The sequence below is a fragment of the Amblyomma americanum genome, chromosome 1 (genome assembly GCF_052857255.1).
Source record: "Amblyomma americanum isolate KBUSLIRL-KWMA chromosome 1, ASM5285725v1, whole genome shotgun sequence".
NCBI lineage: Eukaryota > Metazoa > Arthropoda > Arachnida > Ixodida > Ixodidae > Amblyomma > Amblyomma americanum.
Genome location: NC_135497.1, coordinates 332422179 through 332474167, shown reverse-complemented (window position 1 = coordinate 332474167; position 51989 = coordinate 332422179). Strand labels below are relative to the sequence as shown.

Sequence of the window (51989 nt, the reverse complement as noted above, 5' to 3'; positions counted from 1 at the left end):
AGCCGTAGTTTCTATAAGCTGCTGTCCGCGCTGCTCTCTGGGGAATCGTTCGGCGGGTGCTCCCAGCTGTTCGGCAGCCTATTTGTACGCCCGCAAGGAGGATGACGCAAGCATCACGCTGAAAGAGCAAGTGCTAGCAGCAAGCGTAGCCTTGGAAAACCTGCCGTGTGAAAGCGCTACGTCGGAATCGTGCCAGTTAGAGAATCGCGAATTCAGCCGCGAGGGGAAGGGGAGGCGCTGCTGCCGCGAGGGCAGACCTGAGGTTGGGCTTTCTCTGAGCGATGGGCTTCTATGGAAGCTACGTCACCACGCTACATTCACCTTGAAATGTCCTGCAAACGTGTTAGAATTGCTGTTACGTAACCGTCGACGGCGCTTTCATGAAACTGCAGTGGCGCAATGCCGTTGTCTGGCTGTGCTCGGCGCGATGTCGATCGCCCTCAGGCGAGAGAAAAGGCAAAGAAGGTACCGGCAGTGGAACGGCGTCAGCCGTCAGAAGTAAGGGTTCGACGCTTACTGGTGAGGGTGTTTCGAACGACGCCTGCCGGTGAGGGCGCCACTAGCAAATGCGGTGTGACATGAATGTCGTCGGCGAGGCTTTAGCATTACGTTAGCTGCCATGGCAGAGGAGCTGTGGTTGCAGCAATGTGCGCGCCTGCAAGCATTTGCGTTTTCAGGGTGAGTAACGATACGTTTTTTGCTTTATATACGGAGCAACGTGAAAGGCCCGGGGAATTGCAAAATTAAATTTAGTGCAGTGAATGTTATGTAGTGCCCACGAGGGTTTAGTGCACCCGTAAATTCAATCCAGTGAATGGTCTTTAGTACAAACGAGAGTTTATTGCAGCCGTAAAATGCAGTTGATAGCACTGGTTACTGCTATAATGCGGCGCAGACAAGTCGTTTCTTAACCCCGTGCTCCTCAGGTCCGTATTGCGGAGCCGCTGAGATCGGCCATTTCCTTTTTGTCTATTAGTTGCATAGACAATGCAGATAGCGAGGTGTGGAAACAACTCCGTCTCTCCACGGCAGACGGCCTTACGCCATTATGTTTGGTCTCGACAACAACAGCAACCTAAAATAAAACGTAACAGCATCTTCCGGCCAATAAGGAGAGTTGGATACTTTCTGGGCTCAAAATCTTATTATTATGATCGACCCAGGCTCGTATTCAGTGTTTTCACTCCATACTGTACCCCGCTCAAACATTTAAATGCTGTGCAATTTAACTTTGAACGTTACTTCTGAAGTAAATTCCGGTAGCTTACGGCTAGTATAGTGCTCACTGATTTCGTAATCGCCCGAGACGCAGTTTATTCGTTTGAATCGGCACGAACGACCCTACAGTGCGACGAGTAAGTACTGCTGGTCGGAAAAGTAAATGCACCACGGTTACGACGGAAGGAGTTGCTGAGGAGAAAGGAAAAAAAGTAATCAGTAATTAAAAAACGGGGCTTCCTTCCTTCGAAGTGCAGCGGTTTGATGTCAGCTTGCTCCGGTTCTGAACGCGACTGTCAGCAGCAGAGCAGCCGAGCGCCGTACTGGAAATTTATTAAGCGTGACAAGCACCAGCACGAGAGTGAGTGCGCAGTCCATCGTCACTCGGCGCACACGGTCCGCGAGCGACTAGGGTGCTTCGATGCGCGCGCGACGGAGGGGGGCGCATTGAGGCACCCTAGGAGCGAGAGGCGCAGAACGCCTTTAAGCGGCGCGTGATGTCAGCGCCACGGTGCGGCCTCGCAGCCGCTCCTGCCACCGGAGCCATGGTCTATTTACTTTATCTCCCGATGGTACTTACGGAGGTGTGCTGTGTCGTAGTAATGCCTATGGCAATTCATGCCCTTCACACAATGGAGAAACTTAATTCTTATCACACTTGCCGCGGCATAGCGTTTTCTTACTGCAACGCATGCACGAAGCCGTAGCCATCATGACCATTCAAATTAGGAGAACACTTAACCTCCGCCTTTGGGATATCACGCGACAGCGTTATTAGGCATTTCCTACTTCCACCTTAATTATTGCTTCTTTCTAATTTCACACACTCATTAGCATACATCAGTTGGCATGTTAGACCACGTGATGCGCCACAAGACACACAATGTCCACCTTTAACCAAGTCAAATGAACGCGCTTGAACCCAGGGACCTTGGGTTAGATTCCCAACCAAGCACCGCAATTTTCTTTCTGGCGTAATGAATTTACCTCACATACTTATATGTCATAATGACATTTCAACCATGCTCATACTACCTCATAGTTACAATTTAACTCGAGTTTTAACCATTTTCATTCCCCAGCTTAACGTATGACCTCACGACCCTCACGACCAATCCTGTGTGGTAACGTGTACGGCTTTTCAATCCGAACGTCCCCTCTAACGCTGCCGCGTTAAACTTGTCAATAGTAGGTCTAGCAGGTGTGTACTAACAGACTTAGAAATGCAACTTTTCTTACGCCTGCTTGTTCGCTACCACTCCAAGAGGTTCCTCATTTTTTTTTTCTGCCAGCAGTAAAGCATATTGTACGGAGCATTTTGCATTATAAATGCATCAGGCACTTGGCCTGCGAGCAAGTATTTGGCAGCAATGCAATCAGTGCTTGTTCTTTATTAAACGGGCGGTAACCATGGGCGTTAGCCCAAATAACAGCCAGACAAGCTCGCTGTTCATCCGCTCCCACCACTGGGTCTGAACAGCTAAGGTCTTGCGGTGCTTGTCGTGTCTCAATCGCGTCTGCATAACACTTTTGCAATGCCTTTAATTCTGTTCTTGGTAGCTCCTGGTCGTAACAGCTGCATTAGGTTTTGGTGTGAAATACCAGCGTATAAAGACCCGAACATACATGCAACCGTCGGCAGAGTAAGTCCGAGCACGCGACAGACAGCTAAGATCAGATAAAACTGCATCGCCGCGTCATCTGACGTTCGACTTCGGCTTTAGAGACATCGCAATGCGCGTGCGCGTCCTTTCATGCTCGCAGCCGTGTCTTTTCTGTCTCTTGCAGCAGGCTAGCTGATTACAAGCAGCGTTTGGCACTAGGAGTCACTTTCTTTATTCACTGTGACGCGGCAGTTAAGCGGGGCACGGCAAGGGTGAAGCGTGTGCTGACCGCTTGGCCATAAATACACAGATAACGTAACTTTCCTGTCTCGGTGGAAAACCGGCGCCGCATACAGAATTTCTTCCTTTCTTTGCATTTTCTTCTTGGTTTCAGTATACCGTGCGATGCTGAATACGAACAAGCACACCGAAAACGAAGGGGAATTGCGCCGAAAAATGGTTGAATTTATTACAAACACGTACAAGCGCACAAAAAAACAGACACGAAGAAGGAGACTTGGACACCACGAAGCACTCGTGGTGTCTAAGTCTCCTTCTTCGTGTCTTTGTGTTTTTTTTTTGTGCGCTTGTACGTGTTTGCAATGCACCAACTCGCCCAACAGTCCGTGCTCCTGAATTTATTACCATCAGATGAGACGGGATAGGTAGGTCAGCTCGCAGATGCAATAAAATTAGAAAGTAGACGAGGAAAGAAATAACGTCAGAAGCCATCGGCGCGGTCACAGGCTGTACATAAAAGAACAAAACTGAAAACAGGGCTCAGGGCCATAAAAAAAAAGCATCAGCGAAATGTGTCCTGTGTGTTCCCCTCTCATTATGCAGATTTAATGGCGGGTGAAGTGACCACCCATGGAAATTATATCTGACACCCTCCTTGGCATAGAATCGTAGAGCGAGATGACGGTTTGCCCCTTTCGAGGCAGTTAGCTTCGAGCTGATCACCAAGGCGGTCAGCTCGCTGGACTCCTGACTCTTAGGAATGGCGTTGCAAAGCGCGTCCGCTCTTGCCCTGAACAAGTTTCATCTGGACAGGCACAACTTCATGCGGCGCCACACGTTTCAGATGTGATTTTGTCCGCGCCATTCGAAGTACACAGCAATTTCCGCAAGCCAAGATCTTCAGTCATGGCAGTCACCTGACGGACCATATGCACGCGGCTTTTCTCCTGCTGGAAAAAGAAGCAGCCGTCGGGGAGTGGCCTATCCAGCACAAATGGGAGCGTGGTGTCCTGTAGCAGCTAGATAACTGCAACAGGATGCCGTAAACGTCCCATCAATGCGGACAAGAGGCCCTAGACCATCATTTGCGCATGGCACCTCACACGGAGACTGCACACCGGCCACTAGAAAGAACGCTCTGTGTATAGCCGGCTGGTATCTGCAATTTTAAAAGAAACAAAATTAACGGGTAAAAGATTTAGAAAAAAAATTAGCAAACGGTAAATAACAGTTTACAGTACGCGCGGTATACCTTTAAACCCTAACGTCGTGCAAATAGCTTCAAATACGTGTATTCGAGCCGATGCTAATTACTAACATTCACAGCGCAAGACGAACACGGACACGAGGGGAGACACCACAAAGCGTGGTGTCTCCCCTCGTGTCCGTGTTCGTCTTGCGCTGTGAATGTTAGCATGAAGTACCAACTCGCCCAGCAACTGATTTTGATGCTAATTAGAAGTTATTTATGTGAATTTCTCTTACTTGCTGTATATTTAGTGCTTTATTGAGATTATCAGGTAATTCCATTTGAGGGAATAATTTCCACAATTCCTCTGAAATTTTAGATCCGCTAAAGCTTTCGGCATAAGCAAATCAGCAAAATCTGTCAACGCCACCAATAAATAAAGATGTTATACCTAGAATTCAAAGGTCATGGTTACCGCCGCTGTTGACCCCACGGAGTGCTAGAAGTGGACTTCGGAGAAATTATATTGTTCGATTCTTTTGTGTTTTAATGCTGATGGTCCTGCGCGAAGTCATGTTGTTGCTGGCGCTGTCGCTCATCCAGGCAAGGCTTTTGCTGAGTGCCGCAATTTCAAATCTCAGCTGCTTTCAAACGCCAGCATGCTATCGAAGTAGAAATATCCAGTGATAACTCGTCTCGGATTGCTTTAACGTTCAGAAAAGGGTCTATGCAGCTGCAGCAAAAGACAGTGAGTCGTCCTCACTCTACGTGAGCCTTCACCGGCTCGATGGCTTCGCATCTGCAAGTATTCCCTCATCTTGAAAGGCACGGAAAATTCTGCTCACTGATGTCTTCGACCTGCCAGTTCTTCGGCACATTCCTCTCCGTGGTGCACCCTCTACGAAAAGCCTGTCAATAAATCTCCGATCTTCACTCGGAACACGTGGTGTCATTTCACTGGACGACGCACTTATTTTCAGTGCTGCACACTTTTATACCTTTCCAAAAGTATCACTGGCTAATGAGAAGCACGAACACATGACGAGCGGGGGAGGATAGAGGAATTGCATGACAGCACCATTATACTGTAGTCGAATCACTTAAAAATCGGCTTGTTCACTGTGTTGGCGAATCTTCGTGCTGGCGTGGTGCCCCTCTCGATAACCTAGTTTAGGTTTCCTATAGCTCATCAGCAACGAAACTCGACGTCCAGGAAAAGCTCTCCACAAAACCCCCCAATGACGTCATCAGCAAACAAAAAAATTCTTCCGAATGCGCACGAAATTAAACCAAGGAGCTTTAGACTGCGAGGTGGGCACGTAATCCATAGGCTACAAAACCGCGTTTGGCGAATAAAGGTGAACCTAGTGTATGCATTGCCTTACTACTGTATGATAATGAGCAGGTGTGTCATTTGAAAGGAAGGAAAAAATATAAATGAAAAATTTATGATTTCACCTTCAAAGTACGTAAGGAGTCCTAAATGGCCTCCGTAATTTTTTGTTCTGTGCTTTAATAGGCACCTGCTCTGTTGCTCCCAAAATATAGCGTCTTGAGGACATAACGGCCGAAAACACTTCACATCTCAACAGGCCAGCAGAAGCTTCCTTTTCTTGTAAGAATCGGTGAATGCTTTGTTTCATTAGTAAATCCTTTATTGCATAGACACAATGATGTGACTATTCCTCTTTTAAAACGGCCTAGTTCAGGTCAACGCACTTGCTTACTACATCATACTGTACCGTGCCCTGTAGACTACTGAGGTGTGCAAATGGCGCGTCCATGACGAAAATACGATGAGTATTTTCAGCAGTAGTTACACTAGTGAAATCTTGTATGTTGTATTTATGGAACGGTTTGAGTGCTTATGTACTGTACAGCACACTCATTTAGTCATATGCCTGCAAACTATTTTTCGTGAAGCTGTATGGCACACTAGAACTTTCATTGAGATATAAACGACAAACAGATGTTGCATCTTTAAATTCTTAGAACTTCACGAACCACAGGCCCAAACGAAAAAATACGTAGCCGCAACTATTTACCATTAACTATTCAAACGGGCAGCAAAATGTCAGGTGTGCGTATGAGATTAGAAAGTTTGCGGGGACAAGGTGGCCGCAGCTGGCAGAGGGCAGGAGGTCGGAGGTCAATTATAGAAATATTTGTCCTGCCTTGGACGTATTAGGCTGCTACTGCGGCGGCTGATTATGACGATTATGAATAGAATGATGAAGAACCACCCCCACTGTATTGTGCTGAAATTGCCAGTAAATATGACCTATACACCAGTTGACCCGTTCGAATGCGTACAAAATCTTCAGGCGTGACGGTAGCATTCTTCGTGCAGAGGAAATAATCACAAAACCCATTCCGCTGTTCGAGCTAAATTTTCTCACAAGTGAGCTCAATGTAATGACAATATCAGCCACTAACGCTGCTTGGCTTCTTGAGCGCGTTTGGACGATGCAGATAATTTAGCTAGGTGTGAATAATTCGATTGACGCATATAGTTATCCTAAGTCGCGAGTTGCGCCTTCTTATTGAGCTTTTTCAGTTCTATAATTTCCTCTGCTATCTCCTGCGTTGGTATCTGTGGCACGGCGTTCAGCTGTTAAGCAACGAGTGCTCTGCTTGCCTCGGAAGCCACAGTTTGATGGAAAGAAAGCATAAATGACCGTTAGTACAGGTTAATGGACGTTCAATAGCACCAAGTGGACAAAAGTGAAGATCTCCACTGCGGCGGCTAATAAGGGAAATTGTTGGCTCTATGCGGAAATACGATTTATTTAGTCATTATGCGTTGGCTGCCTCCAGTGTGAGAAGAAAGCCGAATGAACGAAAATTTCTCAGCGTGTTTGTCTCCGAGGAACAGATACCAGGTGATGACGGCAGGCAAGGGCACCGGCGCATAGAACAGACGGCAGGTTGGCGTGGCTTTCAAACTCTTTAGCCAGGAACATGTGCTCCCAAATAGAAAACTCGTCATCGGCAACACCTGCGTCTGCACTGAGCTGTCATTGAACGCAGACGAAACGTTACTTCACGTGGTCACACTAAAAAAATGATTGGGAACATTTAGGACAGGAAGCCTGCAATGATGCAAATAGTTCCGTGCATCTTCGGAACTGTCACGTGTGGTCACGCTCCTCCATAGCAATATGCTCGCGTCTAGTGAGCATGAATTTTGCAACAAGTCCCGCGTGGTTACAGAAAGTAACGAAGTAACAAGGTCACCTGCCAGCAGGAATGAACAATTGCACGTCCTAACGGACAAATATCCGTGCTAAGTGTTGTCTGTCCAATCAGGGTAAAGCGAACAGCGCACGCCTCACCCTCGTCGTGCCCCCGCCGAACTAGTGAACAACGAAAGCGACCCCTAGCGTCAAGCGCCGCATGCAACAGCTAGTCCGCTGCAAGCGAGAATACACGGCTAAGTGCATGAAGGACGTTCACGGGCACTGCGATGTCTCGACACCAGAAGTGCAACGTCAGACGGCGCGGCGATTCAGTTGTATTTAATTTTTGCCAGCTGTCGCGTGCCCCAACTTTTTGTAGCGATAGCTACATTACGGTAGCATTTCGAGCCTTCAGCGTGGCGGCGCTGCCATGCCGTGGCTGCGCCGCCATGCTGTCACGTGGTTGGTCACATGGTGCGGAGCAGCAGCCGGCGGCGCGGCGCCGTGGCTGATCACGTGGTTCGTCACGTGGTTGGTCACGTGACCGAGTTCTACTCGGCCAGCTGTAGCTATCGCGTCACTCCGGGTTTAACCAGAGCTAAACCACCGCCAATTCCCCCCCCCCCCCCCCCTCGCTGGTTGTACGTACCCTTCGAACCAATGCTGTCGACTATCTGCTCGTCTTCTGTCCTAATCGGTGGTGTTTGTTTAACATTTTGAGCCTTATTGCTTATGTCTTGAAAGGGTATAACTCTGGATGGTGTAATGAAGTATTTTTTCGTACGTTTTCTTATCAAGAAACGGAATACCATTCGGCCCTCAACCTGTGTTGGTGGCGATTGCTGTGGCAACTGTCGTCCTCCTTTGTGCATTCATCTTTTCCAAGCGATGCCGGGGAAATGAGAGTGAGGTAAGAGGAGCGAGAAATTGTGTGAAAAAACAGGATGCTGAAAGGGAGATATATCACACGCGCCCATTAACGACCGAATGAATTCCCGAGTTAAGAACGCGAGCTCGTGAGCTTCTTAATTAAAGCATGCACCAACCGGCCCTAATAGACAGACTTCTCAAGCGAGGCAAGGCTGACCGCAACGAAATTCACATAATAGTTATATAACTCACGAATTTTTCGCGTAATAAACGCCTTGTCTGATATTAATCGTTTACGAATGATCTCGAGCAGACAAATTGAATGTATCACTAGGGAAGGGTGGAGTTTTGGTTCATAGAGCTTAATACGAGCGCCTTCTTTGCGCACTAATTTCGCACCTATCATGCGGCATGACACAATGATTTCATGTTACTGAGCACAGCGAGAGTTGCGTTGAATAGAAAACATCAAGACTTAAAAACCTAACGATTATGGATAGAAGACCGGTAATTAATTTGCACCAAGTGGGCGCCACACGCGTTATAGGGAATGCTGTGAATGACGGAAACAAGGACCTTCGGGCCTCTGCATTGACGTTTTCTGTAAATTAAAAATAACCTAATTGCTCGAAAAAAATAAACAAAGCAGAATTAGACCCAAGCGTTCTGATAAGTAGGTTTTAAAAGCATGCCAAAAAAATACGTGTCTTCGCCTCCTTCTTCACTAAAGCTATGCTGAAGCCATGACTTGCCTTATATGCATTTAATTTATACAGGGTGTCCCAGCTAACTTGGACCAAAATTTTGAAAAACCTAAGCGTTCTTCAGAAATGAAATCACGTGGATGTTGTTAAGGTTTATCTAAAGTTGTATCTAAAGTTGTATCTGTTGTTAAGTTTATCTAAAGGTGTATCTAAAGTTACAGTATCATTTTTTATTGCACTACTTTAATATTTGGTCTAGATAAATTAACTTTTTAAATTTAGCTTGAAACGTTCAGGAGTCAATAACAAATTTGTGCAGCTCCACAAATATTGTCCAACCAAGACATTTTCAACGAGATAGGCTTAGCGTGGTCGTTTTAATTCGGGAAAAACGACAGCCCGCGGAGTTTAAAAAATATCACGTGACAACGCGCTCCGCGCGCCCGAACGCACCGCTATTACAGCGCTCTCATTCGTGCTTTGCAAGAAAACATCGCTTGCTTCGCACCTTTCGTGCTGCTCACGACAGAGCTTCGCGTTGTGGATGGTTGGAAGATAAGCGCCAGTGGGTTCGAGCGGCAGTTGAAAGAAAGCCGGCTCCCGTTTCTGCGACGATAATTGCGCTCTCAAGATAGCAGATTGCACACTGCGTCGCTTACCGCCGCCGGTAACGTCAGAGCCGAGCAAAGATAGCAGCCCTTTCTCTTAAGCAAAGAGAAGGCGCGGCGCTGGCGATGTTTTTTTTTTTTACAAATCGCGGATGGGAGCGCTGTAATCGCGGCGCATTCGACCGCACGGAGCGCGCTGTCACGTGGTATTTTTGGAACTGTGCGGGCCTTCGTTTTCCCGAATAAAAACGGCCACGCTAAGGCTATATCGTTGGAAGCGCCTGGGTTAAGCATTATTTATGGAACTATATTTAAAAAATAAGTTATCTCGAACAATTATTCAAGTAAGACGAGCACGAAAATTGTACTAAAACTTTAGGTAAACATGAACAGCATCCAGGCGATTTCAGTTCCGAAGAATGCTTATGTATTTTTTAATATTTTGGTCTAAGTTAGCTGGGACACCCTGTATATACCCTGAATCCCTTTATGTCCGATATATGCCAGGAGTTTGGATTGAATGCTTGGTGAAGGTTGCTTTCAAATGCATTTTATTCCATTTTTTATTGTAGATACTGTAGGCGTTGCTATATCAGTTCATTAATTAAGTTTTTGGTGTGATGTAGGTGATGGGAAGACATTATTACTTTCTTGTCGGCGTGCACAGCCTAGTTTCCTATCTAGTTTGCTTGGGCACAGAGGCAGATGGCGTGCGGTAGTTCCGCAGTATACTCTTTGACGCACAAGTATTGTTAGAAGCGTGCAAGTTATTATTTCTAAGTTCCTGAAAGGTGCAACGCTTAAAATGGAATAAAAATACCCCTTAAGAGTAGCGAACCTATTAAATTACAATGAATAATTATTGCGATAGAAAACGAAAACCAGAAGGCCGACGGCAGCTAGGAGCATACATGCCGAGCAACCGGCTGTTGGATAATATTAACATGGTCGCAAGCAGCGCCAATGTGTACTGTTTTTATTTTTTTTTCTCCCAGAAGAAGCAAAAAGTACGCACGGTGAGCCCAGGAGATGTACCACCTGTTTTTCCGAATGGCTGGATTCCTGTGCTTGAGTCATCAGATCTCAAAAAGGGTGAAGTGAAGGCTGTTAGCGTGATTGGTGAGTTGGCTGGAACTTGTTACGCGTGCCAAACTTTCTGAACTGTACCCACTACCTGGCACTAATTCGCGGCCCCTGTGAAACTTCATTGGAGCGAACCTTTAGTGATGAACACAGAGCGGATATTTTTGCAATAAAAGAGGGCGTTTTGCTGCCAAAATAGGTATTTAGGATTGCATTTCAGCCTTCAAATTCAGAAACAGGCCCTGTATATTTCGCGCCATCCACCCAGCTTCTTATGTTATATTATCTCGAAGTTGTTGCAGTATTGATAAAATTAATGAAATATTGACTTTTGACGTCCCCAAGACAGAAAGTATATGTGAGGCATTGCGAGATAATTCGGCCATGAGCGCTGATTCAAAAGCACTCTGCAGACTCCTCAAGATGCTTGTCGCTATAAATTTTTTTCATCTTTGCCTGGACATGGCCATTGTTGTGAACAGTGCAGTACCCGAGTTTCAGGAGAATAATACTGCCAAGCGTGGCTTTCTCTTCGCACCAGCCTGTGTCTGCACCGTGGCCGCTTGTAATGCGGGTCCAGCACACTCAATGGCGCAAGCAGCACAAATTGACAGGTTGCAAGGCGTACGTTAATGAGTTCCCCTTATCATGCAACCCTGTGTAAGCCCCTTAACCACAAAAACAAAAATTTAGGAAAACTTAAGCTCCACCTTTAACTCTATGATGCAACAGCGTCAACGCTTCCCGTCAGCAGTTCCTCTTGCCCACGCAGACAAGAACACTGTTTCCTCTTTCACAATCACAATCACTTAATCATTGCATGAAAGGCCACATGACATGCATGTCAAGTCTCTCTTTATATGCGCCGCACGAACGTGCCTGTGTAGCCTAGCGTGGTACGGTTACTATGCAACGCTAGGCTACGCTACTTTTCGCTCTGTACCTAGAGCCACTTTTTCGGAATGTAATAAATAACAGCTGTATTCGCGGTTTTGAACTGGAAGCATGTGAAATTATAGTATTGGCTTATGTAGATGATGTGGCAATTTTTTCTAGCGACCACAGCAGCGTGTAACATGCGATGTCGGTTTTCGCATGTTTTGTTATGTAACCAATAGCGTTGTTAATCTGGACAAATGGTCGGGCCTTTGGCATGGGAACTGGGCATCAATGCCTTTGTTTCATGCAAGTGTGAAACGGTCACATGTCCCTTGCAAACACCGATGTGTTCCTCTCGTCAGGTATCGAGATAACGATGAGCTTTGGAAGGAGAAAATTCAAGAACTGTCCACGCGTACACAGAAATGGTCGGGAAAGGAACTTTCTATATTCGCGCCCACAAACATATGTAATGTATACCTGGTTTCAAAAGTGTGCTATTTGTTGCAGGTTCTTTCGTGCTCTCGACTTAGCATTTAAAGTTTCCACCGTCGTTTCGCAGTTTTTGTTTGCCAGTCGTCATGGGAGAATACCAAACGTGACAATTTAATTCTGCGCTTGAAAAAAGGGGGTCTTTCCTTGCCACACCTATTTTATTTATTTTATTTACAGATACCTTACAGGCCTCCAGACAGGCACTGTGTGGAGGGCTCCGGAATAATTTCGACCACCTGGGGATCTTTAACGTGCACTGACATCGCACAGCGCACGGGCGCCTTAGCGTTTTTCCTCCATAAAAACGCAGCCGCCGCGGTCGGGTTCAAACCCGGGAACTCCGGATCAGTAGTCGAGCGCCCTAACCACTGAGCCACCGCGGCGGGGCGGTTGTAGATGTGCTGGCGGTGAAACAGTGGCATGGGCGTATTTGTGAAAGATAGATAAAAGGGCAATGTCGCCACGAATTTGCAACGGATGGAGCGAAATTTCAATCTTTAGTTGGGATACACTCAACTGATAGCTGTAATTTTGCGAAATGAAACGAGAAGCTCTATTCTGGACAGCTTCCAACTTTTCTATTAGATATTTCTGATGAGGTGACCACATGGATGAAGCGTACTCTAGCTGCGGTCTGACAAAAGTAATGTAGGCTTGTTTACGCACGTGAGGGGTAGTGCATTTCAGGTTACGGGAAAGGAAACCTAGTGACCGGGAAGCATTAGCGAAAGTGGTGGTTATGTGTTCAGCCCAAGAAAGGTTTGGTGAAATATGGACGCCTAGATGCTTATACTGCGTAGTCCGAGCCAATGTATTGTTATTAATGTGGTAGAGAAAATCCGAATTGACTGATTTTCGGCTAAAAGAAATTATATTACACTTAGAAATGTTTAAAATCATTAGCCACGTTTTACACCAGTCGTGAATGCGATCGAGGTCACTTGTAAGTGCGAGGTGGTTATTAGTACCTTTTATTGGTCGATAAATAATGCAGTCGTCAGCAAATATGCGTATCTAAGATGAGATGTGTACTGGCAGGCCATTAATGTAAATTAAGAAGAGCAGTGGACTGAGGACGCTTCCTTGCGGCATGCCCGATGTAACGTCGGAGAGAGGAGAGGAGTAGTTATTAACAACGGTGAACTGCTGGCGATTTGAAAGAAAATTACGGACCCATGACAGAATTAAAGAATATAATTTGAGCGCAGAAAGTTCAGATATTAGTCGGCAATGTGCTACCTGACCAAATGCTTTGGCAAATACCAAAAAGATGCAATCAGTTTGTAAGTTACTGTTCATGTTGAAGTGTAGGTCGGTTGTAAACTAAAAAAACTGCGTCTCACAGGAAAAGCCATTTCTGAAACCATGCTGCTTAGTGAAAAAAAATGATTAGATTCCAGGTGATTGTAGATATGTGATGCGAAAAATGTGTTCAAGCATCTTGCAACAGATCTTGCACCTGAGGTAGGTAGTGTCAAGATTTATGCTTCTCCGTGATCAACGCGACCCATTCGTGCGGACTTCTATTCAAGTGAGGCTTTCTTCGGCTTTGCCAAACTGTTATTTCCACTGTAGACGGGATGCGATACAGTGCAAGCAGCTTTTTGAAAGAAGTGATCTTTGCTTCCAGGTTTCTAAATGCTCGGTTCAGTTTGCAATACGTTTCAAATGTCACGCGTACGAAATTGCTAAAAGATTTGCTTGACTGTGTCTTTTTCGATACAAAGTATCGATCTCTGTATAGTGGAGGCCAAGGAGGAAATGTTTTAAAAAGAATACAGAAAATGGTGTGGCCAGCGGGTGTGAAGACGTTTTTCTTCAAGTTGCACACTGGTACGTTGCCGGTTAAAACATGGATGGAGGAGACTGGGATTGTTTTTACCATGGGATGCTGACTGCTTGTTGTGTCACAAACCAGAGTTAATAGAACACGTCTTTATTGATTGCTGGGATGCGCTGCTCTTTTCGGACGGGCTCCAACGGACAATAAAGAAAGACTTAGCATTGACGCCGTATGGGATACGCTTCCTGGACGTTGAGCCGGATCTTTATAAATACGATGTAATTTTCCTTCTTGGCCTGCACAGCATTTGGCGAAGCAGGATGGCTGTACGACACTGCGATGATGATGCGCGGTCTGTCCGAGATTACTTCAAAGAAAACGCATTTAGGCTGCGTGAAGTGTACAAGGAGCTGTTTTGGAGATGAAGTTATCGATTTGATGGGAGAGTTGTGTTCCTTGAAACAGTTTTGATTTTCTCACGTGAGTGAAGCGCATGTCCGCTTTTGATATTTGATAGTGCAGAGCAGAACATATGTTCGTACTCTGTTGTAAACTGTCAAAACAGGCAATAAAGAAAAAAAAGTGCCTGCGTAGCTTAGCGGTAGCATGTCTGACTTACAACAAAAGGAACCAGGGGTTCGATTCCAGAATAGTTAGCCCGTTTTGTGTTTTTAACTCAGTTCATTTACTTTAGACACCTGCATGTCCTGCAATCTTGTGATCTTCTAATCACCAGTTGCCTAACGCCTTAATCACTGTTCCAATTCGCCGCTCCACCTGTGACGTAGCCACCTTTCCGACCAATCCGAAGTTTTTCTGAGGCCAACGACGACGCGGGATATTCTGCAGAACGGGAGCCTTATACGCTGTCGCGTAAAATTGTGCGGTTCGTGTACAAAGCAGACCTCAATTTGCCACGAACCGTATCAGAAATTGGTCCCTTTGGCACCACGGCGATTCTTGCGATTCTTACCAGCGCTTCCGAATTGAGCCCAGATTCCGCAACGAGCTTTTCGTCGGTGCTTTTTAATTCCTTACTGGTGCTGCCCAGAAAACTGATATTTGCGCCCAAGCGCTTCAGGCCGCCTTGAAGACTGCTCCAATAGAGAGCAGCAGCCTGAGCCTTTTTCACTTAAACGCTCTTTTATTCTGCAAGTATAGACGGCTGTTCTTCGTCATAAATGAGCGCTTTGTAGCACTCGACGGTTTGTAGCCTCGTTTCGCAAAGTGCAACGATGAACTTCCGAAAGCTGTACCTTGTGGGGAATCAGCCCCCTCCCCCCCCCTCTGCAGCATGCCGAACTCCTTCGAAGACTGGGACTCACATTCTCATCTGCTGAACTCCTGTAGAGCGAGCGCATTTAAACTACATCGAACGCCAAAGATCAACTGAATCTCTCATCTGAATCATGAACCACCTTTGCAGGCTGAGTGTTCGAAACTGGTTTTGCCGCCCGTAGGCTGCAGAGGGGTTTGCGGAGCCGCTTCCAAGCGCACACCCCTGAAGAAGCCGGGCGCCGAGCCGGGGGACGCTTGTACCCATTTTTTCGAACCAACCCCCCCCCCCCCCCCCTCCTAGTTTCCCCTTGTGGTTTGCTTTCCCATGAGGCACCGTGCCGCAGCAGAATCGCCTCGAGGAGGGGCACATTTCCTTGTTAGTTACCTTAATGGGACTATGCAGTGAATAAAAAGTCGCTTGTATAAGTTTTCAATGCTTAGAAATGATGCTAAGAAGCATTCACACCAAGTATTAGTCTTCGAAACTGAGCCGGCAATTTATTATGAATTTTTAAGAACTGTGTTCTTTTTTTAAAATTCACGGGCCGATTGTTGTGCTCGTAGTGACTGATTCTGAAACTAAAATCCTGAAAAAAGACTTCACTGTACCCATGACGTCGCCAGGCAACCACACGCTCTCATTCGCTGGAGCCACGGCAGCCACGACGCCACGGGCACACTTCCTGTAGCAGTGAAAATCGTCTGCTCGCGCAGCCGCGCGAGACGCTCGGGCAAGCGAGCCAGGGCATTCATTGCCTTCGCGCGTATGGTTTCCATTTTCCTCTGCCGCCTCCTTCTGTCGGGAATTCCGGAGCCACTCGCAATGGCTCGCCGAGTCGCTACTGTCGCCGCTGGCGTTCAGCCAGTACGGCGTGAACGCATAGGGCTCGATGCCCATCGCGGCCGTAAGAGCGAGCAGTCGCGCCTCGAGGTCCGGGTCCATTACTGCTAACTACAACAGACGACAAGCAAAGAAACCCGACGCGCGCCGCAATCACGCCGCGGACGCTGCTGCTGGAGTGCTAGGAGCGACCACCGGAAAATGAAAAAGGACGTCAGCGGATGACGTATTCATGGGCGCGACCCAGTCCCAGAGCTGTTTTCTTTACTTTTGTCTGGGGCCCCGCGTGTGCGAGTTGAGGGGGGAGAGTAGGAGCGTAATTTTTAATTGTCTATATCTTCGGTGTTAGTGATGCTAGCTTGAAAATTCTTGCGTTGGGGTGACGAGTGATGAAATGCCTATCTCTCGTCTGCTTTACGTGATCTCAATTTATTGTATAGTCTCTTCAACTAACAAGAGAGGGCGCCAGCGTCGCAGCGCGAGAGACTGCTTGAGGCTCGCGCGCGGGAGAGAGCATGAGGCTCTCCGGCTGGGATCGTCGGCGCGAGCGGATGTAACGCACGCGGCTCCTCTCTTCGCCAGCGAGGCGAGCGAGGAAGCGGTGGGAAGCCCGGCTCCCGTATATCGCCCCGTCCGGCCTCGCAGTGTCCCTGGCCCTAGCACGGGCAAACAGTCGCTCGTAACCTTGCTGGTGAGTCGGACGACCTCGATTAATTCACTAGCGTATTTTGTTGCTAGCTGGCATTATTGTTGCTTTAGCAATAAATGCCTCTTTGTGTCAGCCAATGTGTCGTTCCTTTGTTCCGACAGAGCAAGGCCCGCCGTGGTCTTTTGAGCGCTTGGTAGCGTACGCGATCACGGGGTGAGGTCTGGCGGTTTTGAACAGTTTCAGCCGCGATTAAATGGGGGAAACGTATTTATTTCCCCAATTCAACCCCACAACTATGAAGTAGGAAGCGCAGAAAAAAAAGGCGCTTAAGAAGTGACTTAGCCGCAGCATTGAGTTCGTTCGCATTGGGAAAATGTTCTCTAATCTTCAAAATGCGTCTAAGCGCATCAGCAAGAATGCTGGCAAGCAACACCTGAAGTAGAAGATGTTCAGAAAGGAGCAGCCTTGTCGGTGCGGGGTGCTCCGCCTGCCCAAAGCAGCAACACCTTATCCTCTTCGACAGCAGAAGGGTGGGTCCGTTCCACAGATTGGTTGAGAAAGTACTTTGTTGTTCACATGTCTTCCATAAGTTTTCAAGGACGAAAGCAGAAGCCACCTCCTCTCGTCACGGAAGATGTTCCCAGCTAGAAAGTGAGCGACAAGGCTTCCCACAACATCCACTGTTTCGTACATAGGGAGTCAAAATGCGTTGGCCACCGTACTTTTTTCTCATTTTCAGCACCACTTCTCCAGGCAGGGCCGGAGGCACCTCTTCCGCAGTGTCGGCTCTTATGGTATATTGCACTGGACTGGCTTTTATGGTGCATTGCATGCACTGAACGATTTGGTGGGGTGCGATGGCTTCCATTTGCCCATGACCTTAGCCATCGAAAAATCAGACACCGTATACTCATGCGTCATGGATCCCATCATGGCTAAGAAGGGATTTTCAGCGATTCGGCCTGAATAAGCTACCGGAACACATTCGACTTGAACAACTCAGCTACTTACAGCACACCCGAATCTACCGGTCTCAAGGCAGCATGCCACCGAACATCAGATGACGTAACAGAGGACGCATATTCGTGCATACGCGTCGAGGTTGCGTCGTCTTTTAAGCTGTGTGATGGGGCCTGGCCTGCTAATTATAATCAGCGACCTCCTGCCTAATGTAAGACACTTCTAATCTCAAACGTAACCGCGAGAGCTATGGTAAGACTGAACAGGAATTTTACTCATTGGAAAGCAAACGTCTTACAAAGCTTATCTTCGTACCTACTTCGTACTTAACTGGACACTGAGGACAACTCCCTCCAATTACTGATCTCAGTTAAAACAACACAGCTCTTTCGGTTGCTATACTTTCGATCACCTGATGAGACCATGAAGTAGACCGCCGACCTCACGGACTATCTCATGAGTCTTGGTATCAGAATTGTAGATTAAACTTCGTTCATATCGCGCTGGGGAAAAAAGGCAGATTAAGTCTTTGAGATGGTTGAGAGCCGGGAGCGCTAACCACCGACCGCGGAGCTTGGGGTGAGGGCGATGAAAGGAGTCCTTGTGTGAGCACCTCGCACCGCAGGGTACGCTACAGAGCGGGTAACAACATCTAGTTAATTAAGATGACCAATTAGCCTCACCAATTCTTGTCGCCAATTAACACAGCCTACGCATACTAGCAATCGCAATCAGCTTGATGATATGGCTCTTCCCTTTGGAACAGGCGGTCACATTTGGTCTGTCCTAGCCTGAGTGTTAACAGTTCTGCACTGTTATTTTGTTTCATTGCCCTCCTACGGAATGTTTGCTGATATGTTTATGCTGTTGCTTTTTTTCATGTATCATGTATTTTCGCTTCGAGCTCTCGCCTCCCGCATCCGCGTCATGGAAAATAAACGCATTATTATTTATTATTATTATTATTATTATTATTATTATTATTATTATTATTATTATTATTATTATTATTATTATTATTATTATTATTATTATTATTGCTGTTGTTGTTGTTGTTATTATTATTGTTAAATAAGGAAGCTGGTGGCTCCGCCATCTAGGGACAGAACAGACTTCTGTCACGTTGTTGTTGCCTTCCATTGCTGCACGCTTGACGTTAAAGCCCCTTGATTTTGAAAGTAGTGCGTATCTGATAGCTTGGCCGCCGCGCCGCACACTCTCGCACATCCTACTCGCCCGCCTGTCTGCCTCGGCGCTTTTCTGAACGATGATTGGCCCCTCCGGCCGTCGCCCGGGAAACGCGCGCGAAAGCGTCGCTTTCCTTGTGTTTTCGTGTTTCGCCGGCCTCAGCTGCTGGTCGAGCTCCGTTGAGTTACGTGCCCGCTCATAATTCCAACTCTACTTTTAGGGCTGCGTTATGCCCGGTTGCTGTGCATTTCAGTGCACAGGCCAGAGTGAAAATGGCTGCGCGCTTTTAGCAATTGCTCGAGGAAAAAATGACATCAGCCGTGGAAAAAAGGGCATCGACAACATCGCCCTTGAGGACTTTGCTCCGACAAAGCACACCGTCCTCGGCGAAACACTGTGCATATTGTGGTATCTAATCCAGTGCGCATTCGTAAAACTTCTTGCGGGATCATTAGGAAGCTGATAATCTTGCATAATTCGTTGATCATTGTGCGTCGTTTCACACGCTATTCATTCCATTTCATGACATTGCTCTGTGTGTTCTATTCGCGACTGTTTGCATGCGGTTTACGCCTATGATAGCAACTTTTATTTCTGGACCTCAGTGTGAGTTTCCGCGAAAAACATCTGCATCGCAGACATTAATTTTTTTTTTGCTAGTAAATATGCGTCCTTCTGACGTGGCGCAAAATAGAAAACCTGTTGATTTTCGTAGCTTATACGACAGTATGCCCCAGAGGTTTAATGTGGTAGCTTTACGGCGTTATACCATAGTATGTTTGGGGATGATAGATTATGTTATATTTTAAAGCGATTAACGCGTTCGTTCGGTTGTCGCGGCTGTGCGCAACTCTACTACGATTCCGAGATCTAACGCCACCTGAGGAGCGAGTCGCAGAAAAGATGCCTTTTAGGGCGAGCTTTGACTTGTCGCAAGCGAAACTGTTATGATATACTGCAGTGAATTATGTTTTCGAAGTGACATCAGGTTCTTTACCTCCGTAGTATATAAGATAGTACGAATCGTTTCCGTAGAGGCTCACTCATTCACGGAATGACAATATCATTTGTGATCGCGCTTTACAGTGCTGAATATTGATTCAGCACGGGAATCTGAAGCACTCCTTAAAAGCATTCGAGGGATTAGCGTAGATGAGTCATCGAGAGAATATCATCTTTCCACCACGTAATGAAATCTTCAGTTGGCACCAGCAATCACCCCAAAATTTTTAGCCAAGCCCATGGCCAGACTGACTTCTGCAGACGTCAGTAAAATTAACGAAAAAAAACTATAATAATAATAATAATTGGTTTTTTGGGGGAAAGGAAATGGCGCAGTATCTGTCTCATATATCGTTGGACACCTGAACCGCGCCGTAAGGAAAGGGTAAAGGAGGGAGTGAAAGAAGAAAGGAAGAGAGAGGTGCCGTAGTGGAGGGCTCCGGAATAATTTCGACCACCTGGGGATCTTTAACGTGCACTGACATCGCACAGCACTCGGGCGCCTTAGCGTTTTTCCTCCATAAAAACGCAGCCGCCGCGGTCGGGTTCGAACCCGGGAACTCCGGATCAGTAGTCGAGCGCCCTAACCACTGAGCCACCGCGGCGGGGGAAAAAAACTAGAAAGCAAACTTCTGTTCTTTCAAGCAGCTGTGGAATTTTTATTGACCACACAATAAAGCCGCGACGTGTGAATCCCTCAAAGGAGCCAAGCTTATTATTTTCGGTCTGAAAATTGATAAAAAAATGCATAACGCGCATTAAAGAAAATGTCCCAGCTACTCCAGTCCCAGAAGCATGATTGCTTCTGAATCTTGACTCGTGAAACTACATCTTTACCTAAATTAACGCAATATTTACCTCACTCGATTGCAAAAGAACATCGTCATAAACAGCAGTATTTTCGCGAAAATTCAGCGTTAGGTCAAATCTACATTGAGTGGAGCGTCAGTGGGCCGAATAATGTGGGATAATATACAACAATAACTTAAATCTTGTGTTAATAAAAACTCATCCGTATTGAAGAGCACGGAGTGCGATTTAATTGTTCATGCCGCAAGCATTAACGTTTAGAGCTTTCATTGCTCAAACGAGCTGGTGATAAATGTGGCTCGTGGTAGAGTCAAGCATGTCGCATCATTTCTAGTGGTTGTGTTTAATAATAGAGCGTGTAAAAAAGCGCGAACTTCGGCGCGCTCACGTGTGCCAGCGAACACATCGGGCCGGCGAGCGCCCGATAGCCTTCGAAGCGTGGCGTGCGCAGGACGCACAGTCGGCGGGCGAGGATAATGACGAAGGAAAGAGCGGGAGTGGAGGAGAGTGCCGCTATTATCAATATCAACGGGTTTTGCTTGACGTCTCGTAATGGCACTGGTATGCGGCGGCCACCGCAACTTCAAACACGTCGGAGTTTGGCACAGCGCCAAGAGATGGCACGCGAGATTCCCGCTCATTAGCCGGCGCCGCTTTCAGGATGAAGACACCGCTTGTGGTGGTGGTTGTGGTGAAAACGCTGGCGGCGCGTTCGGTCCAACTCTCCCCTTCGGAAGCACTGAGTGCAATGCAATGCGGTGGCGGGCTCTTTCTAAGAGAAAAAATGCTGCTGCCGCGAGAAATTCTGCAGATTTTGTGTTCTACCAAGACAGGATGGTACCAATTATGGCTTAAGCAGTAAATCGCAGTTAGTTACCGTGAATTATATCATCTTTCGCAGCTCATCTGCCAAGATACTCAGTGCTTTGTGAACAGTAGTTACATCCTCACAACTAGAGTAAGATATTCCAACGCAATCTCTTGACCCGGATATCATATCAACTACTTTTCCAACAATCATGATTACTCATTCCGAGTTCCAACTGCTCCTACGCCAAACATTGTCATTCAGACAGCTTCTCATTAAAATACCAAGCTTTTCACGACAGCCTCGAGGATACTCGGCAATCAACTTGCACCTCTGTCGGTAGCCTGACAAAGTAGTGGAAGTGTGTGAGAGATGGGGGCAAATATCGGTCACTCTTGGAGGGGCGGTCCCATCTGAGCCATGTATTTCTTCGATTAATTTGGCCAAATAATGAGGTTCGGCATGGATTTCTTACGTAAAATTTCCCGCTTGGGGGAGGAGGGCAAACATCCCCCCCCCCCCCCCCCCCCCCCATAAATACGCCTCTGGTGAGATATATATGAAAAAGCAACTGCTTCGAGAATATTTTGACATCAACAGCTCCCATCGTGATCTAGAGTGTTGTTACAGACCAGTGAGAGACAGGAACCCTCTCTAGAGGCTGTGTAGTAGCCAGATTGTTAAATCGAAGCACCGACTTGCTTCAGATTATTTTATGATGTGTCACCTATTTATGAAATGAAATAACCATTTCCTTCCGCTGGCGTCACACAACCACGACATCAGCAAAATACATCAGGCGTGTTCCTGGGCAGGCATTGCCTGAGATTTTCTTTTTGTTGCTTGATGATAGCTGCGGGAATGAGAGCTTGTCTGTAGTGGTCACCTGTCCGTCTCTTTCTGGCCGCTTTATGTCCAACATGGTCTTCCAACTAACCCAGACCTCTGCACTGAGATCTACTGCCTTGCGCGACGACTATCGAGTGAGGCGGCAAGCCAGCGTCGTTTGGCAAATGGAGCAGAAGGTTCCGAGGAAGCGTGGAAGGGGGCCTGGCCTATGTTTTTTTCGACTCCCTCTTCATACTTTAGTCAGGCGGCCACAGTGGGATTCAATATAAGCGGTTATCAGGGGCTGATTTTGTCAGCCTTCTTTGTGAATCACTTGCTTTTAATGGTCTCTAATTCATGTTTTGCAAATAAAAAAATAACTTTTTTTTTGTGAAATTTGCCTTCGAATAAGGCTACTTAGCAACTATGAATCAGCAAGATGCCATCGTAGCGTATCAAAAACCTATGAACAGCCGGCACCATCCAACTGAACCGTCTGCATGATTTTGTTGCGGAACAATTCACCAAGGGAAAGAATTGAGAAGATATAGCCATTTGGTTTGAGATGGGCCCTCAGCGGTCCACCGCTGAGCAGTGCAGTGACGGACCGTCTGGTTGCCATTACTGCTCGAAATTCGGCCCGCATGATGACGTAATAAGACAAAGGGATCCCAAGGAATGTTTGAAAAGCGGGAGTTAACTGCGCAAAAATAATTATATTTGGCAGGTTATTCTCTGTGCATATGGTATACCCGAGAAAATTTAGTCTTGGTGAACAGTCCTTACGCTCGGATAACAATTGCAGCATAATCCTACCCAATTTGACGACCCTGATACTCTAAATTACGACTCCGAAGGAAGCCCATATAAGCGCTGTCATTTTTCAGTGGAGACAGTGTGCTGGAAAACACAGCAGGTCGTCAAACTTTTCGCTCGCCGTGCAGTCGCTGCGACTGAATCACGAATGATACGCACTCCAAACTGCCAGAACAATACTGCAGAAGCAAACAGCTATGCAGTGTCCCTTTCCAGTCCAGTCGAATTATTGCAGTAAGTAGCTGCGCAACCACAACAAAACCACGCCACACGCATAGCGCGCAGTAAGCAACCGGTGAGTGAGACCTAACATGCTGCCGCGAGGGGGAAACGTCGGCGCGGGGTGGTACAAATGGTGTGCCCACCCTGAAAGCGGAGACGCGCGGTCATCGAGGCACCATAACGCACATGAAACCGGCCAGGATGCTACCGTCGTGTCTGCCCGATAAAAAAAGAGATCAGCCATCATAATTATCAGAAGATAGAGTAACTCTAACGCACGCTATCGCATTCAGTTCTCAGTGAGGTTACCAATGCGTTTTCAATTTATTTTTGCCTTGACTAGGTCTTCGCATTTCCATTGGAAGTGAAAGTTTTGTATGTGAAAAAATTATCCACTGGCACACGGAGCCTCTTTTCCTAGCGAGCCGAAGAGTGGTAAAGAACAAATGAGGGCTGTAAGGAGTATGGAAATCAAATTTGTGCGGAAAGTTTTCTCCAGGCCGATCTCAAATTTCAAGTTTTCGTATTTTTCGAAGGTGGAGAAGAGACAGGGAACGTAGCGAAGATGTGAACGAGAAGAAAAGTGTTTCTAAGCCGGCAAAACTGGGTTGCTTATTGTCACACAATGTTGATCTAGGTGACGGCCTGGAGCTGTGCGCTCTCAAGCACTGCGTCCCAAGGCTTACATGGTGTCTTGAATCATACAGTGTTGTTCTGCGCACAATCACACCAACCTCCGTGGCTCAGTAGTGATGTGGATCGGCTGCTGAGCACATTAGCGCTTTAGAATGGCGAGCAGAACAAGTTGGTGAAGATACGTTGCCGAAAAAACTGTACTGTGCTGATAGACGCCTGCAAACAAGAACACGAAAGTAGACAGGCAGACTTTTGCTGAGCACGGTGTCGTGTGACATATAATTCCGGACACGTTGGCTGCATTTCGTTGGAGCCGACTCGCGAAAAGATCCATGCGCTGGGCGATAGGGGTGCGAGTTAAAGAACCCACGATTGTCGAAATTAATCCCTTCGTATTTTCCTTCATGGAGCGGATGAGGTGTCTGCCTATAATGAAACAATTACTGTGCCTTACCTTTCCTCATAATACAGTTGCACTTTTACATAAACACGACATTTTCGATGTACAGCGTACATGCATTCGCGACACCACTAGGGTGACAAAAAATTTCGGCAGGAAAAAACGAATGACAGCTTTGGAAAATCACCGCGTGAAAGATAAACCACATGCGCCCCTTTCGGCTGCGAATGAAATTTCCTGCTGAGGCAAGCACAATAATAGAGTTAAAACTTAGGCCCCCTCCAGGTGTCCCTCGCCCTGATGTGTCGCAGTTCACGTGATGAGAACGGTTACACACAGTCGACCATTTCAAAAAGTCACGTGACAGCGCAAGGCGATCTCCGAGTTGAATGTGCCTCATCTCCTACACGCTAAGCCTAAAAGATGCCCGGATGGGTATGAAATCATTTGTCTTCTAGCGTATTCCTTGATGGGCATTGACTTCAGTCAATCAAAACGGAATAAATATTTATTCCCACTGAGGGATATTTTTCCTGGGCGCAACGTTAATATTTATTACTTTTTTCAATTGGTGGGGGTTGCTGACGGAGTTTTTTTCATGCGCACAAAGAGGTTTTTGAAAGGTAGCCTATGGGAATTAATTTTACAACGCTTAAGGGCTTAACAAGGAAACTACGGAAGTTCAGTTTACTTACTCAAGGAGGTATTTTTTTTAGGGTCATCTCCTTGCATTGGAGCCTTCCTTAAACCTGCTGCAATCCTTTGAGCCACTGAGGAAGAGCCGAATTGATGCTACGCGACAATTTTATTACGGTGCACATGCTTCATTGTACAGGTAATGTAACATGGTGTATTGAAAAAGTGGTAAACGTCTCGCAGCTAGAATTGCTGGAATGAGAAAAGCAGTTATTCTTTCTTCGGTAGGTGTTTTCTTGCTCTCATCGTGCGCTCAACCACTGCGACGTGGCACTGGGTTGTAGCTCAGTGCGAATCTGCGAGGCAGGCTGGAAAACAAAAGAAACACTGATTAAGAAAAAATGTAAAGACCCACTTAATAAAGTGAAAGAGGCTTGCACAAGCCAACCTAGTATTAAGGCGTTGTGAAGCAGGCGAAGTGAAACAAGTGTGTACAAGGACACACTGCGCCACATTTCTGGCTGCCTTGAATTATAGCACTTCTAAATTTTTCAGAAGGCTTTAGGGTGTTATAAAATTGTGAAGAGTAAAATAAAATATTACAAAAAGTGAAGAGCTTACAGCAGCATTCTGACGCTTTTCTAAGCTCTTGGGGTTTACTGTCTGGTCAACACACACGAAACCGACACACTGTGAAAATTATGAGCAAGGAAGAGGGTCTTTACTATTCAAAGGGTGACTTGAATATTATTAGTCCCCACATCGCTCCCTTGCGCACTATATTTCCTAAATGACAAGCAACTGTTTTCAGTGAAAGAGCGCGTACACAAGACTGGGCAGAAGCTCAGCTGAACTGAATATGTGCGGGGGATGATTATTGCTGTTATTATGATTGCGTATATGATATTTTGCTTTGAAAAGTTGTGAATGGTCATCGTGTACGAAATGTGCTTGGTTTTACAACACTTACCGCGGCCCCTTGAGCATTGTGCAGTATGCTAAAATATGTAGAATAGATAAAATGCAGGTGGTCATTTTTTTTATTATTTTGCGGGCTTTATTTAAGCCCAGAAGCGAACTGAGAGCAAAGCGGCTGCACAAACAAAAACAGCACCAACGGGCACTTTTCTCGGCGCTGTAAAACTTTGTAACTGAACATTTCCTCTCGTTTCAGAGCTTAAAATTAAATTCCTTCGCATTTTTAATCGGCTTACTAATGAACAAAAAACACTACTACACTGAGAAGGCATTTGTCCCCCCCCCCTCCCTCCCACTTCTTTTAAATCGGACACGCGCTTAATATTGCAATTTTTTTACAGCACAGCTGATTATACCCTGCTCGCCGAATGAATTTCGCCGGTTGGGTAGCAGATCACGTCACCACACCCTGCACGTGCTACACGCTACCTTTGTCATATTCGCGTGCGAAACGCGCTCACCCGTGATCAGGGGACCGTGCGGACCATCTTGTGGACGCGACCGTAGCCGGCGAATCACGCAACATTCTTTATCATCCCGTGAGGAACGCGGTCGTCAGACGCCGCCAACCGCTACGAAACGCCTTTCGAATGCTCTGTGCAGGACTGTGAAGGCCCAGGGTTACAAGAATGGTTGCTTGCTGGGCTAGTTGGTTCTTAGCAACGTATGTGACCGCACGGTAGCAGCCATCCAGCTGGACGATGCCTGCACTGTACTGTGAAGGATGGGAGAAGAGAGGGACGCGATCACGACACTCGGCAAAGCGCAGAGCCCAGCTATAAAAAAAAGCGCACTAAGCGATTTCGGTTTTCGGTAATCGTGCCCGTAAACCCGCCGCCCGCGCAAAAGCGCATCGCCGGCGCGCCAAGATAAAACGGTGAAAGCTGCCGAAGCTGGGAGGCTGGGATGGCATCGACAGGATCGAGCTATGAAAGCTGCTTTAAGGTTTCAGTGAGGAATAATAATACGTAATTAAGAAAACTTCTTAACTTAAACGCTGGCATCACAGAAGTTGCGTTAGAATGACGTATGAGCGAATATCCTAATCACGCTGTATTTTTTTTTTTATTTTGCACAGCGTGCCTAAAACGCTTGCAATAGACGAAAGCTTTGATTCAGCGGACGCATTTCTTGGAGCATGACCACTCCAATTTTTTCATGGTCGCAAATGTATGAATTATAATGCGAGTCAAGGACCCCTAGAAATTAAGGCCATTGACAAAGTGCTGAACTAACTGCAGTACTGACGACATTCCAACAAACATAAAGCCTCCTCAGAATCTCCCAAAAATAACCCATCGGGACATTTGGAATCTTCCCACGAGGTGCTCATTTTTCCCGAACACATCCGAAAACGCCCCTAAAACTAGCAGTGTCCAAAAAGTTGTGCGTCCCAGGGAAAGCCCCAAAAGGTTAATGTTCGAGTTCTCATCTCTGGTTCAATCAAATTATCCCTCCTTTATCATGCAGCCTTCAGGCACATCAAGCACATATATGCCCAATTTCAGGTACATACGTACGTTACTGGTGGTGTAATACACCTGTACACTCGTGTGAATGCGTGCTGGCTCGACCGGCCTGAACTTACCAGTTTACGTGAAATGTCCTAGCATTTTACACACACAGAAAATATGAATTCAAAACGTCGCCCGATCCTGCTTATATATAACAGGAAATAGCAGCGCCATACAGATGTCGTTTCAGTGCACTAGCTGTGCTCTTTTCATTTAAATGAATACAAACAGGAGACGCATATGTATGCACCCTTTAACACACAATGTACGTTGTACTACGGCATCACCATACAATGATGGGCGCTCTTTTCTCTAGCTCTGAAAAATCTGAAAAAATGAGGCAAGAAAAACGTAATGCAGGCTGAAAGTTGATGCCCCTTGAGGAAACATTCTAAGAGCTACAAGAGCTTATATGCACACGCAGAAGCAAACGCATGTAAACAGCAACTTGGGTGGCCAACAGAAAAGTTGAGATGGGCGTACGCTGCAGATACGCGGTTTCAGGTCGCGGATTTTCTAGAAGTGTAAACCCCGCTCTCGCTTAGAGACTCGTGAGAGTCTAAATTAAAAAAAATGAAATTAAAAATGTGCCTAAACCAACATATCTTGACGACGTTGACTACAGAAACCCAGGGATGAAATAGAAGGCTGCACTAGCTGCAGCCATGAATTGTACGCAGCCTTCTGTTCTGCGCCTTCTCACAGTGCAGCGAACGCTCAAGCATAAGCGTTACCCCCTCGTAACGATCCTGTGAGCTTTATTTTCTTGTGACTCAGTATGGGAATAAGACTGCTTGGAGCCAGACGGGCCCGGGGGGGGGGGGGGGGGGGTGGGCGTGACGTTTTGAGTAGGAGCCGTGGCGCGCCTCACCCTTGGTGCAGCAGACCGCGCGTGGGGCACAGTCCGGCGTGGGAGGCGAGATCAAGGCACAAGTAATTCGGGGGGGGGGGGGGGGGGGGGATAACACTCCGAAAAAACGTTTCTAGAGTTAGTGGGAGCACTGCCTTTTTGTTTGTGTTTCTATGTCCTGCCTCTACGGTCTAGAAATGTTTGATAAATGTTCTACTGGAACTTGGACATTTCATCCTTTTTGAGCGCACATGGTGAGGTACAATGCTTGCTAGAATCCTTGTAATTAGATAAAAAATAATGCTATAATCAAGATATCAGCATGATTGTGCTCACAAGTTATTCGAGGCGTGCTAACGTTTAGTGATAATGACAGTACTTCTTGTGTACAACGCGTGCAGGTCAGGATCTCGTGGCGTTTCGGACAGAGGACGGAACAGCGCGGGTCTTCCACGCATACTGCCCGCACCTGGGCGCCCACTTGGGAGTGATGGGCCGCGTAGTGGACGACTGCATCGAGTGCCCTTTCCACGGCTGGAGGTTTCAGGCAGACACTGGCGCATGCACGCATGTGCCTTACGCAGAGAAAGGTGAGTCTTAGTTTTAGTGTAGTGCGGAAGCGATTTCAGTTAGCTAATTCTGAAGATTCTATGATGAACTAAAAGACACAGGGGAGAGATATATCCTCGGTAGATGACCGAGCCCACAGCCTCAGCAGATCACGTGCAGGGCTCACTGAAGAACTCAAGTTAGCAACAAGCGACGTGATGAAGGTAGTTGAATATGGGGTATATGGCCCAGAGCACCGAAGCCTTGCGCACCAGTACGGCTTGCCGCGGAAACTTTCGCAGTCTGTAGAGGCACACTTTTCACTTTCCTTTGCATTTTGAATATCAGACATTCTGATGGGCTAAATTTGACAGTGGTGTCAATAAATTATCGCCAAATGAATATAATAACCTATGCCTTGACCGCCTCATAGTGTGTCGCAGTCTGAAAAACTAGAAAAATAAGTAGATCGAATTCAAACGAAAATTTCAAATGTACCACACCAAGAAAAGGCTCCGACACTTCACTCTCTATCTATTCATTAACTGCCGAAAAACTGACCCAGCTACAAGCTCTTTTGTAAATTTTGTCGTCGTATGTGCTGATTTACAGGACCTTCCTTTGTCGTGGTGGGCTCAAGTTGCATGCCTGCGTTACTGCGAATCATAATAACATTCCAAAGAAAAATACTAGCACCAATTGAAGTTTCACGTTTTTTATCCCGAGCATGGTTTCGTTTCCTGTGTGTTTGAGACTTGTTTCAATTTCAGAGTAAATACGCAAACTTGGCGCTGAAGTGCTGATAATCGTCTTTAGTTTATTAGTTTATTACTGTAAAAAATCTATCAATTGATCTTCCTACATCTTAACTGCTCCAGCTCTCTAATGTATTAACTCCTTTACAGTGTTTTCAATAAGCAACATTAACTGAATTTATCTAGAACGCAAGGCGAAAACATTGGTGGGACACCCCTAATTGCGATTGGTGTGAGAGTTTCGTCACCCTTTCTGCGACGCCAAGAGTGAAAGCTTGCATTCTTTTGAGCATAATCCTTGGATGAATTGGTGTCTAGAGACAGCCGTCCTACTAAAAAAAAATCGTACTAATTCCAGCGAAACCTGTAGTCTTATGGGGTCAAAAACATCGCTTGTCTCGACTTTCGAGCAATGCCACGGCTCTCTGCTACCCTGCTTTGGTTAAATGGGAGCATGAGGAATGAAAATAACTTGGCCTACTCCGTTCATCAATAAGAAAAAATAGCGGATATTTCTAGGTGACTTTTTTTGAAGAGCATCTCTGTCCTCTTTGCACAGTTCCTACGTTCGGGAAGGCAAAAACGTGGACATGCAAGGAGCTCTTGGGCTATGTGTTCATCTGGTACCACGCGGACGGGGAAGAGCCCTCGTATGACATCCCTACGGATGCACTGGAGGAGGGTATGGAACGCGAGACCTCTTGCGCTTCGAGCACCGGGGTGCGTGGCCACATTCAGGACATAGCGGAAAATGGTGCCGACCTGGCCCATTTCAACCAGATACACTGGGCAAACGGACTCGTCAATGGCATCGAGTACAGGAAGAACCAGGGCGAGTCTTGGATGGGCCGCATCTTCAAGCATCACTGGTCTCCCGTTTGGAGCTATGAAAATCACGTGGGCACGGTTACCCTCAACTCCTCAATTTCTGTCCTCGGTTGGAAGCCCGACTTTCTCCGACATCATACCGTGGCCCGCACAGTAAGTTCCTGCGACCTCTCTCAGGTTGCAGTAACTCTTAGATGCATGCCCACAGAGAGCTTGCTGTATGCTGCTCTCCTCAAGTTTCGAGTTCGCCGTCTGTTCACGACACTCCTGCGCATTCGGCACCAGCTGAAACGAATAGCGATAGTGAAGCTTCAAAGTTCAAAACCAGTTCTTCGAAGTGCAACGCAACTATGCCAATACCGGAGCCGAGCCTCCATAAAGCCTTCAGCAATCACATCTTTGTACTGGGCTGGCGCAGGCAACGGTAACCGCGGTCGCCTTGTGTTCATACGAGCACTGGAGCATCGTAGAGACACGTGGGCTTTACACGGTTCCTTATGACGCGGCAAATTGCTCTGCAGCCCTAGTGACTTCATCAGCTTCCGTTTTTACTGCCAAAGGAATACCATTGTCACAATGCGAAAATACGGAGTCTGTCTGTCTTTATCCTTAGGCAGATAATAGGTTGAGGTAAAGGAGAAACCTCGCCCGCACCACTAATGTAGGTGAAGTCTCCGACCACCAGAACAGCCCACCAGAGATTTCTCCACCACCCTTCTTTAGCTAGGGGGCTGCCACCAACCCATCGCCGACATCGATCTACCTCCCCAACCACCCTACCCACCTTCACCTTCCAGAGGCGTTACATACCGCCCACCACTCACCCCAACTCTATTCTCCAGAAAAAACCACCGCCACGCATCGTCAACCCACCTTCCTACACCCTACACAAGGTCCACACCCCGCCGAAGTATACGCAGCAGTAAAGCGAAAAAGCGACGGCAAAAACTGATTTTTTTTTTATACCGCTAAATTTCCCACACGAGCCGCCGCGGTGGCTGAGTGGTTACGGGCGCTCGGCTGCTGGCCCGAAAGACGCGGGTTCGATCTCGGCCGCGGTGGTCGAATTTCGATGGAGGCGAAATTCTAGAGGCCCGTGTACTGTGCGATGTCAGTGCACGTTAAAGAACCCCAGGTGGTCGAAATTTCCGGAGCCCTTCACTACGGCGTCCCTCATAGCCTGAGTCGCTTTGGGAGGTTAAACCCCCATAAACCAAATTTGCCACACGGCGCAAAAGAAGCTGTCAATAAGTAACGTTATGAAGCGTTGTAAAAAAGCATATGCAGTCCGGTTATGTGTAACAAGTCGCATAAACTTCGAGCATAAATGCTTGCCGTTAACTACAAGTGGACATGCGAGTCATTAGTGGAAGTCAGGCATTCCTTTCCAAGAAGTTCCTGGGCATGTCCACAGTAGGCGGTGCACAGTGGTGTCGGAAACGTGTGCTTCGCAGTGAGGGCATTTGTCCGGCGCTGGGGTCTTCTCACTTCACCACTGGTGGCGAACTGCAGGTGTAAAGGTTTAAAGGCCTGAATATGGCTGGACTTCGAAGAATTGGGAACGAACCTTGCACTACAGTTAGAGTGCAGTACATTAGCTTTTTTACACTCGGCAACACGGCCTTCGTCACTCTCATGAACATTCTTAAAAAAAACAAACTTGCTTCAAGTCTTATAAAAAGTATCTTAAACAATTTCAATTAATGAACGCGAAAATGTATACAGTACCCAAATAAACGTGTTCAATAACTGAAATAGCATAAAGAAACAAAACTTCATCAATCGCAGAAATCCCCTACAATAGCTGTGCTGCAATAAATAGACCATAACACAGTACTGTAATCGCTCTCTGATTTTTATGTTGTTCCCTACTAAATTAATTAGACTCCGGTGTTCTATTAAGTGTATTTTTTTCCAGTTCTTGTGTGCAGCAAAGAAGTCGGTAAAGTGTATGGGGGAACGTCAGAACAGAGCATTTAGTGCTTGTTGCCCTTGGCGCCTGGCAGCTTTTTTTTTTTTCATGGAAAAAAGGGCAGCGTACAAACCCTATAAAAAATACCGCGTGCTAGCGTCCGCTTTAACGTCCCGCCACTACTTGCAGCTGCGATCACGGCTCCCCCCCCTTATAAATGGCGCATAAATGGAGCGCATCGATAGCATGCAGGCGCTGGCGCTCGCTTTCGCCACCTCGTATGGTTTAGTTGGTTGAAGAAAGGGGGGGGGGGGGGACTTTCTAGCCATAACTGAGATGCTATCACCGTAATATACTTGGTAGGCTACTCCAGATGGAGATGATAAGGATGCGTAGCATTCAGACGTAGAAAAGCCGCGTGCAAACAAATGCACAAATAGGATTTCTTTAGGGAGAGTAAATGCCCTGCGCCCTTCAGAAGCTTTGAAGCGGCCTACGTCGATCTGAGTGTTAAGGCCATGTTATTCCAAAGTGAAGGCACGTTAACCTCGGAGAGGAGAGTCATTACGTAGTTTTATCTGAGTCTTGAGCTGTCTACGCGACAAATTGAGACGGCTGCAGTTGCAAATGAGATGTTCAGGATTTTCACAACTGTGCGGGCTAGCTCACCAATTGTTAGGATCATCTGATTTCATGTAAGAAATTGAGTGCTGCTCATTGAGGCGAATTCGATCGAGTCCGGCCCGACCACTCCTAGCCAGGTCGCACAGCATTTATAAGTCGCGGGCACATTCGATGTGACATAGGAGATCGTACAGTTCGTCCGTAAGTCAGTCCCCATCGCTTCGGGAGAAGGAAATTGGAAGGAATCCAGATTAAAAAAACTGTACACTGTTCTAGCTGCACCGTCAGTGTTCTCATAACCCATAATGCCGCAGTGAGGTGTCAAGCACTGCAGCACAACGGCGTGATTTAGTACACTGGCCTCGGAGGGGAGGTTGCTGATGTCGATGACGAGCTGTTCTTGCGTGCGCGCGCACTTCAAAGATAGCATTGCAGCGCAGGAATCGGTGCAGATCACTCATACTCTGCATTCTTAAAAGTAAGAGTTCTGGTAGTTCCTTTCAAGCGAGTAAAGGCGTTGAGCCCTATTTGACTTATTTTCTGAGTGTGGCCACACTTGTATACCAGAGCGCGACAGCTACTACACTCTCTGCAGGGATAGAAGTGCAATACTTCTCTCGATACGAGACTTTGAAAATCAAATCTTTGGCCGTGCAGTGAATTGCACCGTGAAACTCGTGGTCGGAAGTTGGACGCGCTGCCTCTTGAATACCGGTTTCTGCTTAAGGAGTTAAATTCTGTATGTGCAAACACGATTTAAAAAGAACTCAAAAAGCAACACCAAACCGCTCTATTCGATCAAAACACGCCTAAACAAAGCGCACAAACGCGCACGCTAAAAGCAATCAAATGCTGATCATGCGATCAAAAGGGGGTAGCAATCTGGCTACTGCAATTTTTTTCAGCATGGTATTTATTACAGTGAAATGATATATCTACAGTCAGCATCACATCAAACACGAACGAGACAATAAAAATGGAAAGTCCACGACGAGAACATTTTTGCTGAAGGAGGAAGAATACTAATGCACTGGACTTTCACTTGGATGGCTCGAAGACCATTGATTGGAAATTTTAGTAAAGTGGATCTGTATTTCTTCTGCAGCATCTAATGTTTTTGCGCTTTTGTGTTCCCGTTTCAGTTATCCTGGTACCATTTCATGTGGTAGTGGTGATGGTACATGAATAGTTTACAAATAAAACAGAAAGCCAGGCAAAGCAAGTCAACGTAATACAAAATTACAGTACACACTCACTAGAAATGAAATGAAATCTTTATTTGCCATCAAATACAGATGGGGGATTGTAGAAAAAAAGCTGTCCTTGGACAGCTTGACGGGTCCACAATCCCTTATTTTGGCAGAGTGGCGGCAACACGTAACATATTCTTGATATGCAAACATATACATACATATTTAATATGATACAGAAGGGAGGCAAAGCTGAGCAGGTGATGAAAACAGGCCAGTCTGGTACTACCTCTTCTTTTTGTGCTGAGGCATCTGTCTCAGGCATACATGCTGCAGTATGACTGGTCCGGCTTCCTGCTGAATGCACTTTGAGAAGTCCGGTAACCAAACAGGCCAGGAATTTACAGACCGAAAACAGGACAATTTAGACGAAGTGACAATCTGGAACAGAGTACCGCGCACCCGTTCTGAGTCAGGCTCGGAGGTTTATCTTTTCGGGAGCAGAAATTACTGCAGTTTTGTTGCATAGTTCATGTCATAAAAGAGCCAATGCAGCCTCACCTTCGGTCACGTCGCGATTCGTATCGTAATAGCAGTGCGCGAAGTATTTACAGTGACGCTCCCACCTACCTTCTTAATCGTCACAACATGGGGCTGCATACCACCAGCGCTTTTCGGGCTTTTTCCGTTTTCAGATTCAGATTCATACCATTTTATTTCCTTTCAGTTGAAAGTGGAAGACGAGGCAAAAGGCATGGAACCTGACAAGGCCTCGACTCCCATCTTTAGATCGGAGCAGGCAAAACTTCAAAACATTTGCAGGGATTTCTCCTGATGAAACGGTGTACACATAGACATAATATGTAAAGTACGCATGAACACAAAATGCTGGCTGTCGATTAACGCAACGTTCGAAAGCACATCATAGGATCCGCGACAACACACTGGCGAGAAAAAGAAACCGCTGGATAACATGTTGACAGAAACATAGAAAAAAATACTTTTTCGCAAGAGTGGTGATTTGCATGGGCATATGAGTGCAGCTACATACATAAGATATCATCAGTGATCATTAGGAATGCTTTGTACTGTAATTTTAAGGGCTTAAACGGTAGCGTAATATCAATGTAGGACTCATGATGGTTAAATAATTGTGTTGCTTGATAATCAACATCCTGGCTCCCATAATTTGTTCTCCCTTTTCTTGTTTTATGTGTATGGGTTCGAAAGCTATAGTGTGGCGATATTTCTGTAAATCTAGTGTAAAGTTTTTTTTTATGGATTAATTGCATCAGTTTAGAGTAATACACTTTGTTGGCCGGTAATATATTATGTCTTAAGAAGAGTGGCTGGGTTGGTAGGTCACGTATTCTACCTCTATAATTCTCAAATAGACGTAGAACGCGTTTTTGCAGTACGAGCAGCCTGTCGTAATTTCTTTTAGTCGTAGTGCCCACACTAATATTGCGTAAAGTAGCCGTGAGTAAAATAACGTATAATATGAAGTCTTTTTCAGCCAGCGAGGGATAAGTGGAGCTATACGGCTCATACAGCCCACAGCACGGGAAAGATCAGTTAGAAGGTGATTAATATGTGGAGTCCAGGATAGATCTTCATTGAACCAGACACCTAGAAATTTCTGAAAATGTACCAGTTCAATGTGTTCCATTCTGAATTTAATGTGAGGCTTTCTTTAGTAACTTTGTTGACTGCATGGTTTGAAAAGTATGAACATTGTTTTACGCGTATTTAGTTGCAGACCATAATCCTCAAGCCAAATAGATAGCTGAGACAGGTAAAGATTAGCTGCTTTTTCTAAGTCATTTACATGTTTACCTGTAAAAAATAAACTAGTGTCATCAGCAAAGACAGTTATATCAGGTGTGTACTTAACATCTGTGATATCATTTCTATACAACAAAAAGAGCGTGGGACTTAGTATGGAACCTTGAGGTACTCCTAGTTTTATTTCTAAGTTTTCAGAGTGCTCTCTATTAAGGTTTATGAACTGGTATCTTAATGACAAATAGCTTTTAATGAGGTCTGACGCAACGCCTCGAATTCCATACCCTTGAAATTTGTGAAGCAAAATTTCGTGGTTGACAGAATCAAAGGCCTTCCGTAAATCAAGAAAAATTCCCAAAGTAAACATTTTTGCTCCAAAATTCTTTATAATTAATGATTTTACATTGAGCAGGGCCTCTTCAGGTGTCTTGTTTTTTTGAAACCCGAATTGAAATGGTGAGATTATATTATATTTTTGCAGGAACATAGTCAATCGATTATTTAGAGACTTTTCGTATACCTTTGAGAAAATCGGTAACACTGAAATCGGTCTATAATTAACGAAATCATTTCGTGTTCCTCCTTTGTGTATAGGTACCACTTTAGTTATTTTAAGCTGGCCAGGAAAAGTTCCTGTTGATAGAGATATGTTTATTAAATGTGACAATAGAGGACCTATTTCAGATGACACATACTTGACAGTTGAGACTTGGATGTCATCATAACCGCTCGCCGCATTTGGCTTCAGTTGCTTTATAATTTTGTCAATTTCTGGAGGTGTGACGACACTTAGGACTATAGAGTGTGTTTGGGAGCCTACCTGTGTTCTTTTGTTGGCAAGGGATTGAAGGCGCAATGCTGTATTAATGAAGTACTTATTCATTTCATCCGCTAACTCTTTCCCGCGGAGTACAGCATTATTCACCAACATCTGTTCTACTGGGTCGGAATTGAGGCCTTTTCCTCTGAGGGAGTTGACTTGTTTCTATATTTTTGCAGGATTTCTCTTTATTTTTGAAAACATGGTTTCATAATATTTTAACATAGCCTGTGTGATGTCAGCATTTAATTTATTTCGGATTTTCTTGAAATGAGCAAAAATGTTTCCGTCTTTAGTTGCAAGAAATTGGTGAAACATCTTGTTCTTAGCTAATATTCTTTTGTATAGTGTATTATTAATCTATGGTTTCTTTATTTTCTTGTTACGTTTTTTTTATTTCTCAAGGGGAAATGCAGAATCATAACAATTTCCGAATATTTTTAAGAACGTTTCATATGCTCTGTTTGCTTCATATTCTAGATAAATGGGATACCAGCCCTCTTGCCGGATTAAAGCTTTGAAATTATTCATTGATACCTCATTGATACTTCTATGTTGAAAGCAATTGCCGTTACGAGCCTCATGGGATAGGCGATGCGTGGAGAAAAAAAGAGGTAGGTGATCACTGATGTCACAGGAGGGCGTGCCTGAAACGAACTCTGAAGTGTTGTGGTTGGTGACACAAACGTCAATGGATGTAGAGCAACTGGGGGGATTCGAGTTGGCCCTGGTATAGTGTTTTCGCATCCGTACGATGCAACAAGATTGTTGAAGTCGTGTGGATAAATGTCTTCAGACACTCTATTAATGTTAATATCACCAGTGATAAAGAATGGTTTCTGATAGGATTTACAGTATTCCCGAACCACCTCGAACTTAGCCAAGAAACAACGCTTGTAGCCAGTTGGCGGTCTGTACATGCCTCTTTATGTACTTGCCTCTTTGCGCCTCTTTACCTCCTAACATGCTACTGTAGTGAACTAATACTACTCTCACTGGTGATTTTCATAGCTGGGTGCAGCTCATTTAAAATGGCCCGTTACGGACGAGTGCTTCTGTGGTTGACAGTCAGCGTTGTTAGCATCGCAATTGTTTTAAATCTCCGTATCGAACTCGCTGTTGTTTTCGATGGTGGCAACCTCGTGTGAGGCAAACATTCTTCCGTTTCTTGAGGGTGTAAGGCAATAAATTAGAGGCAAGGAAGAAATCATTGTCTGGCGTTTGAAAATGGCCGGCGTGAAAGCGGAGCGGCAGAAAGTCGACGCGCTATTGGGAAAGGATTTAAATCAATTGTGTCGCCGATGAAGCTTCTTGCACAACGGGCGAATGATAAAGCCAGAAGCGTATTTTTTACATTTAGGAGTCTAGGTAAGCAGGATACAGCGATTTTAAATTTTTCATGGTGCTCCATGGTAAGCAAGCTAGAACGGTTGTCCAGCCACTGTCGCTTGAGTTTTAACTGATAAACATACGAGATCTTGCGCTTCTTCCGCCTCATTAATTTTATTAAATATGTGTTAATTTTAACGTAAAGGAAAATTTCTAATCGTGTGTACACATGAAACAGCGGAGTAATGACGTCGTCTTTTTTCGGCTTCTAGGAGAAATTAACCATACCTTTTGCTCTCAGTGTGTTCGTGAGTTGTGAATGCAAGGCATGTAATGAAAGCAAGGCCATTATGATCCAGTTATTTCCCCGGATTCTATTCTATTCTTGTAATCCGCCCGTCTGTCAGATTAATTCTAGTGATAGCGATAGCATGGGACAATCAAACTGCAAAAAGAATTGAAATGAGATGGAATTCGTACGGCATCATTATTTCACCCCCACACTCGTCTCTGTGGATAAGAAAGCTCCATATCACCATACACGCTTGCCATAATAAGGTCTCCAGCTACACAGGCAGGAATGCACAAAATCCTTCGCGCTTGAAGTGCGTTCGTTAGTCATGTGTGCTCAGCGATGTTTCCCAATAAACAGCGTCTCGTGTACAGACCATTCCAGATAAGGCAAATCATTTTTAAAGATATATACGCTATGTGCCCGATAATAACTCTCCGGTCAAGGTCCTGGAAGCGCTTCACTGCAGTGTAAAAACTTCGTATTTCCTTACCCTTTCTCTTTTGCTGGCACCAGAAAATTACGCTCTGACACTCACTAGCGGCACTTCCATATCATCAGCGCACAAACAGCCATGCTGCAGTGTCCCTGAGATATGTTCTTAAGGCAAAACTTGGACGATAATGTCCGAATATGCCGGCGAGCCACTCAGGAAACGTAGGAAACGATGACTCCGCACGCGCCGATCATTCTTGGAACAGTTCTGAGCCCACGCAAAGTGGCACCGATTTCGTGAAAATCTCCAAGAGGCGGTGATTTCAAGTTCCCCAACACCTACCGCGGATACACCCTTACGCTTAAGGCAGGACACGTTACGCGTGCAGCCACACCACAACTCAATACACCTAATACGCCGACGCAGGCGGGCCGCAAGGCCAAGCTCCGATCTTTCACTCTTTGGTAAACTACACACCAGCTGACAGGTCAATGACGATACATTTCTCAGAGATCAAAACGTAATTTTTCGTGCGCTTCATCTTCCCAAGCCCAAAAACTCCCCTCTGAAACTACAAAGAGACCCCTAACCTCCGTTATATTTCATTCACTTCTTGTTAGGCCAAAACCTTCGAACGCATGACTCTCTAATGGTTTATCGATTTTCTGTTTCGTTTAACACAGACTGACTACCGCTTCCCCTAAATTTTGATGATGATGATGATGTCCTCAGGCTTAATGGCACATACCCACGGGGGATGGGCCAGGGTGCATTGCTACCCTAAAGTTTTGCGACTCCCATATGTTTACTCAGAACTTCTTTCTAATCTTCCAACAAACCTTACTTGATGCTTGTTCGTCCCAGATACAAGTTTTGGCCACCGCTCACGTCGGCAAGGCTTTTGATTTCATTTCCCATAACCACAGCTTTGATTCTTCATTTGATTTTATGAGTTTTAACGTCCCAAAGCGACTCAGTTAACTCCCAAAGCGCCTCAGGCTATGAGAGACGCGCCGCAGTGAAGGGCTGCCGATAATTTCGGCCTCGTGGGATTTTTTAACCACATCTTTGAGGCCATGGCCCAAACAGGCAGCGGTGCCAAGCTGTACGCACATCTCCGCAACTTCATCTACTAACACAAAGGCTTATTTCGCCTTGGCTCTGGTACTATCTTCTCCTTCGATTTAACGATCCGCAAGGAGGGGTCCTCTCTTTTACCGCTTTCAATCTTGTTATGCATGACCTGGCCCAACAACCTGTCGGATATATTTACCCTCACCATATATTCTACCCCAGCAACATTACTCTCTAGTGCACCTCAGGCTCGCCTGGAAAAATCGGGGCCACTTTTTCTCTCCAAGGCTAGCCTGAGCTCCGCACCAGAGAAGACTTAACTACTACTTTTTCGACTGTGGCGACGTGACTGCCTTGCGTTATTTTAATTCAGCGCTGTCACTCTTAATGCCGAGAGGGGCAAAAAACATAATCGGAACAGTGGCCTGCGCTAGAAGGCACGCCTGTTTTTGTACTCATCATCGACGTAGCTTCCCGACCCACGCCGAGGGAGCAGAAAGCCGCCGCAGTGAGGTCCACCACTGAGAGCGCGAAATGAATGCGCGAAGTGCGCTTTCGATATCGCACTGCTCAGCCGCTAGATGACGCGGGGACGAAATCTTACTGGCGCCCGCGCGTCCTGGGAACTTTTGCCCTCGGCAGTACATCTTGAAACAGCTTTACGGACTACGTGCCTCTTGCCAATAAAGGGTATAAACATTTTTTACCTACCTTTCAGCACTGTCCACCGAAGAGTATTAGCTGTATGAAACAGCAGTCAGAAGATATTGCGTGTGCATGTGACAGGCGCATTCAAAGTGTTAATCATAATGCACAATACATGACGCAGATTGGTCCCGCCCTGACCATCATCCACATTCGAGGATCGGCTACCAACTACATGGTGGTTCAGGCGGTGATGCCTGAGGGACCCTTCAACATCAAGGTGGTGCATCGAGTTCACTTCCAGCCACGAATGAGCTGGTTTCTCAAGCAGCTGTACGTCATCGGTCTGCGAAATATGGTACGTAGAGAAGCTTTGGAATGCTGTAGAGCAGACTGATATCGGATAACGCGGAATTTTTTTGTTTCGTGAGGTGAGGAAAGATTATGATAAGATTTGAAAACATTTTCTTCAATTCCCCTAGTAATATCCCAGCCATTAAAAAGTGCATAAAATGGGCTATTGGCTAAATGCGGTTTCTCTGTGTCATGACAACTCGCACACGTTTCTGAGCAGCTAGAAACAAAAAAAGCGTTTGATAGTGTTTCTCCTTCGAGTATCGCCTTGCGTACCGTATTCGCCTGAGTGCCACGTTTTCGGCTTGAATATCAATCACCCACTTGACAAAACTCATTCCCACAGAGGGAAAAAAACAACGATGATGCCACCTAAAATGAGCAAATGAACGAACGGGACGATGTTTTTCGTACCAAGCGCACAGCAAGAAAGCTAAGTGGTCCAGGTAATGGTCATACAAAAAATAATAGAAACGAGGGATATTTTCAAGAAGTATAGCGAAAAGGTTTTCTTTCGCCGTAGCAAACTTTAAATCAAATAATTCTATTTCGTTTATTCACATCGCATCTGACAGAAATGATCACGACATCATAAATATATGCGGAGAAAGGTATCCAAAAGCTGAAAGTGAACGCTCTGCTATAAGAACAGAAAGAATCCGAGGTGGTACAGGTTGAGCCTGAGACCGCATTTCACCATGTTTCACGTCTTAAACTATACTTCTCTAAATAACGTAGTGCTTTCTCGCTTCGTTTGAGAGATCTGAAGATTGGATGCTTTGTCGTCCGTACATGGAGTGCTTCTTTCACTTCTACTGCGAGAGAATGGCACTGTACCTTTACTTTTTACAGCCAGACTCCTTAAACGGAATCCTCCCTGGCGGATTCCGCCTAGACAGTCAGCATTAGGCCACGTGACAGTCGCAGATTCATGGTCATGTCACAGACACATGCCATCACGTGACCAGCGCTAGGCCTAAGGCATCATGTGACCTTGCGTCCATTGCGATTTTTGTTCTAAACCAGGTTGTCTGAAAAGCTGTAGGGCTTAGTCTGTACTCTAGGCCTTAGGTACATGTATTAACAAAATACAGCTAGCATTATCGCTACAGCTTTCGTTGAATTTCGCTCATTGCGCAGCTGAACGTAAACACTTGCCTGTTTGTGTTGTTATTGTCACAAGTTTTCATTTTGTATTTACCCACGCTTGTTCAGCCTATGAGGCAGCGCTTCTTTTAAAGTGGCTCTGAAATGATTTCGATCGTCATATTCTGAAGCAACCCATCTTTAGGCGGGGTCTTTCTGAGTACTCGAGCCGAATTTTAAAGCTCTGCCAATACTCTATTATTTACAAACAATTTTAAAAATTGCTACTCGCAACCGATTAGGAAGACGTCACCGCGTGCTCTTAGCCGCCCCTACCCCGTATACGTTAAGTGGGCAATCAGAGCGAGTATTCTCATTGGGAGTGCCCAAGTGACGTGGATGGTATGGCGCGCGGCGGGGTGCAGTCCCTACCTGTTTTCTTTATATTTTGGAGCGAAAAGCTTCGCTACGCGGGTCAGAGTCGAGCTTCGCGTGAGCCGAACTGGTGAGTTATGCGCATGCGCGAAAACGAGTGACGTCACGCGCCGCGCAGGTGGTCGCTCCTCGCCGCTGCCGCAGCCTCGCCGCCGCCGACTCCGTCGCCTGAAGCCTGTTTCACATGCAAGCGAACCGCTCGCGAATTCCGCCGCCGCGGCGAATACACCCGCTCTCAAACGGCGGAGGAAGCTCCGGCGGCTGGAGCGGCGAGGTTCGGGCAAGTTGGAAATTTTCCCGGCGGCGACGCGGCAGCACCGCATCTCAACCAATGACGGCCCGGCGTTGCCACGCAAGTTTGTATGCCGCACGTACGAGCTTTTGTTTAAAAAAGAAATTGTATAAAGTGCTGTTTAATGCTTAAAACGCAAGAATTATATTTATTTAAATAAATTGTGAAAAGAAATGACAAAATAATGCTTATATATTACGCTTTTTTGTGTTTGCAGGCCACCAAAACCGGTTGCAAGCGCATATCTTTTGCCAGCAACATTGGTTTTCGCAGCGGTGGTAAACGCGCAGCGGAGATACATGTGAAACGAAAGCTCGCAAACCGCTTCGCAGCGCCACACTGCTGTTCGCTCTGTTCGCCAATTCGCTTGCATGTGAACCTCCCTTGACCTTTCGGCGCAGCCGCGCGCGACTGCACATGTGCGTCATGTGCATACACAAGGAGGCTATATCATGCGCTTGCCAGAGAATAGGCGTCCGCACTCGACATGGAAGGGAAGGAGAGTGCGTCTGCTGCTAGGCTACGCAGAAAAGCCGAGAAACTAAATTCGTCCGATCCACAAGTACTCGCTTGGGAGTTGGCTGCACAAAAGCGAAAAATGATAAAGCCAACGCTAAACGTGCAGCCGAAACGCCTGAACAACGGGAAATACGCCTTGCTAAACGACGTCGGAAAGAAGCCGAAAAGCGTGCCTTGGCCGCATCTTCAGCCAACAGCAGCCAAGCGAGTGAGGAATAGGAAACAAGAGAGTCAGAAGAGGAAAATCCCAAGACTCGCTGTTACAAGCTTTTCGCTTGTATATCCAAGCTTAACCAGATCTAAGCCACTGCCTGTTTTTGTTTTCTGGTGCGTCGATGTGAATTAATTTAGAGGGAGAGGAGGAGTGTCATTTTTAATCGCCGATACCTTAGGTATTACTGAAGCTAGCTTAAAAATTTTTTCGCCTCTGTGAGGGGTTTTGGAATACCGACAACTCGTTCGTTTTTCCTAATCTCAGTAAGTACCTTGCCATGGTTCCTTTAAAGATGGCGGGAAAAGGCCACTCAGGCAGTTTGTGCAGCGAAAGAATCGTACTACATCGAGGCTCGACGTCTACGCTAGCGCGGCTCCTGGAGGTGACTGCAACGAAGCCGTTGTTGTTCTCTAGCTTTTCTTCAGGACGCGTAAACAGAACCAGAGCAACAAGAAGTCCAAATAAATTCACAGGCGATCATTTCCATTAATGCTGAGAGGTATGCGCTAACATTGCGACTCCCAATGTGTGACCTATTTGTGTTGATGAACTGAGTTCACTCACACCAATGGCGATTAAAGTTTCGATTTCACAATTCATTTATTTTTATGTTGTTCTATTAGTTCAAATCAGATGTCCTGTAGCCGTCAATTTTCCTCTTTATAGGTGGTTTTGAGCTTTTCTCTCTTACACCTAGGCCGGAAACTGCCAACGACAACAGGTTTTTCTCATTATGGCTCTGGCAATGCTAGCGCATTAAATCTCCACCCTCCTTTTCATTTCTCTCACCTCCACTCTCTCTTTCTCATTCTCTTGCGTTCCACTACGGGGCCTTTTGCTACCCCGTATTTTTCCTCCCTCGTTCATCCTTTTCATTACGGCGTGGTTCAGGCGCCCAGCGTGAAGTGAGCCTTTGAAGCAGCGGGTGAAGAAAGTGAGCGCTTGTACACACCTATTCGCCTATAACTGCGCAGGTGGATCGAGACGGAATTGTGTGGAACTCCAAAGTACTGCACAAGAAGCCGGCACTGGCGAAGGAGGAGCAGCCCATCGCCGCCTTCCGCAAGTGGTACTCGCAGTTCTACAGCGCCAGCAGCCCCACGTGGCAGGAAATACGCGAGCAGTCCCTGGAATGGTGATCCCCGTGGTGACTCCCCTGCGAACACTCCAGTGCCGTACCTGAACTCTCATCTGGCGTGTACCCCTGTGATATCGACCAAGTTACGTTTAAGCGCAAATGTGCACCAGGACGTTTCCGCATAGGGGGAAAAATCGCATGTCCAATTTCACAGTTTTAAAGGGACACTAAAGGGGAATACTGAGTGAGGCTAGACTAATAGGTTAGGGTTACCGGATAGCAAATATGCCATTTCTACCACAAACAACGCTTTTGTAAGCCAGAAAATTGCGTAAAAGTGATACACGTGGCGGTTGTCACTTGAATATTTGTGCAGCAGCGACGAGTGGTGTATTCGCGAGCTTCGTTTAGGAACGCTATTCCATAGCCTCGATGGGCAATTACGCCGAAGTAAGGCCAAAGCAGCGCGGGCAGCATAGCCGATAATGCGACAAGTTTCGTAAATTAAACAGCGCAAAACCGACGGCGGGGAAAAGGTCAGTCGCAAAGACGAACGCGGCATCTTTCGCCTCGGAATCTGTGCAGTCAGGCTGCGTATAGCCGTTGTACGCAGCAAGTTCAGAACGAGAAGCTCACGACGGCATTCACGCTGTGTGTGCTTGTTACGCGGCCGGTGAGGCGGTTTCGGTCTCACTTCAGCTGTCGAATCAGCTACTTAGTGCAGCCTGCGGGCCTCATGAAATTCCAGTGTTTCTCTCTTTAGGTTCCAGTGCGCGCTCATGCAGACAGGCGCACGCATGCGCGTCGTCAGCGTGTGAAGGGCTATGCCAGCGCGTGGTCTTCTATGTTTTCTGCGCAGTGTTCAGGGGAATGTGGCTTTAGATGTGCTGAAGAATATCTGTGAAGTACCGCATGCATGCACCATCACCTCTCATTTGGCTCATTAAAGAAACATTTCTCAGTGTAGGTCAGCATTCATGGACTACGTGAGTCGGGGCACAATAGGCAGGGTTTTTTCCGCGAGGAAGACGTTCAACCAGCGGATGTCACGATCGTCAAGATTATCAATGGATCCCCTGCCGACAGCGATAGCCGGCTGGCGGGAGACTACAGTTGGGAGGCACATCCGTGATTCGTTCGCGCTTACAACCTACAGGAAGCAATTCACGAACGTAGAAATCGCAACGACCACAGCAGAGTCAATTAGTATAAGCTCGCTATAATTAACCGCACAATGCGCCGCTTCATGAGAAATGTGCGTGCATTTCCTCCCTCAGATGTGGCGTTGAAAGACAAAAGTCAGAGCTCGACTGGTTCTGGTATGCTTTTGAGGAGCCCTCGAAGCTTACGAGTACACTTCACCACAGCGTACAACGCACCGAAGGCCACGCGCGGGCAGTATCTTCGCCGCAGTTTGTTTTTCAGTCTGAGGCTGCCCTCAATAAATTCACGAATGCTTTACCGTACTCGCGCCTTACAGCGAGGCGCAGAAGCACGCGATGCAGCGCAGAGCCTCCATAAGAAAGTTGGGGGGGGGGGGGGGGGGGTACGGAGGTGGCCTGCACTTGCATCTTGCCGGCGTGACCACTGATTTGTTGACTACCGGTTTCCGCTTTCCAGCCGCGTTTTCGGTCTTTGGCAGTGGCGCCCCGGATTGGTCGGATTGCAAAGACGTCGCACAAATGACATCGCGGCAGTTGATTTTTCGCAAGAGCTTTGAATGCGCAGGTGTTTCGGGACTTTCATTTGTGATTTTCTCGGCAACGCAGCCACCTTTCCGCGCTGAAAAAAAAAAGTCGCTTGTGTTCCTGAGGAATAAACTATCCTTCCTGCTTAGTTTGTTTTTTTCTTTTCTTTTTGGCCTCCTTTTATAAAACCTAGCACGATTTAAGAAAAAGCATTTTCTACCTTATCAGAGCATGTTGCTGCGCTTGTACCTGAGAAGCATATATGTGTGTAAAGCAAAGTCACCCGCTCGTGAGAGGATGGGAAGAGCGGTTAGTTTTGATTTTTCTCGTGCTTTCAGCTAATAATAATAATAATTGGTTTTGGGGGAAAGGAAATGGCGCAGTATCTGTCTCATATATCGTTGGACACCTGAACCGCGCCGTAAGGAAAGGGATAAAGGAGGGAGTGAAAGAAGAAAGGAAGAAGAGGTGCCGTAGTGGAGGGCTCCGGAATAATTTCGACCACCTGGGGATCTTTAACGTGCACTGACATCGCACAGCACATGGGCGCCTTAGCGTTTTTCCTCCATAAAAACGCAGCCGCCGCGGTCGGGTTCGAACCCGGGAACTCCTCCGGATCAGTAGTCGAGCGCCCTAACCACTGAGCCACCGCGGCGGGTGCTTTCAGCTCCCACATTCATTTTCAGGCTAACCACCAAGCCCTGACGTCCGCATCTGAGAACACTTAAAGCATGGATCCCCACATTAAACATTATTGCCAAGGCAAAAAGGTTTAAGTTGCATTAATGTCGCCAGTGAAGGTGAAAAAATTTCCAAATTATCAAAAGGCCAAGCCAGCAGTCGGGGAATAAAGAACGTGAAAACATGCATATCACATGCGCTTTTGATTTTTTTTTCCTACACCAACTTTTCTTGCCGTCTTCAATGGGAAAAAGCACGAAAGTGTATGGTGCCGATATCAGTACGGGCGCCTTCTGTGCCAATTTCACTTTTGATCTCGGGTATTCTCATCAGTATAGAGCTTCAAAATATATTGTTTGTTTTCCTCATTTGAAGCCACCGGGAATGAAAAGGTTGGCAGGGATGAAGTCGGTACATTGCTGTGTTGGTTGCATGCGTCAAGCTTTGAACTCGGGAGAGCACACATATGTGAACAGGGCTAGTGCTGACAACAGTAATAGCAGTAATAGTAGCACTACTTGTAGTAAGCGTAATAGCAGTAGTATAGTCCTTGCTACTAGTAGTATACTAGTCTCATCAGAATACGAGAGGCATTTTCACTTTGTTGCATAAATTTTGTTTGCATCTTTGCAAATGTGATAATTTTGGCAAGTAACCCACTTGGCCCTACTGTTAATTCAGATCGCATTTTCGACCTTTACTGTCTGTCTCTGTTAAATCACTGACACCCTCTGCAGGCTAAGCTGCACATCATATGATATTTGTAGGCCTCACATATTATGACGGAAAGGTTGACGACAGGTTGATCCTATTGTAAGCTGTGCGCGCGCTACGAGATTAACCAAGACTGCGGAGCACTTGCCTGCAAATTAGACAAGGTAGTGCGGCAGGCATCCTATTGATTCTACGCGGGTACTGTCATATACCACATATAAGAGAATTGCTAGAGGCTAGCGTACGCGAATGGGGTAGCTCATTCAACACAACGACTGGAAACAGCGCAGCGCTCGAGAAGGGAGACGAAGACGAGGCACACAAAGGCGCTGGCTTTGAAGTGGTCTTTAATGGAACATGCACATGTCGCACTGAACATGGTCAGCTTGGAACACCAAACGGATCTATATTCTTCTTTTGCAAAGCATTACGAAGTAGGAAGAAATTGTTCAGACTTTTCAGATTTTTGTAATATTTATGTTACGACTGCACAGAAGAAACCCTTCTCCCCGGTGATTATAATTATGCAACTACTGTGGTGCTCTCACCTGCACATAATGTGGTTCTGCGCTTCTTTCAAGTATACCCACTGATACTTTTTTCTGGTGGTTTATATCATAAGAAATCGCTGTGCAAAGAAATCAGCAGGTTTGAGAGCTGTTAGCGTGCTCATTCTTTCAAACAAGCAAACGAAACCATACGCTCTGGAGAACTTCCTCAAAACATGGGGACACAAATTAAAAAAAAAACAATTTTCTTCGTTAATTTGTCATGCGTGGTTTCAAAAATTCCACATCTTGGCGTAACACCTCGAGATACTCCACGAGCTCACTAGACGAGCTCACTCGAGGGAATTCCTATTTTAGGTTTTTCCTCTTCGCCCGTGAACTAAATAGGAAAAAGCCGTGGTACCGGTGGCGCCATCTGCGCCCACTGGAAAAGTGAGCGCCCTACCGTTAGCTACAGACAGTGGTGCCCGTTAACACCATGTTTCGTGATTTATACAGGGTTGAAACGCATTATAGAGCAGAGTAGAGGGGGGTTTGATTTAGCGTACAGACGACAAGGCTTAACAATAGCCCAGTGTCTTCCGGGTTTAGAGGGCGCGGTTGATGTGGAACTTTTTGCACCTATCCAAGGCGAGTTACAATTCATTTCAGATATCTGTGAGAATTAAGGGAGAAGCAAACATTGGGTACGATTTCATTGTTGAGAAAATGGACTTTATAGTACTTAACGTTGCAGTACTGGAACAGTATCAGTACAGGGACGTGAAATACCGCACGTAGAGATGTATAAATATCTCGAGTATGGAGTGGTGAAGAAAGAAAATATTCCAACACCCATGAAGAACATGCCTCAAGACGAAAACAAAAAGGAAAGCGGCCATATTGAAGCATGTGGGAATATACAATAGACATGAAGTAATACCAGGACTAATGAAGGGTGCAATGTTTCCAGGACTGACATTTGCGAACGCATCACTGGGCTTGAAATCCAATGTGCTACAAAGATTAGAGATTAGCCAAAGGGCATTGGGCGGAGTAGCTCTAGGCGCTTATATAAGGACAACCAGCGAACTGCAGAGGTGGATATGGGTCTGCCATCTTTTGAAGCACGGGACGCACAAAGAAAAATATCGTTTGAAGAGAGACTACTAAAAATGCAGGAGAAGAGATGGGCAGCCAAAGTCTGCAGGTATTTGTGCGGTATAAAAACAGGCACGCGATGGAGGAAAAAGACTAGAAAGCATGCGACAGGACTGCGCCGGCTACAAAGTGGAAAGAGAAGTTATCACGAACAGCAAACAGTAAGCCTGTGAAACCGAGCCGGCTAAAAAGGGGAGAAAAAATCGGAACAAAAGAACCATTGAGTGAATACAGAGCAAGAAAGAGTGAAATCCGGAAAGAAACACTGTATGATAATTAAATAGGCTGTACACTTCAATTTTAGGCTAAATTAGGTTACCTTAGAACTAGACAATATAGAAATATGACTAGGAAGATTATATCTGCTTAGCATACGGAAGTAGTGCACAAAACATTAAACATGTTCAGGTTGCCTGTAAAGCTATACATTGAGATATCAAAGAGGACATGGTAAGCATTCCAGTAGCGTTGCGTTTCAAAGTTAGTGAAATCAAAATTAATGCATCAGAAGTACAGACGAACAAGGGTAGACCAGAGCACTAGTGGCGTAAAAGCATATTAGAAAAAATGCATGAACCGTCACGGAAATAAAAATAATAAAGCTCGGAACTTTGTAAAGAGCTTAAAACTGGAAAAAAATACCAGAATAGAATTTATCGTAAAAAAAGGTCCAGGAAAGGTACGCAATAAATAAAGCAGCCATTTCATTTGCTAGGCAAGGTGGCACTGGCCCCAGCCCGACTAGAAAGGGATGCTAGTTTGCAGAGTGGCGCTATCCAGTCGATGAGAAAAGTGGCAACCAAACTTTTCGCAATGAATAAAAAACCATGCCTGTCGAAGGGCACATCGCGCTAGTGTCTGCTTATTTCATTACTGAATTTTTACGTTTTTGTAGCGAAAGCTACACTACGCTAGCCGGAGCGATTTCGCCCGTCTTGGCCATCTGCTCCTACTGCGCAAGCACGAGTTTTGCCTCAGGTGCGCTGCGCGTGACGTCACAGCTGCGCCACCGACTCCGCCGCCTCGCCTTCGCCCCCGCTGCGCGTTGTCGCCAGGACTATGCGCCTTACATAGCATGAGCGTGGAGTCGAATGATACGGGAGGCGATGCGCTCAGCCGCCAGTTGGAAACCATGGAACAAGAGAAGCCTTGCTCGTTATGGCAGTTTTCGCTGCGTATACTAGGCATAGCAGAGGTAAGCCACCGCTCATTTTTTTATCACTTGAATCGGCCTCTATACCCGCCTCCTGAGCAGGTACTTAATGCTGGGTGATCTGTGCTAAACAGAATTATAGAGCCACTTCACGCTGTAGGCCACAGTCGTTACAGCCGAATAAATGTCGAAGAACGCCACATGAGTGGCAAGCGATTCTCCTAACCTAAGTTGCAGCCTGACAATAAAACACAGCCTTCTGTGCAGCTTTTTCCATTCAGCATTCAAGCCTTACATACACCTAAAGAAAGAACAGTGATGTATGTCTAACAAAGATACCTCAGGAAGGAATATGTCACCATAGAATACTTGGATATAAATCGAAACGCCGTGGCGTGTCATGCTCTAAAACCGTGTGCAGGTTACTCCTGGAAGGATAATGTGACTGGGAGGAGAACTTATAAGCGATTCTTCTCACCCAGCTTTTTCCTCGTTTTGACCTGCCGCGGAGGCTCAGTTGATTTTTAATCGGCTTGCTTATCCCTACGTACCTTGTTCGACCGCGGCCGCGGGTTAGTATTTCGATACAGGCGAAATGCAAAAACGCCCGTGTGCTGTGCGATGCCAGTGCACTTTAAAGAACCCCGCGAGGTGGAAATCCGGATCCCTCCACATCAGCTTCTCTCATAGCCGATGTCTCGCTTCAGGACGTTAAGCTCAACAATTCACAATTTTTTTCTCGTTTTTCACCTTTCTTAGCCAAATCTGCATTACTGTTCGAAGGGTCTCTGAAAAAGCTTACAAGGAGAGCACATCAACTCGCTCAATCACTGCATTGTGTTGTCATGAACACCCAAACCAAATAAAGCACTTGTACACGCAGCAGGGAACTCAGAATCACGCGTGAAATTTGGCGAGCCCTACAAGGCGATTATTTCATGCTCGCACCATTCTCCTTCGCTCGCACCTGCGTATACAAGGTGAGAGGTGGCCATTGGTTAGATTCTTTCAGACGTCAGGCAGCTACCGCAGCCGCTGCCAATAAGACATGCAGCTCCGGCGGGTCAGGAAGCTCTGCTCCTGGAGGTGGCACCGTCGGAGGAGCGCCGACCTTCCAGCGTGCAAAAAGTAACGAGTAGAGAGGGAAAGGCGCGAAGACGTTGCAATTCAAATTTTGGATTACAGATAAATCAGCTTCTAGAAAGCGCATTAAAAAAATTATTGCTGGACAATATTCCTGAAGCGGCGCGCTTTAACATCCCAGCCATACCAGAACTTTATTAGAACCCTTTTAAAAGCCCCCTTAAACAAACTGGGAGAGGATTTCTCAGGCTTCGACGTTGCAATCTGAAGAATTTTACCTCCATAGCCGTTTAAATGAGCGATATTCTCATTATGTTGCAGGTAGCGCATAGGTAGAGATTGGGACGGCGCCTTAACTCGATTCCTCACCTCTCATAACATGTAGATAGCTCATGGTAGAGAGAGGGCAGGCATATGGTTTCTTGACACACACACAAAGTCAACAAGAGAGGGGAAAGCCGCAGGGTGCTTGTCCTCCTGTCGAAACGTTGGCAAGCACCCTAAGGCTTTTCCCTTCCTTGTTCACTGTGTGTGTG

The 51989-nt window shown here is 46.2% G+C and overlaps 1 protein-coding gene across 2 annotated transcripts; it reads left to right on the top strand.

The window, feature by feature from the left end:
* The first annotated feature begins 553 nt into the window (after positions 1 to 553).
* Positions 554 to 46024, top strand: LOC144115506 (cholesterol 7-desaturase nvd-like). Of its 2 annotated transcripts, none has more exons than XM_077649914.1 (7): positions 554 to 678; positions 8229 to 8340; positions 10608 to 10731; positions 28670 to 28858; positions 30132 to 30553; positions 40692 to 40865; positions 44382 to 46024. In XM_077649914.1, exons 1-7 carry the CDS (start codon positions 620 to 622, stop codon positions 44544 to 44546), a joined length of 1245 nt encoding a protein of 414 aa, XP_077506040.1. In that variant the 5' UTR covers positions 554 to 619; the 3' UTR covers positions 44547 to 46024. The 2 variants fall into 2 exon arrangements, with proteins under 2 accessions (XP_077506040.1, XP_077506041.1); XM_077649915.1 differs by lacking the exon at positions 44382 to 46024 and adding an exon at positions 42501 to 42946.
* The last annotated feature ends 5965 nt before the right edge of the window (positions 46025 to 51989 follow it).

What these genes read in the sequence shown, in the direction of transcription:
- LOC144115506 (XM_077649914.1), top strand. Translation starts at nt 620, where the DNA reads ATGGCAGAGGAGCTGTGGTTGCAGCAATGTGCGCGCCTGCAAGCATTT. An exon ending in GAAGGCTGTTAGCGTGATTG is followed by an intron (nt 10,732 to 28,669) that starts GTGAGTTGGCTG and finishes CAACGCGTGCAG; the next exon opens with GTCAGGATCTCGTGGCGTTT. An exon ending in ATCATACCGTGGCCCGCACA is followed by an intron (nt 30,554 to 40,691) that starts GTAAGTTCCTGC and finishes TACATGACGCAG; the next exon opens with ATTGGTCCCGCCCTGACCAT.